Source organism: Macrosteles quadrilineatus, unplaced genomic scaffold (assembly GCF_028750875.1).
Source record: "Macrosteles quadrilineatus isolate MER2022 unplaced genomic scaffold, UCM_ALF_1.0 Scaffold_3__2_contigs__length_128488019, whole genome shotgun sequence".
Lineage (NCBI taxonomy): Eukaryota > Metazoa > Arthropoda > Insecta > Hemiptera > Cicadellidae > Macrosteles > Macrosteles quadrilineatus.
In genome coordinates, this window is record NW_026542596.1 from 21,412,026 (window position 1) to 21,484,114 (window position 72,089).

General features: G+C 33.3%; 1 protein-coding gene across 1 annotated transcript; it reads right to left on the reverse strand.

Moving 5' to 3' along the window:
• Positions 1–46,983: 46,983 nt before the first annotated feature.
• LOC128989038 (lysosomal aspartic protease-like) lies at positions 46,984–60,402 on the reverse strand. Its single transcript, XM_054410894.1, has 9 exons — positions 60,304–60,402; positions 59,596–59,743; positions 57,747–57,873; positions 57,375–57,493; positions 52,822–53,018; positions 51,975–52,097; positions 49,549–49,696; positions 48,614–48,706; positions 46,984–47,297 (listed from the first exon to the last, which is right to left on the reverse strand). Exons 1-9 carry the CDS (start codon positions 60,354–60,356, stop codon positions 47,046–47,048), a joined length of 1,260 nt encoding a protein of 419 aa, XP_054266869.1. The 5' UTR covers positions 60,357–60,402; the 3' UTR covers positions 46,984–47,045.
• Positions 60,403–72,089: the final 11,687 nt, after the last annotated feature.

A 72,089-nucleotide genomic window follows, 5' to 3' on the forward strand; every position in this document is an offset into this window, starting at 1 on the left:
GATCGATAACGCCGCAGTCACTGCTGAGTCACCGCGCGAACCGAGCTCCCGGTCCTACCCGCAGCACCAGAGATACGACCGCGCGCGGCAAGGACCGAGTTCGCGACCCAAGGCGCAAAGCCTATCCGTGCCCAACTCCCACACGAATGTGAGAGGGGCGGCACTGGAGAGACCTGTTCACGTCAGCGATGGATACGTTTGCTGGAATTGTGACCGTACGGGGCACTTGTTCCGTGATTGCCCCGAACCGAGAACCTGGAAGTGCTTTTATTGTAAGACCAAAGGCATTTCGACCGCAAAGTGTATCTGCGAGGCGGGAACCGCCCACAGGATTCAGCTAAGAAGGGGGCGGCTGAGTCCAAATCCCCGATCCGGACCACAACCCCCCCAAGAATGGAGCGCGTGGCTCCAACGAATAAAAGATTTCCCCGTCTCGACAAATCACGATGTTGTTTCCCTCGACACAAGACCCTTCGTAACCGTAGAGATATTTAGTCAACCGTTTAGGGCCCTCGTGGATACCGGCGCCGTGGTCAGCCTCATTGGTGACCGTCTCGCAACGTTATTACAATCCCGAGGGGTTCCGCCTATAGACAGCGATGTTGATATAAGAATGGCGAATGGCATGCTGTCTCACATCACGACTGGATACCGAGTTCGCGGATTATTCGGTGGACACGAATACGAATGGGACGCGTTACATGTGACGGGATTGGCTTGCGATTTAGTTTTAGGAATAACGCAAGTTAACGACCTCGGCTTGGCACGATTTGAACTCACTTTAGAACGCGGTCCTGGAGAATGTTCCGGACCGGCCAACGACGTAGCTGCAGTGAGTAGCCTGTCGAATGACCAGGGCAAGCGACTGAAGACGTGCCTAGCCAACGAACTCGCGCTTCTCGAGAAGGTCACGTCCGACCTGGAAGGCGAGGAGGAAGAAGAGCCACCCCATCGACCCGCGGTTACAACGGTCGCGCTGGTGGAGGTATCCCCAGCCAACCGTCACGATGCTCGCGCAGATACGCCTCACACCCCGATCGCCACCGCATCGTCTAGCCGGCCAGTGCCACAGGAGGTACGCGACCTCCTGTCCAATTTACCGTTGGAAGACACGGGGCGGCGAAGGAAAAATCAGAGGATGAAGGTGTTCAGGGGAGATGGAACGTTTTTCCGGGTCCGTACGAAGAAGCTGCGGACGATGGAGGAAATATAATGAGGCGATGTACCCATTTTAAGAGGAGTTTCGATTTCGTTATTTTCTTGCTCAAGAGTTTCGCAGCAGACACCGACAATACCCTAGGTTTGGGTATTCTTTTTTTCTTTTTCCGTTTTTCTTTTTTTTTCTCTGCGAAGTAAGAAGGGGGTGTAACGACCCAAAACCCGCCAAGGGGTAAAAACCCGATTTTAAAAAGTTTCATTTTAAGTATTATAATTCTCTACGTTCGGGGTGCCGCGCCCGCGTTGTCAGCGGCATCGTAGGGGCAAGGGTCCTACGTCATCGTAGAGGGGATGACGCTAGTTACCTACCCCGCCGCCAGGGGCGATGGCGAAGAAGGACCAGAAGAGCAGACCTCACGGTCAGTCGTCCACCCGCTACCGAACCGTCAGTACGCTTGCTGTTTGGAGACAATCCAACAGTCTATAACCTCCTAAATTCTGGTCAATTAAAGATTTCCCCCGTTCCTGGTAGAATAATAAGTCATCAGGTTAGTGTGCTACCGAATTTATTTTGTTCATTTTTAGAGAAGTTTTATTATTTTTATTTTACTGTGCCGCAGTCGCGCGCACCCCGCACGCTTTTTCACGTACGAGCACACTACCTTTTGTCTTAAACCAGCTTCGGAAATCAGTTAAGTTGCCGGAACGGTTTACGTACGACTTACCCCGTTACCCCGGACCGTCCTACGTAAATTTGGTTTAAAAACCCCGTATCGACTCTGGTGATCGACCGAGTCTAATTTTCCCGACAAGTTTACTTTGGTGATTACCAAGTATAACGACCGAATCACGTTTTAGTTTAGTTTCTAATTAACTAGGCTTATTCGCATTTCGATAGGTTATTCAAAATTCTAAATTTAACTTTACATATTTTTCGAGTGGCTATGATGAGCACTTGTTGAAGGTAAGCTTAACATTGTAAGCATTATTGTTGTAATTAATATTCTGAGCCAATAAAATCGAAACGATAATTAATTAACAAACACGTTAGAGCCCTGGACTATCTCATTGTAGGCTAAGCTATCTGGACAAATTTAAGGTGTGACAGAATTTCAGGTGAGACGACAATAACGCACTTTAAAATATAATTTTGTCTCTCAACCCGAAATTTCGTCATATAATATACTAAAATGAACGGGTTTCAAGAAATAATTATCAAACGAGGGTTAAGTTTTCATTGGGTAGATTATGTAAAGAGCATTGTTTTACAAGCAATGCTACTAGCATTAACGCCATTATTAATGTTATGCGTCAAATACAGTGCCGATTTGATAACATGGACCAACACTATATAAAATGACTTAGAATTTATGAGGTTAAATATTAACAACTATGCTCATGGCTGATTCCCAATGTCTGAGGGTCATAAATTACAACAAAACCATAACAGAGGTTATATTTGGCCAGCAAGTATGTAGAACTACATCTATCTTGAAATTCACATATTGAATATCATACATTAACTAACATACATTTATACCCATGGGTATTTTGAACTTTATACAATCAAATCTACATCTAGTTATAGTTACATGTCTCTATATTAGTGGGTCGTTAGTAAAAAAATAATACATATCATTCGTCTACAAACTACAAAATATACAAGAATTTTTTTGAAAGAATAAATTAAGTTTTTTACAAAGTTTAATAAAGTACTACAGCTCACTTAACGTATTAAGATTTGTGATTTTAAGTTAACTTTTTATGTTTTTTTCATCTTCTAAAAAATCTGTTTGAGGACAACTTTTCAAAGGAAATTCAAATAAATTAAGAATAAGGAGAAAAGTATAATTTAAATAAAAAAGAAAAAAAACATTTTATTTAGTAAAGTCATTTGCTTACTTGAAACAAATAAAATTGAAACAAATTACTAATAATAGAAATAATCGATCTATTTTAGCGAAAGTTTAATGTGGGAAATAAACTATTACCTAAACTATTATTATAGAGGGCCAATTGAGAACGAAAAGTCGTTTTGGGGTAGTGTTAGGGGGCATTTGTAACCTAATAGTTGAGATTGTCCAGGGTCAGGTGCTGACTGTGATGAGTTAAGCCTAATACTCGCCACTGTTCTGTGAGCTGCGGTCGTTATCACGATTACGCCTCCTGTCTATGTTTCGTTGTCGTCACGTCGGAGGCATATAAAAGAAAAAAAACAACAAATAAACAAATGATAGCTACACAAAACAACGATAAGTGTTACAATCATGCTAACACGATCCGTCATAGCTACACAAAACAACGATAAATAAATACACAAATTTAAGATACTGTACAACCATACTAACAAAATCCGTCTTGGAGGTTATGTTTACACAAACTCAAATAGTAAATAAATGTACTCAATGGGTTTCATTGAATTGAAAAATAAATAACAGCAATTAAATTAAACAGCTGATCAAAATGTAAGCAATTATGTTCTTCAAAAGGATAACATGGGAACTTTCAAAGCCACTGGGGCAGAGCCCAAGGGACTTTTTCAAAAATGTAAGGCCAGTTTGCAAATCTACGCGACACGCTCTTTCCAGTGAGACGTCAATTGATAAAATCGGTTAAGAAATGGCGGAGAAGTTCAACCGACAAAGTTTCATGTAGCGTATTAATTATATAGATATTTATTATTTTAAAGAGAAGCTATTATAGTCCTCTCACAACCCTGTACACGCTTTGTAATACTTATAATGCATCAGCTGGGTGGCAATCACAAACCAGTAACAGATTTAGGATTTATCTCTACCCCAAATTGGCTTCAGTTCCAGCAAAACCTCTCAAATCACCGCAAACAATCTCAGCCTGCTCTCAATTAGGGGTTGCTGAGCTTTAAGTCTTGGTTCTGATGAAATTAGAGCTATAAAACTTAATTAATTCGTGTAGTTGAGGAATGACTATTTCCTAGCATGTTACAAAACATGCTGTTCTTTTTAAAAGTAATGTATTCAGGAGTCAGATATTTTAGGCAGAATATAACTGATATAACTGATAAAACAATAAAAAGGTGGATTATAAAAAAAATATTTTTGACATATTTACACTCTCACCTATACTTTTAATAATTTCGTTACGAAGCTCCCTTCTCTTACTACAATCAAGTTACCTCATATAAATATTAGTTGATTCACTTTGCTTCTTTTAAAGTCATGAAAGCTAAAAAAATCAAATGTATCAACAATGTATGCACAGCGTTATCTAAAATATCCACATTGAATTAACAAAATAAGAATAAATTATATATTTAAGCCTCTATTTTGTTATAATTAAACTTAACATTAGTTGTGACTAAAACACAAAGCGGCCGTAACACTACTTTATGTAACGCATTGTACCCAATTAACCTTGCAGCTCTTATCCTTTACTGCTGTGTCTACAATTAACTGCATGCTGTATCATTTTAAACCAACATTTCATACCAGTAAGGCCATAAAGGCATAATGAACAACATGAGTTAGCCATGGTCATTTTAAAGCTGAATTTAATTTTCAATGACTTTCAATAATTTCTTTTCTTTTCGGTTTATTATTATTTTATTGGACACTAAAATGTAAATTAGAATATAGGTGTGAATTCATTCAGGAGTATTATAAGCTTTGTATTCTATTTTTTTTATTTCTTTGTACATTGGACCCTATTACATCCAAAAAGTATGATATAATACATGTCTGAATGTTATTATATGTTATAACCAACGGGTTTCGCTCTTTACGATAGCTACAAGATCATAGGACACCTTCTTATTTAAACGCGGTTTTCCGCAACGTTGAAGTTTCACGTTTTTCAAGACAAAATTTGATATATCTTGAGAGCCACTAAAGTTACAATGTTGAAATTTTTACTAATTATTCTAGACAATATTAGGAAACTATTTAGGTAGAATTAGGTATCTAAGTCAATTAGGTACTAAAAAAATATACATTTTTTAAACTAATTCTTTTTTCTAAAGAAAGATTTTATTTAATATGTCACAGCAAAAAAGGTATCTGAGATATTATTAAGAATCTACCTAAATATTAAGTTTAGATCACTGTCTTTAAAAAAACACCAAATTTATCAAAATCTATGAAGAACTCTCTTCAGAATATCGATTTTTAAAAACCCTTACAAATTGACCGAAAAACCTCTATTTCACTTTTTTTACCACCTATAATTTATATTTAGAAGTAAACCAAAATTTTTCTATTTTTTGTTAAATTATACCCTACTAGAAAAAAAATAGTTTCACGACTTTCCTAATTTAATAAAAAAATCACCCTTTTCAGTGGCGAATCCCCTTGCATTTACAAGAACATGCAATTAAATTTGGACCAAACTATGTATGTTTTTAGTTTAATAAATTTTTAGTTTGTTACAGCTAAAAAAAAGGGTTTAAAAGTGATAACGCATAACCAGTTAGAATAAATTAATACGAACATCATCCGAATCAGTAAATATACACGAGCCTGGCTCTAAGCTGGTTTGTGCATTAGCTAAGTTTATCATATCACAAGCTTTCACAGCTCATGCATATTGTAGAGTTATGCCATAGTCTTCTCTAGTACACAGTTGTGCTCTGTCTGCTACCTAAATATCAGCTGAAAATATAGGTGTTGCATAACATTTGCCGCAGTTATTACTATGTTTGAAATATTCTAATTTCATGTTCAATATTTTAAAGTTTTTGTTTCTGAGTAAACGTTTAGTAGTCTTTGTAGCAGTGAAATTTGAATACCAGTGCATTTATATTGCGTAAGGTTTAAATGTGAATTTTTTATTTTTAAGAAACAATTCCTAACAGCTATGATTCTGCTAGGTCCCCAAGATTGCTGCTGAAGGCCGATTTTGATAATAAACTTCTTGTTTGTCCCCATACCATGGAAATAAAATGGTGTGTTATAGCAATTTAGTAATGGGGCAAATGTTTAACGTTTATATTCATATAGTTGACTAAATAAGGATCGCATTTACTAAAAACTGAAATAACACATTTTAGCTTTTATAATAAAATGCTAGACCTAATTAACAGAAAAATACAATGAAACCATACAAAACTCTTCTTGTTGGCTTGATGAGTAAGCCACAAAACAATTTTTTACTTAGGTAGCTTCAAAGCCACTTTTCTCTGACTAAGCTTTAATCCAAATAAGTGGCTCTCTTCGTGCACACCGTTTTCACATGTATTGTTTATGTTTACGTTTTCACACAAAGTGTGTATATTGAAGTATATTTAAACGCAAGCTAAGTTTCATTGAGATATTTAAATAGTGTCAAGAAGTTGAAATTGATAGTTACATAAAAACGTACAAATTAACAATGTTAACAAAATAACTCTAAGAATCGAGAGTTTGAAAAGGATTTAAAAAGAATATTATTCATACGGTTAATCTTCTACGTGAAACACCCGGATGTGAGCTAATATAATTGTGCGCTCCACGCTGAAAGCAATACATTTAATGCTCATACGTGGAAGGTAAAGTTTAACCCGTCCACACATTGCAGGTTGCCTTTGCCTTTGACAGAGTTGTGCACGATGCGTATTGCTTTGCATTTACTCAGGGCTTGCAAAAGGTTTTGTAATATCATAGAGAGGTATTTTGTTCAAATAAGAACAGTATATCCTTTCTCTTCGTTCCGCTAACCGTGCAATACACTCTTTACTCTCTGTTAAAAATGTATGTTTTGTAACTATTCAAGATCAGTTTGATTTGCTGCCAGGTAAAACAAGTCACGTTTCCTTCTATGAAAAAGCGTGTTTGTAATTTCTTTAAATTTTAATACCTTAATCAGCTTTTACTTTTAGTTTGATTTACATATAAAAATTAAAAAAAAAACTGCAATCATAGACATAAACCTGAGACTGCGCCTATTCCTTCATGTTTTTATTGTATCTAAACCTACCGTATAGTCACATCATAATTTCTATTTACCATCTGATCAGCTTTGTACAAATGAAAGAGAAACAAACGTATATTTCACAATTCAACTGAAGAATCTCTTGTTTTTAGTTTAAACACTCGCACTATTTGTTAGATAGTATAATATACTATAATATAATATACTACAGTATATTATACTGTAATATGTTTTGTTTCTCTACAGTTAAGCAACCAGTCGTTTTAAGTCTAAGAACTGAATTCAAAGACTGTTTTGCACTAAGTATATGAATCTTAAATATTCAGGTATTCAGTAAAAAGGAGAGTTATCTATTTTTCCTTCAGCCTAGTGTCTATCTACAGTTATTCGACATGTACAGTAAGATACATTTATTCGATAAAAATACTAATTTATAACATTTATCATTAGTACTCAAGTTTAAAACTGAATGGCATATTACATTGAAAGGGCCTTACTTCATTGTTAAGTTCCACCTTTAAACATTTTTGTATTATGGAAAATGTTAATAAACTGATTGTTTTTAGATTGTTTTATACATTATACCTTTGTCAAGATTCGCTTCAGTGTGTTTTGTTTTTTTTGTTTGAATATGAAAAATATGAAACATTGGACTTTTTTTTTGGAGTTAAGTGTAAACTTTGTGGTTATTAAAACCCAAAAGCATGCTTCAATAATCCTGTAACCTTATTCCTATTAAACATATGATAATAGAAATAGAAGGTATACATGGTGTTCCGGAACTCTCTACCAATATTTTAGAGCATTGTTCCTGGCTAAGAAACATATCTAAATATCATATTTTATCCGGAAGTTCTTAGTTAAGTCCTAAGGAAGTCCGGAAGTCCTTAGTTTTAACACAGCCACCATTATGTTTTATTCACTTATTTAATTTTTTCTAAAAAGTGGTTAAACATACAAAATTGAAACTTTGCGCAAACGTATGGCAATTAGACAAAGCTATAAAATAATTATGACAATTTTCAAAAAATAAGGTGTCAATCGATTTGTTATTACATTGCCTTGAAAAGGTTATTCTTGTAAAAATATTGTAAACTAAATGGTTTTTGAGTATTTTAAGAAATAAAAACTGTAAATGGCCGCCATTTTGTTTTATGAATTGAGAATACTGTCATAATTTTTTGACTGTATTAAAGTAGCAACAAAGGTGTTAGGCACATTATTCTTTATTTGTTTACGGATATGCAAAGTAAGTATACGATTAGAAAACAGACATATTAGTCATGCTGTCGTTCAGTAAAACCCCCAAACCTCCTAGGTTAATTAGTTAAAATAAACATAATTGTGTTACTTACAAATGTAAAAAAAAACTATTGACAAACTGAGTTTACAGTGCCTTTTATAATAGTAGTTTACGCAACGATTGCGTTAAGTTAGTCTTTACGACACGAGTAGAAAATTTAAGGTACGAGCCTTAGCGAGTGCCTTAAAAACTTCTACGAGTTAACGCGTTATCATATTAACGCGAGTTGCGTACACTACTTTACCTACGACAGTTTTTTAATTACTAACAATCTGGTTTTTAATTACTAAAAATCTCTACTCATTACTTCTTAGAGAGGTTATGTTTTCGTTTATTGTCAGTGCCAATGAAAGGAAAGTGATGCAACGACTTATTGTATAATCAGGTGATTTCCTGTAATTACGTGTTGGTAAAACTTCGTTAAAAAATACGTTTCCTTTTTCAGGGAATGTGTTCTGCTAGCAGCATTCTTACCATAAATACTGCATCAGGTACAATTAGGAAAATTTTGCATTTTGTTTTTGACAACTGAATGATTATAGTGAAACAGTTAATTTACAGTTAGATCTCAGCATCGAATATTATAGAATATTATAAACAGTTTGTTCTCTCATTTCCATCTCGTCAACTTCACTTTCACTAACTGACATTATTAAATCAGTTTAATCTACCTTCCTTTAACTTCCACAAACTTAGGTTAAGAATACGCGAGTATCAACAGGAACAAGTCAGATCAACAATTCAATTGGTCAACTGATCAGCTGATCAGCTGATTAGTTGACGTTCGAAGCATTACAATTTTAATTCTTTTCTCTCAATACTTGAACCTCATTGGTCCGTTACCTGTGTTGATATGAGAAAAACTATGCTGATATGAAATGAAACTATGCTGATATGAAAGTAAACAGCTATTAAGTGAAACTTTTCAATTCTAAGAACTGAACTGAAATGGCTACTTTAAAAAACGGTTGTAGGTAAAAGTATTTACAAATTAGTTTTTTTATCATAGATTTAATTACCTTTTTGTAGTTTTTGCTGTTTAAACATGTTTCCTTTAGATAGTAACTGTGGTATTTAACCCACTAGGCCTTATAATAATAATAATATGTTGCACAGGTTTACCTCATCAGATCAGGAGTTGACACTAGTTTCAACCAAACATGAATATGTTTCGGATTACAATTATTACGCCTACTATTACGATATTCAAAGTGTTTTAATTGTAGTTCTCAATATACAAAATATTTCTTTTCTGGCTGTACTTTTGTACGTGCGCTGGCAGTTGGTAAAAAGCCAGGTCTTTTATACACATCGTGGTGAAATAAGAATGTATTTTCAATTGAATTCGTGTTTTCAGCTTCAAATACATCACGTTTGTGGATAAAAGCAGTGTTATTTTTTATTTATATTATTTCAATGTGATGAAACCATTTTTGACCAACTTATCTGTAGTATTTATTTATCAGGAGAGTTTACCCATGAATCTGATTAATTAAACTTGGTTCAAAAAATACTTGCAGGTATCTATTATAGTTCAACAGTATTTAGATATTTATCTGGCAAACTTCATCAAACTTAGCAAAAATATGAACAAATATTTTCAGTATACTGTCTATCACCATTTAACATATCCTTACAACAGACAACGTATCGTGTTGCATGTTCCATCATAACGCTCGAGAGCATACTTTTGTACGTTTTGCAAAGTGAAATTGGTTCTGGTAATAGGGGTGTCTTTGATCTAAAACGTGGAGAGTTTTATCACAATTATTTAGAGGTAGTAAATACTTTTCCAGTTTTGTGTATTTATGATTTCACTATTATTTAATTGATAAAACATAATTATATTTTTTTTGTTGAGTATTAGTACCTTTTTTCTTGTTCTAAATGCGTGCTTAGTTAAGGCTTTGACGTTTGTTGTTTTACGGAGCTGAAATTATGAATATTACCTCTTTAAATCCATATCCAGTTCCCATGAAGAATATTATAAACGTAACAAATTACATAAATTGATCGCTGTATCAAGAATTTCATAATATGTTTGTAGAGCTTTGGGTGAATCTCTTTTTAAGATGCCCGGCCCTTTGAACGATGTGAATTAAAGTGATTTTAACAACTCTCTTACTTATCTCAGTTCAATATTTCATACAAATAAAATACATGCGAGAGTGATCAGATTTTTATTTTAATGTGTTATTTAACCAAACATCTATATTTAATGTCCTGTTCAATAAGATGCAAGATTACAGCCTCACTAATAGTTTTTAAAATATATAATACCCTGGAGGTTATATTCAATCCATCCTTCCATCTATCCATCTTTTGAATAATTTAATCTTAGCAATGAATAGGGAGAAGTTTGATCAGATATACTGAAAATAATAAGTGGTGAGTTTTTTTATATATTAGATATCCCAATTAAGTACATAATTTTCTATCACTGTGAAAAATTACTCCATGTCACGCAATCACAGCATTAACACGCAGCTGCGATTAATTTGGTCGTACTTTTGAAACGAAACCAACAACAAAAACACCAAAGTGGCGTGGCCAAGCGTTGTCGAGTATTTAGTTATTTGGGTGTTTTATAACATGCAACGTTTTAAATTATACTGACTAAACATTCTGTTGTATTGTTTAAAATAATATTTGTAAGATCCGTACATCAAATAGATTGGAATTAAAGACATACAAAATCTTCGTAACTAATGAAACTACTAAACTTAGATTTTTTCATTTTTTTTTTACTTGGCTTGGATTTTTTAATTATTTTAATAACGCCAGATTATTTGAACTAAGAAATTAAAACTTACCTTTGTGATATTTAATGCTTTTCAAGTGAGTTCCCCCCTTTGACGTCCTGAAACAAAAATAATTATTAATTTATTGTGTGATAGTCAATACAATAATGACCGTAAAATTTATTTTTGTAGGCCAAAAGTATGAGTAGGTACAATAATAAATCACGTTAACCGCAGAAGTTTATCTTCCGTAAATTTATACTTTTAAATGACCCTTAGTGTTATTTTTAACGCATATCAGTAAGGACCAAAAAGGTTTTTTCTCCATTTCCATAAATCTGTAAATTAAATGTCCATACAGCTAATTTTTATGTATTTTTAGCTATTATTCTATTTATAGTAGAATGTACATAGATACATCAAAGAATATTTGTATACGCCTTTGATCCCTTAAGTTAGTAATAAACTATATATACTACTGTCTCAGTAGTATCCGTAAATGCCAATGCCGCTTGGCAACCAAACAACTTCAAATTGAAATTTAGATGGTCATTAATGCATCCTACTTTTTAGGAAAAACTTTTAAACAAGTAGTTAAAAAAGTCTCAAGAATAAATACATTTTAAAATTGAATTTACATTCTAAAACACTCATAAAATATAGGGTGTTCTATGAGAATTTTAAATTACCATTGAATACACAGAATAGAATTCCTAGGTAATGTAAAAATTTGTAGCCAAAAAACGTGGTGCAATCTGTTGAGATAGTCTATAAACTTATGACAATATTCTGTGTCAAGTGATAAATCAATCTGCTGATTGCTATGATACTGCATTTATTTGAATTAATATTTAACAAGATTTAACCCAATAACTAATACACTCTGGTGAGATGGCCGTGAACTTCATATATAACTGTATAGAAGCTTTTAACACAGAGTGAAAGTGTTAGGAATAGCTGGATTCAAAAGGAAGGAGTATTTCTTTATAAAGCAAAGGTGTGATAGTCACGAAACATCACCTAGACATGCAAAACCGTCCATCATGCTGCTCCACTTCCGTTTTTTAACAGCGTTAAATGCCGCACGAAACAATACAAGAGTATTTTGATCTGTTTGTATTATATTTATCTTTTCCCGGCAATAAATTAAATTATGGGTACTTCAGTATTAAACGGAGGCCACATTTTGTCAGCGCGCTGCGGCGGTTATGTTAGGTTGGGTTATCATAATAGAAAGTATCGTTCGATTCATAACGAAGCGAGGAAAGTCCTACACACATAATATTTACGATGTTATGTTAGGTTGGGTTATCGTAAATATTATGTGTGTAGGACTTTCCTCGCTTCGTTATGAATCGAACGATACTTTCTATTATGATAACCCAACCTAACATAACCGCCGCAGCGCGCTGACAAAATGTGGCCTCCGTTTAATACTGAAGTACCAAATTATGTCCCTAATCCAACAGACAAAATGGGGTTTGTTAGGGAAATAACAATCTGAAAAAATATATATATACGTCTAATAACACTTGTAATAATATATTTACACTTATACTGTTGACTTACAAGACCGTAAATACATATAAAAGTTGGTAAGTGGTGATCGATTTTGATTGGACACTCAATCATCATCAGACCCAATAGGCGAAAATAACAAATACTTGGGGGACCTGATCTATTTCAGACGAAAAAAGATTGAACTATCTTCGTGTATGAATGAATCAATTATATTATGTTACTAGTCCTGAAAATAAGTGTTTACCGGACGAGTGTGGTCGTTCCGGTGCAAGACGAATTCGAGTACGGGATTACCATACGAGTCCGGTAAACACATTTTGGACGAGTTACGTACGATAGTTTACGCCATACTAATAAATCTGTACAAATCCTTATATATTTCCACCAACTAAAGGACTAAAAATCACTAGTCATAACCTCTAAGAGAGGTTATGATTTTGTTTATAACCATTCATTGCCACATAAATACAGTATAATCAGCTGATTGGTGTCCGGTAAAACTCATTACAGTACAATAGTACGCAATGAAACCACATTTGAATAAGCTGGCGGCAAACAGCTGTTTTCTGGACTAAATCCTTGCGTGGGAAGTTCGTCAAAATAATGTAGGGTGGCGTAAAAACAATTACTTAAAACGAACGATATATAAATGAAACTGAGTCATGGAGTTGAAGGTTTATTATTGTGAAAGACGAAACACATAGGTTAGTATGTCAGAATATAGCTTTAAACATTACCACAGTTTCAAAGGCCGCACTAGATTGTATGCCTAACTGCGTTGCTGACAGTAGCTTTCATCAGATTATACATATGTTTCCAACATATGCGTAGCTCAAAGGTAAATTACGAGTTACTTAAATGATTAACACCAAGTGTATTTGTGTTGGTATTTTTAAGCCAACACAAATACATATCAACCCTATTGTTAACGAGAACCGTTATTTAGAAAGTTTACAAATGCTGAAAATAAAATACAGTCTTTGGCATTCTACCTATGATGAGTCAAAACAGATATAAAGTGACGTGAACCAAGGTGAACGTAATACAATGGGAAATTATAATAACATCAAGCATCAAAGAGAAGGATATCCAGAGATGTTACACGGAGATCGCGTGAGACGAGAATGAGTTATGACGACCCATCTCACAGAAAACAACAGACAGCGGCCCGGGCCAGATGTAATGTTTACATCGGTCGAGCTGTTTGTATTCAATATTTGACCATTACTTAAATTTAAAAAGAACCAGCTTATATGCTTGTGTTTCGCAATGGAAGAGGACTTAAAAGAATATTGTACTAGAATACTAAAATATTACTATAATGTTGTAATTTTATTTAGGTCTGCTGGATGAAATAGTTACACATATATTTCAATTAATCATACATCTATTTCATGTTTTATTTTGGATACAAAAATTAATTTTAACACTTGATTTTGTCAAATAATTTTCTTCAAATTCAGATAGGGGGGTTTTAAATTTCCTTAGAAACCAAGTGCATGGGTAATTAAAAATACAGTAACTCTGTTATTTTTTACTAGGGGAGCGAGCTGGCGTAGTGGTCAGAGCGCGGGACATCAGTCCCTGAGGTCCCGGGTTCGATCCCCGCTAAGTCACCAATGGATTTTATCTAAGTGATAATGCCGCAACCCCTAGGTCTAGCCTGAAGTAATGTGAAAAACAATCCTAGGCTCGTGCCTAGCGTCCTTAGGACAAAAAAAAATATTTTTTACTTAAAGTGTAAACTTATCTATTTTCAAAACCCTCTATTGTATTTCAGGTCAATAGATCCTAAAGAATCTAAAACACACCGTATACATACGTATTTTTGAAATCCTGCTTATATTTTAAGTCAAAAGATACTTAATCACATACCAATGGAATTTGAATTTTATTTCAAGATGTAATATGATAGCCTCTTTTGGTGTATTTTTCATGTATTGTCAAAACACAACCGGCCAATAACAAACTTTGTAACACATGACCCAACATGATGTAACATTCTTGTAACAGATGATCATGATCCAATCGTGAGAGGGTAGAGTGGGGTTTGTAACTGAACGTAAGAACTTCTCCAGCATAGGGATAATTCAAACAGGAATTAACTCTCAACCAACAAAGGTATTTCCCGAAATAAAATAAAAACCCATGAGGAATTTGGTTAAAACTGGTTATCCCATCGCCATTGTTTTTATCTGCAGTGTAAATAATGATCTGGTATTGGCCAATACATTAGTTGAACAATAATTTCTTTGTTGTAAGTTTTTTTTTCTTATTTTCATGATGCTGCTTCTTGCTTGGACTTGTGTCGTGACGTAGTAGTCATTTTTTAAGGTAATCACAAATCAGATTTGGTCTTCTAGTTGTGTAGTCTTTCATTAAATTACACGGAAATAAACAGTTCAACTCAAATTATTTACTTCAATACTAGCCTTATGAGATGTTGTATGACCCCATAAAAGGTGCATAATCCCTTAGCAGGAAACTTGAGCTTTAACATAACTTAGGACTATAGATGGTTACTGTATTGTCAGTTGACAACATCGATATATGTATACTACTAGTAGTTATATATCGATGGTTGACAATTGTCTTAAAGTTAACAAACTATTGTTGGATTATAGCTTATTTAATAAAACTCGATTTAAATCCGTGTAAATTGTGGTCAGTAAAGCTAGGGTTTTAGCGAATTTCCCTATAGGGAAGTAGCTATTACCGTAGGTCTCATGGTAAGACCTAAGCCCGGGACCGATTTACTTTTTCATTTTGATGTCCCCAGAGGCCAAAAACACCATTCGTTCAAATTTTTATATATCTATATATAGAGATATATATATATATATATATATATATATATATATATATATATATATATATATATATATATATGTGTCCATCCGCACGATAACTTGAGTAATTTTTGTCCGATTTTGATAAAATTTGGTTTGAAGGTGTAAGGCAGGATAAACTTGAACGAGTTCGCGAACCAGCATGATCGGGCTATGGGAACGGGGGTTTACGGGGGGTTTTATGGGGTAAAAATAGGTTTTTCCCATTTTTGACCCAAAAAACATAAAATTTTGCAAAATCTTTCCAAACCATTTTGTAGAGCTTAAAAAAACAAATAATTTAGTATATTGAAGTGTTACTATGCGCCTAATGGTTACGGAGAAAATTCCAAAAAAATGTAAATTTTTAATTCCCATGTTATTCTTATGGAGAACAAGTAAACTGTTGTAGTTTGCTTGTTTATGAACATATTTTGATCAAATTTGGAAAATGTTTTTATTTCTTACTAACTATTAACATTTTACAAAAAAAAGCAGTTTTATCCTCCCTGATGCAGCAAACCTAAGTACCTGTTAAACTAATTCTATTTTAATAGGAAATAAATGTTAAATTTTTAAGTAGACATTTTAGTGTAAATCCAATCAGGCAAATGGAAATTCGCTTAGTCTGCAGGTTTGCTGCGGCGGGGGTATTTTAGTAACCGTTGGGTGGAAAACCTAGTGTTCCAACAGTGCTTCAGAATAAGTTCAAATATTTGTACCTCATCTATTAAGTGACTTACCTGAGGTTCATTATATCGTTTTTAGTAAAATCTCATGATTAAACTAATAAAAATAAATGTAAATTGGTGGTTTAAGGAGATGTTTTTCTTTACTATAAGCATAGTATATAATACATTCTACAAACCAATGAACAATTGTCTGTTTCCTAAGGTTTTAACCTTCACCCGTACTATAAAGTTAAGCAGTAGAGTAGCTTTGTTATCGTGTTATTGTGCAGTAATACAAACTTAAGTTACCAAGGGGTGGCACAGGAAACCTCCTTCATTTCCTGTGGTTCTGGAAACATTTATTTATTTCCTCTCTGTCAAACTGCAAATAGTTACCGTCCCTTCATACCCAAACCTTATTTACTATAATGATGTATATACACAATATTTTTAAATGTGATTTCTTCATAATTTAAGAAGGGTAAAAAATTGTATAATGATTGTATAATGATTTCTATAAGATGTATTTTGGACGAGATAGTACGATATTATAGTATTATATTACTATTCCACGGGGAGCGTGTTGGTCCATTGGTAAAGCACGGAGCTTGGGTACCACAGATCCCGGGTTCATATCCAGCCAATCACCAATAGATTTGATCTATGTGATAATGCGGCAGCCCTCTAGTACTAGCCTCAAGTAAAGTGTAAAACAGTTCTGGGCTAAAACTAGCGTCCTATGATGTAAAGGTAGGGTGAAAAAAAATATTCCGGGTCAAAAATCTAATTAACAATGCTGTTCTACATCAATAATTTAGAAAAACAAAATATTTGTTACTGGTCTATTTTCTTGTCTATATACAGTTAAACAAGTCATAGATTTATACTCTGCTAATGCCATAAAAATTAATAATGACTAGCGTGAAAGCATAGTAATACTGAAAACCATTAATTCTAAAATGGTCCAGCTTGTATTTGTAGTTTTCTTAAACAAATAACTTTAAAATTAAACATGTAGATGAAGATGATTAATTGTATTTTCAACCCCAAATCACTGTCGACATTTTTACACATAAGTCCCAAGATTGTTGCGTTATACCTGTAGCTATTGTAGATTGTTGTCTAAATAAATTAATAAATTCCTTCAAGTGGTCGTTTACGCCTACCTCAAACCCCTAGACCGTGTTTGCAATTAATCCTAAGCACTGCACGTTTATACAGAACATTATACATTTACATTTATTTGAACGTGAGGGTTGTACAGCCTTTGAATACTGCTCATTCATAACTTAAATCCGTTATAATTTCATAAACATTTAAGGTATAAAACAATGTAGATTTTAAAAATGGTTCATCTAACAAAGATAAATTTTTTGGAATAGATAAATGGAAGGAGTAACATTAATTTTTAAATGACACTATAACACAATAAATTATGGTATGCACCAAAGAAGACACTAATTCAACATTGTGTATCAACACTATGTATGTATTTGAAGGGGAAAGTTTAACATTAAGCTCGTCTGATTCCCTTTGTCTGAGAGAAAGTTCTCGCATCAAAATCATCAGCCTACATGTTGAACAGAATTTATATTGAAGCATACAACTTACACGTACTTGTTTGCAAACTAATCAGCTGATTTTATTGTTGTCAGAAGATCCTTTTAGACTCACTTTTGAAGTGTACACTCAGTGTAAAAGAATTGGAGAACCTGACTACATTGAATAAACAATAACATCTTCTGACAACAATAAAATCAGCTGATTAGTTTGTAAACAAGTACGTTGACTTTCACCACAGCCGATATAAAAAGTGTGGGTGCTCTGTGTGAATTTTATAGACAGTGAAAAGGTGTGTAAAATTCTTGTAAAAGCTTTGTAAAATCAACGGTTTTTGAGTTATTTAGGAAACAAAACTTTAATTGGCCGCCATTTTGTTTTATAAATTTTAAAAATTTTTATAATTTGTTTAGCTTTGTCTAGTCGTTATAGATGTTTGTTCAAAGTGTCAATTTCACATTTTTTACCACTTTATACAGTATAAAACAGTTAATAAGTTAAAAAAAAAACAAATTGGCGGCTGTGTGAGGACTAAGGAGTCCGGACAATTTAAATATGATATTTGGATATGTACCCAGGAATAATACCATAGATAAAAGGAGTATAATCTATGATAATACCCTAAAATATCCAACACGAATTCTGAAACACCCTGTATATTTTGTTTACACAGTATATCGTTGCTGTTTCGTCACCAGCATGGCAACCTATAAGGCCTACGTTAATTTTTTTAAACTTAGAATTCATTTTTTGTGCTTATTTTTGAGCCTATTTTAATTATAAAGGGATTCTGTCTGTGCATCTACAGGCAAATATATTTCTAACGGTATCCGTAGATTATTCCTTCGATGCACACGAGCTGAGGAAAAAGGTTTTAAAGAATCATGCTTGTCTATGAATATATAGATTACTAATCTATTGGAAGCTCAATCTATTTGTACCTCAGTTGCATATTTTATGGTGATATAAATTTAGCTTTCCATCAACTTAGACAAGCATTCATCTACTGATCCTATACATTTAATCTAAATTTTTTAAACATATAGCTATTTATTACTGCACAAAATTAATTCTACATCTAGTCGTATCTACATTTTTAATTATATTTATATATGCTTACAATATAAGATCTTGCGTTCACGCCATAGAAAATATCTTTGAAATATAAAAGAGACAAATGAAACCAAGTCTCGTGATAGATTAAATAAACCCCCCAGAACAGACCTTATATGTTAAACAACTTTACTTTATATTGTCTACTAGCAGAGTACCCGTCCTTCGTACGGGGTTGGCATATAAGTTTAAATTGCTTATTGCAGTTATACTCAAGCTTTGCGTTTGCAATGGGGGAGGACAAAGTTTGATAACATTTGCTTCTTTAAATTGACGGTATACTATGGTATTACACATCTACCATAGCTATAATGTTCTACCTCTTCACCTAAACAATAAATAAAAATAAAGTATTACAAATTTAAAAAATCACAAATTATTTTTGACATTAAAAACATAAACATAACTCTAAACAGTCCTACTTTGACAGTTCCCATTGTTTTAGCTAATTTCCCATACAGGGAATAAGCTATTACCGTAGTACTAATGGTAAGACCTGGACCCGGGGCTGATTTACTTTTTCGTTTTAAGGCCCCTAGAGGCCAATAACACCATCCGTTCAAATTCATATATATATATATGATCTGATTTTTATGAAATTTGGTACAAACCTGTAAACCTACATTTATTCGACGAAGATCGCGAACCAGCATGTTTGAAATATGTCGATGTGTTTGAACTATGGAAACGGGGGTTTATAGGAGGTTTTATGGGATAAAAATAGGTTTTTCTCATTTTTAACCCTAAAAACACAAAATTTCACAATTTATTTCCAAACCATTTTGTATAGCTTAAAAAAACAAATAAATTAGTATATTGAAGCGTTAATATGCGCCTAATGGTTACGAGGAAAATTTAAAAAAAATGTAAATTTAAAATTCCCATGTTATTCTTATGGAGAATAAGTCAACTGTTGTAGTTTGATTGTTTATGAACATATTTTGATCAAATTTGGAAAATACATTTATTTGTTACTAAGCAACATTATTAACATTTAACAACAAAAAACACTTTTTTACCCTCCAAACCCAGCAAACCTAAGTACTCGTTAAACTAATTATATTTAAATAGGGAATAAATGTGATATTTTTAAGGAGACATTTTAGTGTAAATTCAATCAGGCAAAGGGAAATTCGCTAAGTCTGCAGGTTTATGCGGCGGGCGTATTTTATTTTTTAATTATTTTCTACTTTTTAGTCTTTAATTTATCTGACGATATTTTAGAAAATAATCTCGGATTCATGGACTATTGTCCTCGTTTCAAATAATTTACCATATCAGTACTTTTGATCCCCCTATATTATTTACCGTATTTTTTGCATGGATAAAACATATTCATTGTATTGCTTAATCTATGTTTTTTTATCTCTGCTTTATTTTGCCTTATTTTGTTCGACGTAATGTCAATATAATTCAACCTATAGTTTGAGTATTTATTTGATAATAATGAGAGAAATGTTTTAGTTTTCCACACCCATTAGCACACTCGGTGTAGCTGCTAACGAATCCATTGGATGGCAATCACAAACCAGTGGCAGACTGAGGATATATCACAATCCCAAACTGGCTTCAGTTCCAGCAAAACCTCTCAAATCACAGCAAACAAACTCAGCTCTCTCCGAATTAAGGATTGGTGAGCTTTTATATTTCTGCTTTAAAAGAGCTTCAAAACTTGATTCTCTATGATATTCAATGATTGATATTTAAAAAAATATGCTATTGTTTGTAATGGTAATATAATTGTATATAAAACCTTCTAGGTATTTTTTGGATGATAAATAAAAGAAATATTATATTGGTAAATTAAACTTGCAGGCATATTTGTACTCTTCTTTTCTATGGTTTTTATCATTTTTGCAGCCTTCAGTATTCTTATTTTTAGTCCGTAGCCACTGTTTATAAATTGATTCACTCTGTCATTGATAACACCGGAAGGAGTAATAGTTATCTACCTTACAAGTGTAGTAAGAGCGTTTTTACATCACGCAGGTGAATGTTGTGCAGCGAGCGGAAGCGAGTTGCATAATTTACCTAAGTGATGTACACAACAATATACAGGACGACAATATACATGAGATTACGAACAATATTTTTCACTATCCATTTCACTCATCTTCTAACAGTAACGTTCATGTACAAACAAAAGCTAGGTTAGGAAAATTCTTCAAAACAAAACAATAAAATTCAAGAGCATAGCTGATTTCTAGCGTTGAACGTCGATGGCTCCATAGAGGTATATTTTTTAAGTTATCCACTCAATGTTAATTAAATGGGTTTCATTACATCACCGAGTGAGTTTTTTTCAACTTTACATCACTCGAGAAGTAAGGAAGTTGTATACATCACGCTTGGGATAGGGAAGTTTAACATGGCGGGTTAGGTAAAAGAATAAAATGTACTTATTATTGAACGGTATTTTTTTGTTATATTCAAATACACTATTTGTATTCTAGTTTATATTAATAAACTTTTATTTTGTTATAGTGAGGCGTAACTTTAGTCGTGAAAATCATCACAAAGCCACAATAACACAGCTGAACTCATTTTACCCACCTTTTATCTTTTACTCTTCCAGCCCAACAATTACAAGAACAATTAACTGTATGATGTGTCATTTGTAAACAACATTTCATACTAGTAAGACTAAAACGATACGCGTATATTAACGATGCCTAGTAAGGTTTGACAATGCCATTTTTACAGCTGTATTCCTTTCTAAGATGACTTTTTTAAGTGATAACATAATTAATTATGTTCTTATGAGTAAAGAGGTAATTTATAATAGTGATTCGAGTTCGGTCAAGAGTGATTTTAATGAGTATTGCCGTCAAAGTAGTTAACTATTAACATTTAATGAGGAGGTTAATGCTCAACCTCAGACATAGAGACATAATATTACATTAACATGTGATGTCTGGGGAAATTATGTAGACACATGGTAACAGGTACAATATACAACATAAACTACAACCGAAATACTCTTACTAATGTAGCCATTGTTATAAACTTACTTAATAAAATAAAATAATTGATTCTAACGTTGTAAAGAGGAGCCCTAATAACTGATTTCTTTTATTTTAAAGTGTTGAAATGTCGTCCTTGCCATGGTTTATTTTAGTTAATTAACCTGGGTACTTATTATACATGGAATGAATTTGTTTCATATAACACATGACCAGTTAGGTCTAATACAAACATAATTCTACGAGTCAGTAGATCTACTATATACAAGCGTGACTCTAGGCTGGTATGTGCATTAGCTAAGTTTTGGACCACAAGCTTTCACAACTTATGAATATTGTAGAGTTGAGCTCAGTCTGCTATTACCTGAATATCAACTGGAAATGTCGTGATGTATTATAACATTGGCTGCATTTAATAGTATGAAACATTTTAATTTAGTGTTTAACATTTTAAAACTTATTTTCTGGGTAACGATTTTGTGTAGTCTTTGTAGCAGCAAGGTTGTAAGATTAATCCATTTATACTGGGTGTGGAAGTAAATGTAAATTATTTAAGAGACAATTCCTTTTAAAACTTAATAGACCTCTAATTCTGTAAAGCCTCAAGTTTGCTGCGACGGAGCTATTGTGATAATAAACTTCTTATTTGTATCACAAAACACATAACTCCTAGCACATTAAGAAGTCCAATGAATTTTGACTAAGAAAATTGTGATGGTAGATGTTGTAGTATAAGGCTACATTGTTGGTTAAGTTATATCATAGACTAACCAACGTTTAATCTATGGTTATATTCCAATTGCATGTGAATTCATTAAAAGTTTCTTGTGGGCAACAATTAATGTGTAGTCTTTGTAGCAGTGTTTCATTAAAATCTCGTTAGTTACCTATTTTCGAAAATTAATGTATCGAATCTTATACATTGGTTTATGTGAACTCCACTATCAATACAAATACGAATAAATGATTGACCTACTAAGAAAGTTAGGGACACGTGTTATGGCATCTGTACGAAAAAATCTATGCGATTTCAAATATTCGTGAGTAATCATTGTTTTTAGAGCAGTTTAGTAATAATATGTTTGTTTGTTGTGATCGTGTTTGTTTTATAGGTTTTACGTAACCTATTACCAATCAATAAAATGTATATTCCGATGAGAAATTTTCTAAAATTTTAACTTTCAATTTAGTACCTATAAAAATTTAACCACTGGTTAAACCTAGACATAACAGTCATTTCTATAGACTTAAAGATGTAAGAAAACAAAATGTCAAACGCGTATTTTTGACTAAAAACAACAACACAACTTTTTGCTTATGTAGCTTCAAAGACACTTTCCTCTGGTGGAACTGTAATCTACCTAAGTGACTTTCTACATATGCCATGTTGTTGTATTTTAAATGTTGACGAGTCTTCCATACAAATTGTGTACGCGGAAAATTATTTAAGGTAAATACGGTTTAATTAAAATACATGCTTAACGAAAATACTTTGTAATCGACACGGGAAACTACAACAGAACCCTGTAGTTATTTACAAACAAACTCGTGAATTTTTAAATAAGGTTAAACTTATTTTTATTCATATGTATAAGCTTTAGCGTGAAGCATCCAGATGAGAACTAATATAATTGTACGCTCCACGCTGAAAGCAATACATTTAATGCTCATACATGGAAGGTAAAGTTTAACCCGTCCACACATTGCAGTTTGCCTTTGCCTTTGACAGAGCTGTGCACGATGCGTATTGCTTTGCCCTTACTCAGGGCTAGCAAAAGGTTTTGTAATATCATAGAGAGGTCTTTTGTTTAAATAGGAACATAATACTCTTTGTGTTTATTCTACAGGGTTAGTAAAAAGTGTGGAGACCCCCTGTTATTTTTTTAACGGCCCATACTAGAAAAACTAAACTCGGCACACCTTTATGGCATGTTATGAAGTACTTTTTGGGCATAACCATCACTTGGTGTACATCCCCAAAATGGGGGATTTTGGGGGAAACTCAAAAATTTCAAATACAAAGACCTACCGAGTGACCCCTGATTTTGAAGGTCCTGGTAAAAGAAAACCAAAAACGCAAACTAGAGGTATTTATCTCAATCCAGTAAAAAATGGCAGCCAATTGAAATTCTCAGAAATTGAATTTAACTTGCAGCTTTCCAAGTCTGGAGACCCCCTGTAAATTTTGTAGCGGCTCACACTAGGAAAACTGAACCTTACACACCTTTTTGGCATGTTATGAAGTACTTTTTAAGCATAATAGCCACTTGCTTACCAAACCCAAAATGGGGGATTTTGGGGGAAACTCGAAAGTTTTAAATGATAAGCCCCATCAAGTGATCCCTCATTTTGAAGGTCCTGGTAAAAGAAAACTTACAACGCAAACTAGAGGTTTCTATCTCAATCCAGTAAAAAATGGAAGCTGATTGAAATCTTTAGAAATTGGAAATAACTTGCAATTTTATATTCAATTGGCTGCCATATTTTACTGTGTTAAGATAGAGACCTATAGTTTGCGTTGTTAGTTTTCTTTTATTATGGCCTTCAAAATGAGGGGTCACTCGATGGGGCTTATCATTAAACATTTTTGAGTTTCCCCCAAAATCCCCCATTTTGGGTTTGGGAACTTATGAGAATTTCAATTGGCTGCCATTTTGTACTGAGCTGAGATAGAGGCCTCTAGTTTGCGTTGTTGGTTTTCTTTTACCAGGACCTTCAAAATGAGGGGTCACTTGATGGGTCTTTGGATTTGAAATTTTTTAGTTTACCCCAAAATTTCCCATTTTGGGGATGAACACCAAGTGGCGGTTGTGCCCAAAAAGTACTTAATAACATGCCATAATGGTGTGCCGAGTTTAGTTTTTCTAGTATGGGCCGTTAAAAAAATAACAGGGGGTATCCACACTTTTTACTAACCCTGTATAAGTCATTAAATATCCTCCTAAATATGTATTAAATATTTTTTGCAATCCAATTTATAAACAAAGAATTAATTTGTAAACAATTCAAATTATCACAATACTTCATTTTAGCAACAGTGACTGTAGTTTGTCTGAATTGTTACACCTAAGTTCAAATCATATGAACACGAGTTTGCACATAGTAAATCCTTGCTGAAGCCCAAGTATTTTTTGAATGTAGTGTTTTACATATTTTTCTAGATATATCTTATAATTTTGAAATTATTCAGTTGAAGCAACTCTAGCATTTACAGTTGATGTAAATGCCATTCGGTTTAGTTTAATACCGGTTTCATCACTTCCACGATTTGATAGGTGGTATGTAATATAAAATGTAAATTGTTTTTCATTAAATACCCACAATGATCTCTAAGCTTGAAATGTTACAAATCTTTAACAGAAGAACTATAATATAAATCTACTTCTTCTTAGAAGGTTTGCATTAAGAAAAGTAAAACTGTAAATATCTCGACATTTAGTAAAAGGTAGAGATATCTATTTTGCCTCTAGCCTAGCTCAAAGCTACACTTTACACTTTCAAGATACATTTCTTCGATAAAAAGAGTAAACTAAAACATCTATAATTTGAATAGAGTATAAAACTGAGCCACGTTTGATATTAGATATCACTTCATTGCTGGGACCAATATTGTATTATTTTTTAAATATATATAAATTTTGATAAACTGTTTATGTTAAGACCATTGTCTAGATTATAACTTAATCAAACTTACAGTATTTTTTTTTCCAGTTTATGTTTTATGCTCATACGTTTTATATTGAAATGGTAAGCGAAGCGGTAGTTACTTTGTAGATTCATACAACCTGCTCATTGTTTAACAATGACTACTATCGAATGAAATAAAATTTATAGTTGAGTGAAGAAGAAAATCTCCATTTAAACGGAACCTTAAATTAGCAAAACCTACGTTCATGGACGCCTTATCTACCAGTAACCTCTACACTCAGAAGAAGTAACAGATAGTAGTCCGCTTGATGGCGAATTTTAAGGAGAGACTAGAGTCCTGTATTTGAAATGATAATCTCGACGACATTTTCTCCCAAATATGGTAATGGGCTTTGTAGCCAATATTTAATAATGATTTTTGATTTTGTATAAACAAACCAATTTTAAAATGTTTACATATTATTTAGTTAAAAACCGTCCACCTACCTGCATCACGTCACTTTATAAATTTAAGTAAAAATTAAAAACAAATGTTCATCGTAGCTTGTGAAGTCGAAAATACAATCTGCAATAATTGTGTTACTTTAAAAGAGTATTCATTGAACATCGTCCGATTCAGAAATCTGTGTTGGTATCACTCATAATAAGCGCTAAATGTCCAGTTGTTGCAGCCATACTTGTTATTAGTTATATAGATGGACTTAAAGAATATTTACTTAAGTTTACTTTATATAGATTATTAGTCATAGTATTTCTTCACGATCTATCAAAATTCCTTCATTGGTTTACTTTATAAGTACTATTACATGTTGCATTCTTATGTACTATTAATTTATCAATGATAATTAACAATCATTTTATTATGTAATAAATTTTTATTGCGTTATGTGTATGAATATAAATTCAGGAGAACTCTTTTATAACACTTATTAAAATTTAACATTTCAACCAATTTTTAATCCCTAAATTTGGCAGAATCGAGTATCCAAGCCCATCAATTCTCAAGCGAGGGCGAGTTGAGACAGTTTGCTGTGATTTCAGAGGTTTTGCTGGAACTGACGCCAATTCGGGGTTGTGATATATACTTAATCTTGCTACTGATTGTGATTGAAGTTCAGCCGATTAATCAGAAGCATTACATCAGCTTGGGAATGCTATATTATAACGATTAAATAATTATTCACAATCACGCCTTTAATTTGTTGATAGATAAGTTAATTAAGTTGTTTTTATCAATATTACGTTTAATATTAGTTCATAATACATACTCTAATACTTTTTCTTTGAACTGGCGACCATACAAAGGTAAGTATTTTAAGCCAAGTATGAACGGAGATGAGTGTAGAATGAGTGTATCTTGTAGTTTTGTTAGTGACTAAGGCCAATATATTCCTTAGACACAGCTGTTAATTAATAGCCCATACAGCTAATAGCAACTAATGTAGGATAGTGGCCTTAAATCCAATAAAGAGGAAAGCTATACCGAAATATATCAAATGTAACGCAGGATGAATTTATTTTTTTTAGAAACCGTAAAAATTAAGATATCATTTCTGAAACATTGCTCTGATCAATTACCAGGGATTTGAGGACAAATTAAATTTTCTAAAAATATTGTTTTAAAAGGCAAATCAAGTACATTTTTCCTGATTGTCAACTTCCTTTTTTATGAGTTTTTTTTATTATAAACTTCTTTACAAACTGTCGGAACACTTTGGGATTGTATTTATACTATGTTTGTTTTTAATATGAAATTGTATAATGGTTCTGATAGTTTTTTTTTACGTTGTGTTTATTTTGACAGGTCTTTTATCTCTAAACGGTATATGGTTAATTTTCAAACCTGTGGGTGTTTGCTGAATATATGTTAAAAGGGCTACATACTACTCTACTCCTGATACAGTTTTACAATTATGATGTTCATGCGATAAAATTTCCTCTGCCAAAGGGAAACAGCATTGAGCAGAAGTGCTCAACTTTACCTTCTAGATATAAGCAATTCATGTATTGCCTCAGGCCAAGAACGGGCTATTAAATTTCAACATCATCTGACGAATAGCATTACTTGTGTCAATATATTCTGCCTTGAAATTTTAATTGTATACGTTAGGTTAACGAAGGACTATGTTCAATGCTACGAAGAAGTTTTGCACTGTTCAGTCCAGAATTATACGTTTATTTCATCACATTGAATAAGCTATTTTTGTTGTTATTAGTGTTACTCTAGTAGTATAATCATTGGCTTTGGCTAATTAAGTAGCAATTCGTTGCCTATTCAAAGGCAGCACAGTTGAATGAGAGCCTCAATGAAGTTCTAATTTATATTTTCTAATGGGTTCATCAATGTTATAGTGTTTTTTCTTTGCGGTTTCTCATGGACGAGATTTGACGTTAAACAATATTTAAGATCACCATACTTTTTCTAAGCCTAGTCTTTTTTCTATTCATTCAAAAACCTCTAAAACAAAGGGGAAATGGAAGGTCTTTGTCAGGGTAGTATATCTATATTCCAAGGTAAATTGTAATATAAAAAACAACTATTGTTACGGTACTACCCTACGCTACTTAATCTTACCATCCAAAAGAAATGGTTTGTTGGACTAAGTGTTCTTTTGCTACAGAGTGTAAAAATGTATTTCATTACAATGCGAAGGTGTGACTGTCACGACACAACCCGGCAACAGTAACACACGCTATTGCCACTTATAGCTATGCGCCACTTTTCACAATAGCCTACCAATTGTTTATACAATTTTCAAGTTCAACTTGAAACAATATGATTTTCTCTTTGAAATGTACATATATAGCATTCCCTATGACACATCTCAAAGCTACTCCTTGGAAGTAGGTTTGTCCACGAATACTAGAAAAATACCGGTATGGATCATAAACATAAAAAAATGACGTTGTTGGCCCGAATCCTATACTAATAGCATTGAACATATGTTTTGGCAGTTCCATTTAAGGAATGATAAATAATGTTTATTTTCGCGCCAAAAACGTCATTTGTTTATGTTTATGATCCATAACGGTATTTTTCTAGTATTCGTGGGTTTGTCCAATAAAAAGAATAAACTGCATCGGTTATTACACATGACATAATCTTTTTACTGGATTTTATAGCCGTGTTAATTCTTCAGAATAAATTTGATCAGTTGTTGCGTTCAAGCTTATGTCAACTTAAAGAAGGCTTTGCAACTGTTTGAACCGATATTTGAGTTGTTCCATGCTACAACTTAAATAGAGTCCATAATTTCGTCAATTCCTAAGCTATTTAAAAATTGTACATTTTATTATTATAGAACTTCTATTTATTCATCATGCTCATAGGGGATTCAATAAAAACTTTGTGATTATGAAATATGCAAAAGGGTGCTTTAGGAATAAACTGGTGGATTAATAATACCCGTGTGAGAAATTCCGTCAAAGGCAATGCGATGTGAGGATGAGCAAAACTTCACCTTGCAGACGCGAGCAATTCATATATTGCTCAGGGCTCGAAGCGCAATCAAATTAGCACACGCTCTGGTAACACTACTTCTGACAGAAATTAATTCGGCTTTTAAATAATTAAACAATCCTATCCAACGTTTGTTTTCCTCCGGTGTTGCTTGTGAAACGCAAAACAAACTTTTCTGTTGGAGCAAAAAGTGTAGACATTTGTTTTATTTTGAATTAAAAATAACATTCAATTTCTTTGTTTCCTATGTTCAGATATTTTATGCGGTTGACAAATTTGGAAGTAAAGTCACAAACTGTCATTCATATTTATGTCTTTCATCAAGTTAGAAAGTTTTGGTAGTTGAAATATTTATTTTATAATGGATTTAAACTATTATTTAATTGCACTTAACCGATCGGAGTTAAAATGTTAGTCTTTCTTCGGAGTAGAAATAATAACGCAGTTGTACACATTTATTAACAATTTTAAAATCCCAAAGCAATTTATTGGATACAAATTCCAGATGCCACGACTATCACACAACGAATAAGTACTACCACAGCTTTCTGCCACATCATTCTCAATGTCATTATAAAGTAACAATTGATCAATGAAAAACTAAAGTGTAACGAAATCAAACAATTAATTAGATTTAGCCATTCTGTTTTAAAGTTAATGACTTAGTATACTTAAATCATAGATGAATATGTTTTATCTATGCTTAAATATTGCAAACACTACAGCATATACAGCTTTTTTGTTACTTTTATTGCAAAAACTGTTAGAAGTCTGAATAAATAAAAGAACTAATTATTATTTAATTCATCATTCATCGCTAAAAAAAAGTATCCTATCATTAACTATCCTAAAAATAGGTCTCGGAAGGAGTGTACTTGGAAATGATTAAGAAATGCATACATCGTAGATTTCTTCCTACGAATTTAGACAATGAATTAAATTTATTTATTTTGATGAATTAGTACACCAATATGCTGATTTTCAATATTCCTGTCGTACTATATGAAGAAGTTACGACGGGTGACGTTAAAATGTATATCGTTAATGTTCTTTGCTACAAAATATTTATGAATCCTTGACCTTTTTAATTACAAAATTATTCTCAAATTAAGTCGTTCATCAAATTTCTTTATTTCTTAAAAGATACTTTTTCCAGATGGTTTTTAATAAGCTTTGCAAGTCATGAGTCATCAAAAGAATTGCAACAATTTAAGCGAATTCAATTGTGATTTATTTCGATTTGCATTAGATTGAATGTGATATTGAATAATAACAAATCATTAGCGACATTGAACGAAGATTGGTCGCGCCTTGAGGGTATTACACGTCCCCTGGGCTCTGCTGAGATTACTAACCATTTACAATCCCTTTATCCTTCCCAGCGAGATTAGTTATTTAATGAAATCTAGAATGGAGCATCCCTCTATTTTAGACATTATCAAAACTAATATTGTATATAAAATCTACTCTGACAGTAAACCTATTTGTTGAGGTAATATTTCTTAATTTTTGTTGTTGTATTTTATTTTATATGGCTGCATTTTATACGGATGTTTTAGTCTTTACGCATAAGTAATGAGGATTGTTTACAGGAATATATTTACATAATAATGTCGGGTAATGCATGAGTATGTGCGTAAGTATGCACTTTTTAAACACAAATTCGTATCGGTCTATTTTGCCAAATTATTTTTGAACCTAACTATTAAAATTGTTTATGGAAACTATTTATTTTATTGGGATTGTAAAATAACAATGAGCAATCAAAGATATTGGCAGAGTTGTAATTACTTCAAGATTTTTTAGCCAGACTCATTATTCGCCAGTTCTATTTACCAACCAACATTTGCTTAACGGTATTTGGGTATTCTAAAACCCGTTTCTATTTGTTTAACTACAGTGCATATAAAATTCAATTTTTGTTCATTTCCAGAATAAAATCAATTAAATCAATTAAACGCTTAGGTATAATTTGAAGGTGATCAATTCTGACAACAGGCATTTATTTTTCGTTCTTAGCTTTGCATGTTGAGATTATCCAATAATTGTTCTTAATAAATTTGTCCCTGGAAGGGGCGAGCTGTGATGTATCGGCTCGTTGCACTTGCACACATCACGTTCGCGGCTTTGTCATATAATAGGTGAAAGTCAATGGCGATTTGCAGAATTTAAACCCAGAACTATCCAAGATTATCCAATCGTAATATGCTAAATATCTTTCACAATAAGGTTTCTAAATCCAGTTGAGCCACTCTCGAACTGATCTGGAATTTGGATACTTCATGGTGGTAATATTATCATCATTGATATTATCTGTGAACGTAACAAAAGTATTACTTCTGTTTGAGCATTATTCCAAAACATTTCAAGTTAACTTGCTTATAGCTACAACACATGGTTATATGTGATAGCGAAAGCCACTTAGGATGTAGTTCTTTCTTATCAGGAACTTGCATTAAATAAACAATTAATTTATTAGTAAATCATTGAGTATGATATTTTCAATACTGAAAATCATTAAACCCCTTACAAAAGAGTTAGTTGTCTTAATAGGGATATTTTAAGTCTACTTAAGTATCCCAGAAACGGTATCTTTTTAAACCTAAAGCAATATTATAACATGGAGACTTACAATTACATTCAGTTTTACACTTGATTTGTATCACTTTAAGGATTAAGTACTAAGGCTTAATACTAAGCAAGTATATTATAATACTAAGCATAATAGTATCAATAATATTATATTTAAGTAAGTAACACGATTAAGTATTATTCATATGAAGATTATTCGATTTCATTCGTAATATTGTTATTACATTATGGTTTAAGTCTAAATCAAAGGAAATGCGCACACTTCGACCTTTGAAAATAAAAATTATTACTGCTTAAAACTTTTCTGAATGACTCAAGCGCAGAGAGAAGTGACTTCCAATAATTTCGTGAAAAGTTTGTCGGAAGGTTGAGTTATTCTTGAAACTCAGACTTTGAATTGATCATATAACGATATCGGAGTTGGTGAGAGGTTCTTTCTCGCATTTGGATTTGAACTCATCGGAATGAAAAACTTGATAGAAAGATAATTTTTATGGTATACACATTTTTTTCATTCAATTGTTTTATTGAGTCACCAGTCATACCCTGTTCACGTAAACATTCTTCTTTTATGTCATATAGAGCTTTGAATTATATTGCCAACAATAATATAGTAAAGATGATATAGTACAACATAATGTTTAAACAGAAAATATTCGTTAATGTAATTATTATCTTACAATTTCTATGTTTTGTTACATATATTTAATATTTAATTAACATTATTAATATTTCTACAATTGTTCGAACAGTTGTATTTTTACAATGAGAATTAACATATTTTCATTACTATAGGAAAATTGTTATTACTGAACAGTATTATTCAAACATATTAACTATTCATACCATCACCTTAAGCATGCAAATTTTATGGTTAATTGATTTACTACTATAATCATTGAGATTTCAATAATCCCTTTGCGTACAATAATCTCTCTCTACAGCATTATTTGAACAGCGAGTACGAGTGGGTTTTGTTCGTGCGATTATATTTTTTATATTTCAGTTACGATAAACAAAATGAGTGTATACCACTAAAATGTGACTTAACAGAACCATCAAACGTAAAAAATTATAAATATAATTCTGATGGAAATTTCAGCAAAATGTGATATTTCTAAAAATTATTATTTCGAAATTTTCAACTTTCTTTAGTTATATCTCGGCAACCACACTAAATTAATTTGGTTGAGTTTTTTTACTTCAAATCTGTTTGCAAATATTAACAATATTTTTTTTTACTCTTAAGCGCTTTTGAAAAAAGTTAATTGGTAGGTGGCATCTTAAAGATACTATAAAATACATTTCTTATCAACATTAGAGATTTAAAAGAAATTTACACATTTTAAACTAACCTTGCCATACGAAACGTGATTTACACAGGGAGCGGAGCGTCCTGTCTCCTCCAACTGATCGCGCTCACCAACCACTGACTGGGTAGTTTCCTCAAACCACCTCCTCTCCCACCCCCAAACCACCCCCTCCCCCACCCCCAACCACCCTCCTACTCATTGGTGTGCTTAAACACTCGCGACCCTCCAGCAACCCTAGCGTTAAGGGTGGATTAGTTACTCGCATTAACGTCGAGTAGTATTTGTCTCAAGGTGGTTGTTGGTTCGAATTATCGCTGTATTAGCGTCGGTTAGACTAATTACACATACATTTTCTTTACAGCGGGGATTTCTAAGAGTTTTTGTAATAAGCTTTTATTTTTATGTGTCAAAGAGGTTGGTGGATCTATTGACCTTGCGTTTGTCTATACAGGTCTCGGATATGTGCGTGGAGTGTCCAGTTAAACGAGGGTTGAGACAGTACGAGAGTAAATTTGTACATAAAACGCTTAGTGGTGAGCCCAAGGACGCGGACCTATGACAATGATATTACTTGTTCGCATTACGTACTTAAAGACTCATACACTTATTATTTTAGATTCCGGCTCATTAGACCGACTCATAATTCGAAAATTCTAAGAATCTAAAGACGTTTTGGATTGATATCACTATTTAACAGTCAATTTATTCTGTTAGTTAGATAAGAAGGTTTATTCAAAATTTGGGGGGAAAGTTGATAGTGTAAGTTTGTCTATACGTGTAGTTTGTCCCGATTACATGACATAAAGACATGCATCATTTTATGAACATAAATCGTCTATAGTTGCAGATTTCTTAACGTGTGAATACTTTCTGTTTAATACAAAATCGTCAATATCAGGAATACGAAGAATCAGGACTGTTCAGTGTTCATGTAGTATTTCTTTTTTTCGGGGGGGAGGGGAGGATTCAGATTACGCTTTTTCAATCTTCAACATATAAAAGGACAGTCGTAACATCTACTGGCTGTAATTTCAAAGTCGAAGTAAAGTAAAAAAAAACTTAACTTCTTCTTTGATATACTTACTGTATTTAATTCCCGGTTTCAAATTAATGATTTTTAATCATTGATGGATTTCTATTGAAATTTAATTTCAATTGCGATTGTTATTGCAATTTAACTAGAGTCAAAACTGCAAACCAGTAAACAAATGAGGTAATAAATTCTTACAGGCTGCAATTTGGTATTACAATATGCTACCATTTTATTTTTACAAATTTTTGAATGCTCAAAGTTTCACAAAAAATATTTTCAATCCCTGGAATATTTATTACGTACAGTTTTAAAGCTTTTAGTGCATAAATGGAAATGTAAAATGATACGTCTGTCATCTAAGCCTCTTCGTAGGACACTCTGTATATTTATTGTATTAATAGAATAATGTTAAACTAAATGGAGTACTATTTAAAGATCATCGTTTGTCTTTCAGCCTTTCTTTCGCGTAGGTCAAGTGTATGAGTATTCATGGAGTGAAGAAGAATAATGCGAGAGCTGTTACAGTGACAAAGAGCTGGACCCTCGCATCAATCCAAACCTACATCCTGTTCAAATCACAGCCCCAGTCTAGTCTACTAGCTACACAAAGGGACAGTTCTGCACCGGAAATATTTGGACTTGTGACACGAAATTCTTTAAATACACATTACTATAACAGCTTATTGATTTGAGAGGAAAGCGTTTCAATATTTTAACTTTAAATACATATTCTGTGTTTGAAAAGATCTGACAGGAGTAACAGTTTTATATGACTTTATAAATTTTTAAATTTTGTTCGCCTTTATGTCCTTTTTTAACTAAATTGAGGGGTTAAATACTCGTTTATCTATTACACTTTAGTTTAACTGTCCACAGCCGGGTTTGAGATTACAGAACCCCCTAACAGAACAACACAACGGTTGACAACGGTTTTGTGAAGACCACGATGATGACCACTGCCCTATAGGAAATGTCAACAATATGTTTAACTTTCAACAAAAATCCGGCAATGTATTATTTTCTTGGTTTTATATATATATATAATCAATATGTATTAAAGCAACTGTTATCATCACAAATAAGTGTGGATTCTTTTCTTTAGGCGTGAACATTTCAATGTACGATATCATATGGTTATCTTAAGCTCTTCTCGTTATTGAATTATACAGTACTTGATTATGAAATAACGCTTACACGTTTATATTATTTCACTAAAACAAAAACGTCGTTTGAGAGCTTCGTTTAACGGTGTGAATGTTAATGTTCCATAACGGACATCATAACTATTTAATACATTTATAAATACTTTTAACTAGTAAATGTTAGTCATTTTTGTTTAGGATTGTTATGCTATGCAATGGCATAGCATAACAATCCTAAACAAAAATGACTAACATTTACTAGTTAAAAGTATTTATAAATGTATTAAATAGTTATGATGTCCGTTATGGAACATTAACATTCACACCGTTAAACGAAGCTCTCAAACGACGTTTTTGTTTTAGTGTTTTTCTTTTTACCTAATTTGATTATAGAGTCAGAATAAATTGTTTGGATAAAATTGAGAATATGTTAAGGAAATGTCCTTAACATATTCTCAATTTTATCCAAACAATTTATTCTGACTCTATAATCAAATTAGGTAAAAAGAAAAACAAGCTTATTCTACAAACTCAATTAATAGGGCTAAGTATAATGCAACTATTACTTATTAAAGACTACAGTAAACGCTTATGTAAATGGAGGTAAAGTTAGATTAATCCAGTGAATAGCTGGCATATTTGGTTAAATCACCCAAGTTTTTGTAGCTAAAGGTATTAGCGTTCTTTTTCAAGTGGGAATTACCAGCGCTGCCAAGGGTAATTACTTTTAAGTGTATCTCCCTACAACAGTCCAAACATTCGCTTGGAATTTTTCTATCAAAGCCTGCGCTTAATTACAAAACATAAAAATTAAGGGTACTCCAATTTTCGTGTGTTCAGCATGTCTTAATATCAGAGTTTTCTGAACTAAGTTTGTGCCTTTCAAAAAATTATCATTAGTTATTTTATGAGTTTGTTTATTTAGAATGTTAGATTTAAATGTACAAACATAATAACAACACTTGAACTTAGCATGATAAAAATTTTACGATGATACACTTAAACGTATATTTAAAATATCCTTTAGGGGTATCACCAATGTTTCCAAATGTTATTTAATCAGATTTTAAACATTCATGAACACGTAAATTTTTTTAGATATTTAATATTTTATTATGAGTCTTTGTTCGGCAATTGCAAAATCTCGGGCATTTTTGACAAGAAAGCAAAAATCAAAACGTTTTGATAACATTTTACGAATTATTTCCCTATTCTTAAGCAACAAAATTAATACTACACAATAATGTATATAGTTCTGAATCTAACCATAACCTTACAAGGATGTATTATTCACCCAAACAGCTAATACTAGATAAATATATTTTAACAGTTTTTTATTACTGTATAAAATACATAACTAAGTATTATAGAACTACAAAATTATAACGAAATAAGTAAAATAGTTAAAAGATTTTAAAGATATTTTCTTTCTATTCAAAATAAAGATTTAATATTTCCAAAACACCTGGGTGCAAATGAAAACCGAAATCATTTCAATAGCTGCTATTCTTCATATAATACTTATTCGATATATGTATCGAAAGTATACTTCTTTCAAAAAATACTTCATTTTGTGTGAATTTCAATTCGTTAATTTTTCTTACATTTACATTTTTAAACTCTATTTTGACCCCTGGTTACGTTGCAATGTCTATAAAGCTGATTTCGTAACTATAATTTAAAAAAAATAATTCTCTAATTGTATTAAGCATTAAAAGCATTTAATCGAGGTTTTCTAAGTTTAGTACAGACGTTACAAGCACCGCCTTGCTATAAGATATAATTGATTCTTTTAAAGGCTATTTCTAATCCAGGTAAAACTAAGCCTGTAAAAGTAGCGGTGGAGAAGATCCAGTATCTTTACTCCCCAGAGAGAACATGAAATATTGTCCACTAATTCCCGAGGTTTATCCGGTAAATGTTCCAAGACCTTCTCGGAGTTTTTAGGTAAAAATTATTACCTAATTGTTTCGATAAAAAAATTGGTAGGAAGGTAAGTAGTGCAATAATGTAAGTGTTTAATAATGTTAGCAGTTTTTACATTAGGTGCATATGAATCAACCATTATTACAAACACTTTTTCAAAGAACTATTAGATATAAATATTTTGTTATTAAATAAATCAGCAACACTTATCCAGGTTACACTATTAGCTTTATGGAGATTTTTCTGGCTAGTAACTCATACTTTGGCAGAAGAGTGATATCCCCTAATAACCTAGGGGAGTATTCGTAAAGGTATTAAGTCCTCTTTCTCTCGAAAGTGTATAGAAATACCACCGCCGCAGTGAACCTGCAGCCTAAGCGATTATAAGCTGATTTTATTTCCACTGAAAAATCCTTGATACTTAACCTTTATAGCGTAGATTTACATGTTTGTACCGAATTTTCTCAACATCGGATGATTTTTACTCGAGTTAGCGTGCTAGTGGGCATATATATATATATATATATAAGATTTGGAACAGATTTCGACCTCTTGAAACCTCAAAACGAAGTATAATAAATCATTCCCGAGGCTTACCATGAAACCTATGGCAATGACAACATATAGTCCCTTGATGTTTTGCTAAAAGGTATTACTTAAGTTTGGATTCTCCTTCTTTGGATTATTTGGTGGATTTAAGTTTGAATTCTTCTATTACTACCTTTTTAGCGTCGAATTCGCTATAATTACCTTTCAAATGATATTTTTATCGTTATGTATAGCTCCCATTTAACCTAGGGTTATATGGTAAACTTGATCCGCTTAAGCATTCTGATTGTTCTATGTTTATGTTAAATAAGTTAATAATCTATTTGCAGATTAAGTGATAGAAAAAGTCTTAAACTTCCTTAAAAAGTTGTTAATAAATAATGGATGTATAATCATCTTCACATTAAATCATAAAAATCTAATTTTTTTTTGCTTCAAGAAGGTGGATATTAGTATTTTTATACTTTAACTAGCTGCTGTACCCGTGTTTCGCAACAGGAAGATGTACCACCTAATCCAAACAGTTAATAAGTAGTTCGAGTTTAAAAACAAAAAGCCACCAAAGCCATACAAAAAAGTATAACCTACATATAATTGTCCTACTGTTTACATGAAAAGATATAACAAACCTTATTTTCATAACTTAGATACCTTAAATCAAAAGCAGAGCCAGGGTAATCTAGCAATGGTAATCAAATCTTTTTATTTCCATAATCAATGCCATAGTTTCAGTTACATAGTTACATAGCTTTTTACCACATAGTTGTGTAATAGCTATTTACATTACAAGTGTAGTAAGAGCGTTTTTACATCACGCAGGTGAATGTTGTGCAACGAGCGAATGCGAGTTGCATAATTCACCGAAGTGATGTAAACACGCTCTTGCGTAACGTGTAACGTACAAGATTTTACCTGACCCGACAATATTCAGGAGGTTACGAGCAATATGATTCATTATCAATTTCACTCATCTTCTAACAGTAACGTTCATTTACAAACAAAAGCTAGGTTAGGAAAATTCTTCAAAACATAACAATAACATTCAAACACACAGCTGATTTCTAGCGTTGAACGTCGTTGGCTCCATAGAGGTATATTTTTTAAGTTATCCACTCAATGTTATTTAAATGGGTTTCATTACATCACCGAGTGAGTTTTTTTTCAACTTTACATCACTCGAGAAGTAAGGAAGTTGTATACATCACGCTTGGGATAGGGAAGTTTAACATGGCGGGTTAGGTAAAATATTATATTTAATTTGTTTGGATCAGCTGTCTGAAATTGTGAAGCTAAGCATTTAGCAGTTCTGCTTGTTCACATTTAAATTTCAATGCAAAGGTAAACATTGTGAATTTTCTCATGCTTCCATGGATACCAATTATTTATATTTACTTTTGTAAACCTCACATCAAAACTTTGGTTGTCCAAGGGGCGTAGCCCGAGAGGAACTCTGGGAAGTGAATAGGCCTATGACATTCCTAGATGTGGATAATCTTTGTGCTTAATTTTGGCTGTATCGGATTAGTATTTAAGGCGCGGTAGCTGCACAGACAGACGACACCGCCTCAATTTCATAATTAGATGGTCTTTTTATTTTTCAAATAAAAACTTATTTAATTTATATGATATTTTGTAAAATAGTTTAATTTAAGTTTGTAAATTACTTTTTTTTTGTAAATATTACATATTTACTTGTGGTATTGAATGACGTTGTCTGAAATAAAATCCTAAACCGCCTGTTACATTGGAACTGCAGTATTTTAGCGTCGGTTCCAAAGCAAATGTAGTGGAAATAATGGCGTCAGAACCATGTGTTGCACTACACAGCTCGAGCAGGCAATGGACATTTACCCGGTATATAAATGAAATATCACATTATTAATGTGCTATATACAATTTACGATGTTTACAGATTTTTTATTTGAGCTACATTGTCAAATTCAAAGTCAAATACAGGGTTTCAAAAGCTAAGGAAAAATCAACACGTGTTTAAACGTTCTAATAATCTTAATGTTTTTATGAAACAATAGTTTGTTTTATTACAGGGTATTTATTTATTTTTAACGTTTTGGAAGCTATGGCAGATTATATCAAATAGGTAGTGTATATTATCACTGAGATATAAAGTGACTCTTTTCGTCACGAGCTCAAGTTTAACAACTGAGGAGTAACCAATGGATGAGGGTTGAAAAGGAACTTTCATCCCGTGTGAGGAACTATGTTTTTTGTCTTACTGCACAATTATTTAGGCTATGTTTTGTATACCCTGTAAAACATTCCCCCTCTAGTTAAGAAAATTGTAGAATATTTTAAATTAAATAATAAATGTTAAAACCGCATTTTCTCGATATTTTACTCCAGGTTATCTTTTTTTATAGGACTCGGGTTAAAAGAATAGAATAATTAACCTCATATTTAGGAGTCAAAGGACACACTAAAATTTATAAGTAACATAAAAAATTTTACTTATCACAAAAGAAATGTTGAACATATCGGTGGAATAACTCGTTCTATCATGCGGAAATCCAACCAGAAGCAATATTAATTCGTTACAAAGTTGACTACGCAGTGTTAAACTGAGAGTTGGAATGTCAACACAGTAAATGGATCACAGTCGAGAAGTTAAACAATTACACTTTCCAACTGCCATTCCTGAAGTAGTTTAACTTGGAATTGTTGCATGAGTTGTAAGAAACTGGGTGGGACAAGAAACTTAACATGCAATCCAGTCGGGTAAGACTAAACTAAAAAACAACTGACAAATAATTTCCTTCTTCAAATTAGCTACAAGCGAGTGGTTAAAGAGACACGCCTTTTAGTAAATAGGACTCAGGACCAACTTACTTTATCGTTTTGATGACTCCACGGATAAAAGACCCCACATCATCCGTTAAAGTCATATTAATGTATATTTTTTCCTAAGTTCTGTTCACTGTTAAGGGCAACTTTTTCTACGATTTATTGAAATGATAACCTAGCAATAGCTAACTTGTTATTGAGAACTCCCCTTCATTTTTAAGATGTTTTTGGGATGTTTTTTTTTTATATGTGTCCGCCATTAGCCGATATCGTTAGAATACCTGGGTAGTTTGTATGATCTGTGAAAAGAAAGAAAATTGGAGTGCTCTCTTTACCTCACCCTGGATGACTCCTATTTTAAGATACCCTTCCTCTAAATATAAGCATGAATACCAATATGTGTTGAATCCGTGATTTGATAAGTAATTTCAGTATCGATGTAACAAATCCGTCAAAAAATTCGTCTTGATTATTATTAACAACAGTTAAATATTCTAACCTATTGGTAACATATTTACATCAACATGTATCCACCAAAGTGTTATGTTTAATGTTGTCCGACTCCGTAATTAAAGTGGAAATATATAAACATGCTTATAGGTGTTGGTGACATGTAAAATTTAAGGTTATGTTTGCGGGACTTATGTTTCCTGATAGTCCCCGGTCAGAACGACGCTAGCTAATGTATTAAAGTAAAACTGAAAAATCGAGTTTAGGGGGACTGCAGAACAAGTTTTAAAAGAAAAATTACTAATCCCTAAATGTTTAACACAAATATGTTTGGCCCAAGCTGTAAATATTTGTTTGTATTCTAACCAGCTACAAAATTATAAATTAATACGCTTACTTAAGTACTTAATGTATACTATGGTACATAAATTTGAATATTTATCTCTCACTTCCAGGAGAAAAGTTTAAATAAACTGTCACACCACAAGGCGGCGAAGTAAGGCCCAAATATTACGCGCAATACCTGCCAAAACCAGCTGCACTTAGTTTTGCAATTTCGTCTGTCACGACTTTTATATGTTTTATTTACTTGTACGATGTTTAAAAGCTTCTGAATATAAGAAAGAATATAAGAAGGTTCGGGAAATAGAAATATGGGTTGGATTTCACCTTAGATATAGGTACACAAAGAGATTAAATAAAAAAAATTAAGTATGGTATTTAACGGCTATTGGATATTTCTTTCTTACAGTTAATACTGACTTTTTTTCTCTTTTTTGTTTACTGAATGCAGTGTTTTGATATTTTTAATGCTTATGTTTTAGAATGCAATCAGCTAATTTAAACTATTAAAACAGTGTACAGTATATGTCTCTTTAATAGTAAAAAAATGTGAACTTTGTAAACTTCCCAGTAGGGAAAAGTCATAAAAAGTAGTTTTGTTGTAACCGATGAAGGCATATCGTGATAAAAATGTGTTTTATTTGACACAGCTATTAATCATACACACACAGACACAAATTGATAGACCCAGAGGGTTGAAAAGGCCAATAAATCATTAACACGTCCTAACAATGGAAACGATGATTAAATTATCAATAATAAGATGGAGTCGTGAAGGTCGGTTGTTTACGGGCTGGGCACACACTGATCCAGCATTTCACCTGAAGCAAAATGTTGCACAACGATTAGCTTGAAGCGTTTTGTTTATTTGCTTCCCCAGTGTGCGGGAGGTTCAAGCATGATTCAGCATTTGGTTTCAAGCAAAATTAAGAAAAACAAATATTAGAATTACATATTATGTCTACTGGTCTTATACTGCAGTATTGTTTTAACATATGTGACGAGGAAGTTTACTATTGCTGTATGTCAGTTTTTGCAAAATGCTGGACTAAATAGAAAGACAACATTGGGTTCACCCAATCAATCTGTTGATAGACAGCTTTACTCTCAGGAATTAAATCAGATCCAGGGAAATTTTGCAATCATTGTCGAATAAATGCTATAGCCTACTATTTTATAGAAAGGGTTTTAAATACCGTAAGAAATTATTATTAGATAGTGTCGTGATAATGAGTTATATAAATAGGTAATGATTAATGAACTGAGTAACCTTGGTAATTTCTAAATTATTTTACTACTTTGCATGACTACCAAAATGGTAGCAAGAAAAATTAAACAGCAGTATTATTCAATATAAATTCAAAATATAATTGTTAAGTTAACGCAACTTCTAAAGTCATTTTTCAAAGAAGAGTTATTCTTTAATCAACAAACGGTCAATTGAATTTTGAAAGCCAAGGATTTGGCGCATGCGCAGAACGTTTTGCTCCTTGAAACATCAAACATCGTGCTGTATGGGCTCCGTTCGTCGAGCAACTGCTCAAATGTTTCAAGGCGTTGCGAGGCGCCTCGCAACGTTTGCTTGATCAGTGTGCGGCGTCCCATTGAAATACATGGGGTGCTCGTACCCAGCGAAACATTTTGCCTCGCAACACTTGCTTCAGGTGAAATGCTTGATCTGTGTGCGTCCGGCCAAATATCCAAAAGGGTTTTTATCCTAGGACGCTAGGCACGAGCCCGGAATTGTTTTTCACATTACTTCAGGCTAGACCTAGGGGTTAAGGCAATATCACTTAAATAATATCCATTGGTGATTTGGCAGGGTTTGAACCCGGAACCCCAGGAACCATAATCCCGCGCTCTAACCACGTAACCACCTACTCGCTCCCCCCACGATAGTTCTATCGTGTAAGTATTTAAAACCGAACATGCATTGCTATCTGCGGTTAAATATGCCAGAAGGTCATTAAAATCAATTATATTTAATTATTGTAACATTTAATAACACATATACACAACATAACTATATATATATATCCAAAATATTCATAAGTTGTGAAAGCTTGTCGTCTCCACATACCTTAACTAACTTTGGCTAATGCACATACCAGCTTAGAGTCTGGCTTACAGTCCGGAACAGTTCGACTAAATGAATTGTTGATGGGTTAACTTACAAGTATTGTGTCAGAACTTGTAACCGTTTAAATTAGCAATATAATACTATATTTTAGGATCTCAAACATTATAAGATACATAAGATTCTAAAATGAGTATCCCGTTGCCAAAGCCGTGAATTAGCCGTAAAATAAAACGTTTGATCCAATTGTTAAAAATACTGGGTTAACTTGGAACACAATAATTAAAATGTAGATTATCCCTGAGCTAAGTCCTATCTCATTGTCTAAGGTAATGGCAATCGAACTTCCTTATAAGATCGTCACAAACATCTATTTAGTTTCATATTGGATGTTAATGAATACGTCGAGCCAAGAGTATAGAATTTAAATACAACATCTCTATTGATTAGTTGCACCTGTAGTGTTTATAAGTTTGTTTTAGCAAGGTAATGTTTTGCCTCAGTTGCTTAGTTGAGTAACACGGAGACTGTCAACAAATGGTTACTACAAAAGTCAAAACTTGGCCTGAATTCTCTCCACAGCGTCTGACGAAGTCCGAGGACGGCCCAACCTGTTCCCGGAACACAAACATCCAGTCGTCTTAAATTGCCTTATCGAATGAGCCAAGCATTTCCGATGAGGAGCCTTCTTCCTAAAATTGGAACGAAAGTTACGCTGAACTCTAACTAGCATTAGTACGAGCAAACTCCAAAACATGAAATGCTTTTCATGTTATTGTTATAGCCATTTCTTCACAAGCGTTGTGGTACTTATCTAAGCAACTAAAACAAAATATAAAATTGGCAAATCAAACATGTAAGCACGCCCTTTCCATTGGTGTAACAATCAGCTGTTAATCTGATGCTCTTAATAGTATATTTCGTACCTAGGGCCGAAAATTAGGGTTTTAAGTTCGAGACGAAGTCTAGGACTTAAAACGGTCGAGAGCTGCAAAACCATTTCGGTCCGTGGTACGAATTTTTTTTACCACACTATACCCTAATACCACTATTCACCACAATAATAATGCACACTGATAGTCAACAGAACTACAAATTTAATTGAGGAATCAGCAAAAATAATAATAAATAGTTGCTAGGCAGCGGTGACAACAAAACAATTCTATTGCAATCCAATGGATACTGATTGTATTTTTAATATGCATTTATGTTTAAATAAAGTAAGCGGGCAGCTGATTTTGCTGCCCTAGGAATGTAAAAACATGCTCGGTCCCCAAATGACGATGACAGCTGGCATGGCCAGCAAAACCTAACTTTCAGCCACCAATTGACGTATGTAAAACAGCTAAAAACATCATAGTGTGGTGAAAAACATTTTGACAGGTACTATTTAAAGTACTTCCTGTAAAACAAGAAAAAATATACAACCGACAAGACGGTTCTTAGTTATGGTTTGATTATAGTTTGACTTGAGACCTTTTTTAATATTCTTATAACTGAGGATCATTAGGAAGTTATTACATTTTTATTGTATAACTAAGTGAAGAGGTGAAAACGTGATTGTAATTTTTAATTTCAAAATAACTTTTTCCTACAGTTACCTAACAATGTACATGTTCTCTCACTGATTTGAGAAAGCAAAGTGGCCAATTCGCTCATCAGTGAGACAATGTTAACATTGTCTCACTCTAATTACTTTGTCTCACTCCAGATTTGCAACGTGAAGGCACGAAATAGTGAGCGCGTAACATGCAAGCAACGTCGTATGCGCGCGAAATACGTTGGCAGCACTGGCTGTAAATCAGCTGGTCAGCTGTTGTACTGTTGTATTTGTCACTTCACATTAAATGTTATATTAAAAGTTCACTTCTGTGTAAAAATAGGTTATGTTTCTTCACAAATTTATTTGTTTTATGGTAACTGTAGGAAAAGTATAATGTGCAACTCGAGTTCAAAGTACAATTGCCTCACTCGAGAAACCATTCCTCACTCGACTACGGCTCGTGAGTAAGGATTTCTCTCGAGTGAGTCAATTGCTCACTTTTCTCACTAGTTGCACAAATAACTATTTCTCCATCAGAGACGTATTCTTTTATTTAAGGTTATCACTTATGACATTGTGATACATTACTACATACTTATTTCTCTTTGATTTATGACGATTCTATGAACAAACAAACAAACACAAATGTTAATTAAGCAAAGTATATTCCTTGATAGATCATGGGAACCGATATTGTAACAAAATTAAGTTTCATGTATGTTTTTTTCTCTCTAGTATGAGACAACAATATGTAATGATCTAAATTAGTCCATTGCTTCAATTAATTGCTAGCTTAAAAAAATAAAGTGTTAAGAGACTAAAAGGTTTTTATTACCTCCGATATTGAAACATAAAACTTGGCTGAAGATGGTTGGAAGGGATGTGGCCATTGATAAAGAATTATGTCCAATAAACTTTTATCACATTCAACGCATCCTGGTTATTATTTCTATTATCCCTCCATTTATCGTAAGTTACTAGTATTATTGATGGTGGTTAAGTAGCCAATCCATAATTTAAGCAAATTTTTGTTTGATCTCTGGACAATAAAAATATATATATACTAATTAATATTCAAACCTAAATACCTTCTTCCTTACCTTCTACCTTCTTTCTTACGTTCTTACCTTTTATAGCAAATATATTTATCGAATTGCTTTAATAGTTAAGGAAAACTTTGACACATTCATACTAAAACAATCTGACCACAATTATAATACAAGATTTTAAAACTCTTCCAAAGCTGCACAACATAGGCTAAACTTGTCCCATTTGTCACCACGGTACATAGGGCCCACAATTATAATAAACTGCCACTAAGTATAAAACAAATTCAACCATTAACTAAATTCAAAACTCATTTAAAATCGTGGCAATTGGAGAAGGCATTCTATTCTTTAGAAATTTCTTTTGAAAATCAGTAAATGTTTGTTTATGTCATTTTATTATTATTATGATTTATATTTTTTTTACTTACTTAAGTTCTTTAATTTAATATATCTAGATTTGAGTTGATTTGACTATTACATGTAAATTTTATCGATGTATTGTGATGCTCTAAATAAATAAATATTTACTTTTTACCAGTTCAATTCAGTAATCTTTGACTAAAGGTTTAAGTTAATGAAGAGTTTAATGGGAGTAAAAATGAGGGTTTCAGAAAGAGCACTCAGAAAAGGGGTGGCGACTATGACGTCAACATTTCTGTAGAGGGCATGTCATCAGGAGGACAAGCCGTCTGGAGGTCTTGGTTCATCTGCAACCAAGGTCAGCCATCTACAAAAGAAGTGGTACAAGTGGATTTCACTTTAACATAAATCAAGATTTTCCGTTGTTTTATTTCCCTTCCACTGAATCTTCTTGGTTAAATCGATAAACATTCAACTTAATCTCCTAGTGTTTTTCTGCCCTGAATCATATATTTGTTTCAGAAAAACACGTTAAACGAATTAATTTTAACATAAACAATCAGGTTTTACTAACATATTTATTGTTTTAAAATTTAATATTTACAGGGTTTTATTTTGCTGGTAAAAAAATCCCTACCAACAAGATGGATAAACTACTTTTGAATAAATAGCTAACCCTAGTAAAGCATACAAAAACAGTACGAAATGCGGATTCTACTGCATAATACCTGAGGTTTGGAATGTAAAAATAGCGGTAAGTTATAGCTTGTAATATCAGGGAACAATAACGGGGAATGTCTAGAGAAATATTTAGGATCGAACACACTAGCCTGGATGGATAAAAGGTTTGCACTTGGTAAAATCTCCAAAATACAAATAGTTTGTTATTGCTATCATATATTTTAGGGTATTATGAATTGAAGGAATATGTTACATTAAGATGTATTTATTTAATGTTCGACTTTATAAAAAAAATCATATTACCATACCATGAAAACTTTTTTATCATTGTTCACATCCTTTAATCCAAAACAATTTTAGATTTGTATAACATGAACACCATGCTGACGCACACCGTGAGTGTGCTGACGCTGCTGATCATTGCTGTGGAGGAGTTATCGCTATGCACCGCCAGGGCGAAGCCCACCTGGTTTTGTCCCATGTCAAACACCGTGTAGTACTTCCTCATGAACACATCCCCCAGAACAAACAGAGGAAGGTCAAGACTACCAGCGAAGCCACTGATGCACACCCGTTCGTTGCTCTGCTCGATCTGGATCATATAAAAGGCAAAGGGCTTATATTTATGTTTTTAAGTTTTATTTTTGTGTTATTGCGGTGTCAAACCTGGAGTGGTAAGATAGCGGACTACCTACCGCAGTGCGGTCACCACCTACGTTACCACGGTCAGTGACCGGTGAACTGTGTACCTACTCCAAAACCACCGGATTAACGTCGTCCGTTATCCATTATAAAACTTTAAAAAAATCTAAATTTCTTACGTGTTTTACATGACAATCTTTATTTAAAGATAATAAAATGACTTTGCGCCGCAAGATGCTGTCTATGTAGAAGCCGAAACTACACTCCATTCAAACAATTTAGGTGGTTTGAGGAGAAGTTTGCCACTATTTTTTACTTAATGTATATTATGCAGCTGACTGAGCTGGTAAGCCTCAGCTATTAAACTATTGTTTTAAAGGTAGGGAAAAGTGAAATGGACAGATTTCCTCTCCTGAAACAGCCTACAATTTTTGAACGGAGTTTAGTTGCTCTTGCAATTGTATGGATTACCTAATAGAAGGTATTTACACCAATTTAAACATTAAAGTTTTAATTCAGATAATTGGAAAGAAACATCTTTCATCTGGTTACTATATACCACAAACCCGGTACTATCCCACACAAATACACTAATTTTAACGTCAGGATCTTTTAGTATCTTCTTCTCTCTATTGAGATTATGATTAAGGGTTTGCCCAAGCTGTCCTATCTTTACCTTATTTTCAACATGGATTTTAAAATCAGATGAATAGTCAATAGTTTTATTCTTCCCCCCTCACTTAACTTAACTTCCCGTGACCATAGACTTATTGTGCTGTGAGATCATATTTCGTGTTCACATTTTTACTATACAATAAAGAGGTTAACTAGCTTTTATAAGAAATACATTAGACCACGACGCTTAGGATTTATTAGTTTAATATAATGTTAACTATTTTCTTTATCCAAACAGACCTAACCAGATAAATAGTGTAAATTTCGCTTTGATGATAATAATCACTAATTAAACAAAAGGTTTAAAATGCCTAAACCTAAGGTTCTAAGGTTTAATGCACCTTAATCGTGGTCTACACTTAAGCAACAAAGTTTATATGTGAGGAAGGTTATTTTCACTCGTACTTTGTGAAAGATGTGTATTTACAACAATATTGGTTCAAGGAAAGTAATCGAGAAAATGTGGCATTTGGAAACTTGTTGTTAATTTAACCCACTGATAGGGAACGCATAGGGACTATTTAGAATGTTACAGTAATCAATAATAAGCTGAATAAAATAATTATAGCTATAAGGAAGACATAAAAATACCACTATAACGTAGTCTGCTGGGTTGAGGTTTAGAAATGTTCCGCTTATGTTGAATGACACAACTGGCATACTTGATAATGAATTGCAGTTAACCTGAAAAATAAAATAATAATTACTACGGTTATTTAATAAATAGTAACTAATGGATAAATGGATAACTATTCATTAAAACTATAATTTATCATGAGATAATTTTCGAAATCATAAACCATATATACCTTTTACAGAAAAAAATTAAAATTCCAAAATAAAGATGTTATTATGTAAGACAGATTTGACAGTGAATCCCAAGTACAAAATTGATTCAGATGTATTTCAAAAGGTATCAGCAGCTTGGTTTTTATAGTAGAACTCTCAAACTACTAAATTCATGTAGTAGAATATGTTTAGAATATATAGAAATTATTGTACATGCAGAATATATTTAATAATTTGTATTAAAACCAATTAATGTATGAAGGCACTAACCATATAGCTGCACATCATTTACAAGCTACGTTTACTTATGAGGATAAAAACGTGTAGTTTCAACAATCGACACGTGGGATTTACGAGTATTTCTTCGTTCATCTAATGTCAGTGTTTACCATCAGTTTTGACAGTCTTGCCACCATCGTTGAAACTAATCATGCATTTGCATGATTAGTATAATTTATGGTAATGACAAACAAAATAACGTTTACCTTTTCCTAAACGCATGGAAAAGAAGGGTCACAAGTACACATTGTTCCTTTAAAAAAGTTAATTTTTTTACAAACGACAAAAGATCTCAGCTTAGGTTTTTGTGTATGTTAGGAGTTTGTCAATATCATCGACTAAACTAACCAAACTTAACTCTTAACTTGAAAGACTTTGAATTGTATTTCCTCCTAAATGTTTGTTTGGATTCGTTAAGATATATTAGCTGACTAAAAATTCGTCAATTACTAACGTACAATGTATAGGCCACTGCCCCGGTCGTACTGAGCGCCCATCGCTGTGTTTAAGGCTGTCATAACGTCAGAGGGTCCAAGGATCAAACTAGTCCCAGAGTCAGGAGTTGCTGCAAAAGCCGTAGTGAATGGCGTTGAGTCTACGATCAACCTGTAACATAGAGATCGACAAACATATTTGGTTGTTTTAAATTAAACATCATTATATCATTATACATATAATGCCTATGCCTTACTTATTTTTTAATGCAGATAAGCTATTTCACATTAATGGGAGATAATAATATTTAAATAAAACTTATATACTTTTGGTTTTGTGCGCAGCATTGCTTCTGTAGACTAACTCTGAACAGCAATGTTTTAAAGGGTGTTACTAAAAAAACACTGCTCCAAAATAATATCACCGTTCAGGCAATTCTACAATATAATTTGACCAGTCACGCACTGGTTCAAATTAATGTGACCAGCCAGAGCCTGCTTCAAAATGATGTGACCGGAGGCACTGTTCCTAAATAATTTGACCGGCCAGGGTCTGTTCCAAAATTATGTAAGCGGTCAGACATTTCGTTCAAATAATTTGACCGGTCATGGTGTATGTACTGTCATGAGGACTTTTCCACTATGATGTACTGCTCCAAAATACGTGACCAGTCAGGCAATTCTACAAAATAATTTGAGAGGTCAGGTAGTGCTACAAAATAATTTGAGAGGTCAGGTAGTGCTTCAAAATAATTTGAGAGGTCAGGTAGGGCTACAAAATAATTTGAGAGGTCAGGTAGTGCTTCAAAATAATGTGAATGGTCTGGCACTACTCCAAAATAATGTGACTGGTCAGACAGTGCTCCAAAATACTGTAATAGGTCAGGCACTGCTTCAAAATCATGTGAATGGTCTGGCATTACCCCAAAATCATGTGAATGGTCAGATAGTGCTCCAAAATACTGTGAGAGGTCAGACACTGCTTCAAAATCATGTGAATGGTCTGGGCATTACCCCCAAAATCATGTGAATGGTCTGGAATTACCCCAAAATCATGTGAATGGTCAGATAGTGCTCCAAAATAATGTTAGAGGTCAGACACTGCTTCAAAATCATGTAACAGGTAACAGGTCGTGTAACAGGCACCGCTTCAAAACAATGTGATAGGTCAGGCACTACTTAAAGCTCGCTACACACGGTCAGTTCGGTGTGTCAGTTTGGTGTGTTCACATCGAACTGACACACCGAACTGATCGTGTGTACGCCGAATTGATGTGAGCTCACATCAAAAAACTGAACTGATGGACTGATGAAAATTCATCATTTCGGTGTGACACACCGAACTGATGTCAGTCCGAAGTGAGCGTGTGTACCGCCGCGTCAGTTCAGTTAGTCAAATTTTGGTATTTGAGCATACGAAGCGTCATTATATAACCTATACCATGGATAAAATATACTTCCTTAGTAGAATTCTCATACTTAAGGATAAGCTGAAGAAAATGTATTTGTTAGTTCTGTCCGGTGTACTGTAGATGTCATTTTTTGTTTACAGTTTGTTTACTGTCATTTAAGTCATAATTCATATGAAGGTTATCACAATTTACAACAAATAATAACTTTAGTAATCATATTATTCTTTAAGGTAATGTGGGAAAGGTGTAAGAGATCCATCTCATCACCAACAAATCTGTCATGTGTAGGAAAATAACAATTTTTATGAAAATACATACGAACGAGTAGGACTTCCCAGCAAGGGAAGCGTACCTGGGAGGATTACACCCCCAGGTAACACGTTGAACTGACACACCGAACTGACCGTGTGGATGCAAATGCTGCGTTCAGTTAGAAGTGACAGTTAGAAATGATCCCACCAAACTGACACACCGAACTGACCGTGTGTAGCGGGCTTTAATAAATTTAAGGACCAGGCACTGTTCCTAAATAAAGTGAACGGTTAGGCCCTGATTCAAAAATAATGTAGCCGTTTATGCACTGTTCATAATGCTTATAGATAGGTTTGATGTTAAAAAAGAAGTTATTACTTTTATATAATGGTAGACCTACCTTTAGATAAGAGATGTCAACTACACGACTGCTACAGTATTCTTTATTTAACTCAAATATTTGTAAAAGCTGTTGGTAAATTGCTGTAATGTTATGTTTTTTATGTATATAATTCAATTCTGTTTCTAGAAAGTGGTGAATTGAAATTTTGAAATCGTTTACTAAATAATTTTTGTAAACATACTTTTTATATTAGTTTATCTAAAGTAGAATTAAACATATATTTGCTTACCTGCTACGACGTATGTATCGTCGTATTTATGGTGGACGTTTGTGAAAATTTGAGTCAAAAACACATAAGAGATTACCATTTTTTAGTTTCTATCCATACTATGTTTATAAGGTATCACCAATTATTAGATATTTAAATTCATTCACATACTTACCCATCAACTTTTATGAGCCAGTATGATTGGTCTATGACAGGAGTGTATGTAAATGGAGGGGTGTATCTGGCTGGGTTAATCCCACCAAAGACTAGTTCGCCGTCGTCACCCATGTCAGAAAATCTAAGGATAGAAGGTTGTTTCATTAGTTGTTTGTGCCGAAAATAAACAAATGACTTTCCATTAATCACTTACGTCAATTTTCTTCGAGTATTAATTGTGTTAAAGTAAACATTTACTGTTTTTCCCATCTCTAAAATAGTAAATTTAAAATCTGTGACTAACAGACTAAATATAATATTTAATTAGATAATGATACTTAGTTCTGCCTTTTTGTTAATTTGTATACTTCAGATGGGGTCTGACCGGCTGTAAATTCAAAACTTACTGCTATTTAGGCATGTAGCATAGATGGGAAATGTGATTATGTCTAAAGGAGTAGTTTTAGTTGAATCATAGTGCTGTAAAATTGCAATCAATCAAAAGAGGTTCATGTAAGTAAATGTTTCTTCTAAATAACAAAACTGATATAAGAATTAGATTTCTCAACAAAATTAATTCAATAAAAACATAAATCATAATATTGTTTTCACAAAAAAACTTAAGTGTTTGAAATGTTAGATTTAAGTACAAAATGGAGTGTATTCTGTCTGCTCTTTATTATTAGGCTTAGGTTAAATTAACTGAGCTAATTTTGGGACTACGCCTGTTATGGAATAAAGCCATTAGGTATTTTATGTGTATTATATTTTATGTAAAATTATGTGCATTTTAATATGTATTTTAATTCATAGGGATTTTCACGTGACGAATATAAGCAAACACATTGTAAGGTATGACTTTGGACCTGTTTAGGTAGAAAGCGAATACCGGCTGGTCTAGCACCCCACTCTTCATCATAGTAACAAATGGAGGATCTGTTTTTATCTTGGACAGCTTGGGATAAGCTAGGCCAAAGATACCATCGAACTTGGAGGGGAAGAATTCGCTGGAAATCTTAGTTGACTCCCCAAACAATTGGTTGGTTATTGAAGTGTCCATCACCTGTGCAACCCAAGAAGACGGTTGAAATAAATTTACCGATACAAGGAAATCTTTTTTTAGGCTATTTACTCATCAACAAAATATATTTTATCCAAAGGTAAGTATACAAACCTGTTTATGGCCGGTTTATTACTTCTATGAAATACTAAGGAAATAATTTCAACAATTTTTTTTATGAAGGATCAACAATATTTTGATTCGGCAAATGTCCAAAGTAACAACATTTGGTCTGCTTCAAATATAAAATAGTATATTTCGTACCTAGGGCCGAAAATGAGGTTTTGCTGGCTCAAGATAGTTTTCAATATGATCGAGGGTTGCAATAACATTTCGGCCCGTGGTACGAACGCTATTTTTCACCCCACTATATCCTATTACTACTATTCACCACACTAATAATGCACACTGATAGCCAACACAAATACAACTTTAAGGTTATGTGAAGGAATAATTTGAGGAATCAGCAAAAATAACAATAAATAGTTGCTAGGCAGCGGTGACAATAAAACAATTCTATTGCAATGCTATGGTTTCTGATTGTGTATTCTTTAAAGTAAGCGGGCAGCTGATTTTGCGGCCCTTGGGATGCAAAAACCTGCTCGGTCCCCAAATGATTATGACAGCTGGCATTGCCAGCAAAACGTAACTTTCAGCCACCAATTAATGTATGTAAAACAGCTAAAAACATCATAGTCTGGTGAAAGCGAATGAATTAACTAGTCTAGAAAAACATGTATTAAACTGCACGCCAGTTGTATTGTAATATCTTACCACCACTTCATTAAAAAAACTGTTGCTAGTTAATTAAAATAATGTCGATTTTGCATTTATCTTCTCGCATACTTGATACATCTAAGCAAAATTATCTTTGATCAAACCAACTGTATGCGTTTAATCGTGCTGGTAGAGGGGTTTATCCGAAGATACTAAATTAACCACTAGATGGATGTTCATGACTCTGGTGTTGAACTAAAGATAATTTTGAAAAGAATGGAATTTTGGAGCCATACTTTCAATTCTTAAATTCAGTTTCTTCGAAATGTTGTTTTTACTTCACCTATTTACTTTAAAACTGATTAACATTTAATTTAGGTTTTAATAACAGGGATTTAAGAGAAATGTATAAGCACCCAGATACAGTGTGGCGCTGCCTAAACGTAAATAGGTGAGATGGGCAGGCCATGCGTGGAGAAGAGTAGATACTTTAACTGTTAACAGTGTATTCCGAGGAGAGCGACACGGTGGGCGACCAATTAGAAGACCAAGAATGAAGCGGAAAGACCAAGTAAAGAAAGGCATCTCCAGACTGTACATCAGAAGAGGCAGGTGATAAGAAGAGAATGGAAGCATATTTTTGGGCCGCCACAAACCTCTTATTCAGTGGCCACCGAGGTAAGATAAGATAAGTGATAGAATGCAATGAAAGGTGGTATGTAGTAGCTACTTACAACCAGTGTGAAAAATCGGCCTCCGATCTCACTTCAAGGCTTTGTACATCGACTAAGTTGCTGGTTTATTGTAAAATTATTACATTTAAAATTCATAGCATCCTTATATATAATACGTGAAGGGGATTTATACTAAACACTACTCCTCCATTAATAATTGATGGATTTTTACAAACGAGGTGCCAAAATTGAGGATTTTTTGTGTAGACACCCCCTTTCACCAATTCCTGTAATAAAAGTCTTCGGGCTTTGCCTCACAGACCTTCAAAATGTCAATGTTTGTCTTATGAAGAAAAGATTTTGTTTACTTAAACAGACGAATGATTTGTATTAATTACAGCTGTTCATAGTAAACACATGATAGACACAAGAGCTCGTTTTCAGTTTCAATAACTGGAGTGAAGTGATTGATTAAATTATCTTTGAGTTGACTTTTTTAAGTCATCGAAAGTTATGACTGCTTTTCGTTTTGAAATAACGCCTGTAATACTTTGCAATTGCTCGAATTCGAGCAACAGGTGCACTAGTATAATTATATAATTTAATGACTAAGTGACATTTGTTTACGAAGTATGTTTTCACATTTGAACTGACAGAATTTTCCTGTATGCATATGTAAACCAGCTGTTCTGAACTATATCTAGTCTATATAATTAATACGGTACATGAAACTTTGTCGGTTGAACTCCTCCGCCATTTCTTAACCGATTTTATCCATTGACGTCTCATTGGAAAGGGCGTGTCGCGTAGATTTGCAAACTGGCCTTACATTTTTGAAAAAGTCCCTTGGGCTCTGCCCCAGTGGCTGTTAAATTTCCCATGTTATCCTTATGAAGAACATAATTGTTCACATTTTGATCAGCTGTATAATTTAATTGCTGTTATTTATTTTTCGATTCAATGAAACGCATTGTATGGTACATTTACTGATTTTGATTAAATTAAATATTTACTATTTTAATTTACATTCGTACGTATTTCAATGTAAAAAATCTAGAAAGCCTGGACAATTTGTTATATTTTACTAAATAAGAAAAATTAATTGGCATAGTACTGTATTTCTTGAGAAAAATTGCGACAAAGCGGTTATGCAGAAAATCAGGTAGTTCTTAGTCATGTAAACAAAATGTTATCGCTATAAAAAAATTACTGAAATTAGTAAACGTACTGGCGTCAATGGGTGGTACCACGCAGACTACATTATCATTGACGAAGATCAACACGGACGACCTAATACGGCTATAAGTGGGAAACATTTTATGAACCAGATCAGCTTTTGAAAAATGATAATATATTTACAAGAAATGTTGATTATATGGAACTGTTAGGTACGTAATCTATGAGTTGAGTCTTTTAAACTCATCTGAAATTACGATGAATTTTATTTGTTTTTAAATAACTACTTCACTTCTTTGCAATTGCTCGATTTTGAGCAACGTGTTTACTAGTCCCTTTTATTAATACGTGAGGGCTGTTTTTTGTGAACAAAACTACTCCGTTATTGCTGCACCAATTTTAACGTTTGAGGTGTCAAATTATTCGTCTCAATTAGTAGTTTTGCATAAAGGTTTTAGAATTTAAAATCTCTTACCTTTAAGGGCACGAGACGCTCTCAAAGGTCGCGTTTTCCCCATAAGAATTGCATTGAAAACAAATTTAAAAACAAAAACAGCTGTATATAAAAATAAACTCACCAGCTTTTTGGGAGTAAATATTATTGATGTTTGTACTATTTATGAGGTCATAAACAAAATCTAAACAGTTAATCAGTTTTGTTGGAAGAACAGAAAATTTCTTGAATTTAAAGGCGAAATATTGAAAACAGGAGGAGGAGACATTTAATAGGAAAACTTATACTTATGAGATGAGTAGGGGAGAGGCCTAGTCTCACAGTAAAGCCGGGTTTTCCTAGGCGCGGAGTCGGCGAGCGGAGAGCGGACTCCACTTGTCTTAGGCAATTTAATGTTACTGTTTTCCTAGAAGCGGAGCGGAAATGCCATGTTAATTTCAATTCCGCTCTCCGCGTTCCTCTCTTCGCCCGCCGACTCCGCGCCTAGGAAAACCCGGCTAGGGAATCCAGGTGCACAATCACTTGGGGAGATGAATAATTTTTGCCAGTTTTTTGGATGTAAAAAAACACATGAAGAATATACACATCATGTTGTCACAGTGGTAAAGTAAGCTTACCTAAAGTCAGATCAAGTAAATACATGCAAGAAATGTTTACTGGTAACAGCTTTAAGTCGGGAAACATATTTAGAAAACACTGAAAAAATAAGGCGAGGTCCAAACAATTCTAAAATATTTTTACAAGAAGTGTTTATTATTTCAAAGCGCTATTAAATAGCGTGAGTATTTCAATTAGTTACATAAGCATTTAGTAGGGTCTTTTTAACTCATCGAAAATTATTACTGTTATTACTGTAGTTTTAAAATAACTTATGTATAATACCGGAACTTGACAATTGCTCGATTTCGAGCAACAGGTACACTAGTTTTAATTTACCATTGATAGATAAAACATACTACTTTAGTAGATTTCTCATCCTTATGGAACAGCTGAAGCCAATTTTATTGTTAGTTCTGTCCGGTGCGCTGTAGAGTTCGTGTTTTGTTTACAATTTGTTTCTTAGTCTTTTAAAACCTCGTTTAACCAAATAAAATGATCTAATAATAAACAATAACTTGTCCTCTAGTTATGTAACCAAACAGTAAATCACAAATCATAAAATTAACCCTAAAATAATGGATGTCATCGGTTATGAACCAAACACGAAAATCGAGCGTAAAAATTTAAAATGGGATGAGAAGTCTACTTGTGTTAGGTAGTCTATGGTAGGACGAACCTCAGATAGTTATACTTTATTTATGAAATAGCGTACTTTTTGTTCCAAACAATTATACTCACTCTAACGGTATCCTTAGACACAAAGCCTGATGTTGACCCTTTGCCATATTGGATAGAGAAGTTTGTTCCCACTCGGATGTAGGTCACACTGCCGTTATGGTTGTAGACGTTATGATGCGCTGGAGGGCAAATCAAACATTAAATCTTACTACAGTAGTTGATGTGTTTTTGTGATTTTTGTTGTAAAAAACAAAGGATACCAAATGGTTTGTGTAAACCGGAACTAATACGGGAAAAATAGGGACGGCAAGTTGGTGCCTGCAAGTACGTGGGAGTTGCACTTACTGCATACTTACCTTGTCTCTATGGGGTGTTTTCTACGATAAGCATGCAATAAGTGCAACTTAAAGTCGTCGCTGTACTTTTACTTACAACAGAAGGAGGAGTTGGTAGCACAAAACTGAAGAGAGGGCACCCATAGATCAGCTGATCCCGTGTCGAACTGGACCGTGAACTGTTGTGGTGGAGTGCCGATAGTAATATCTCCGCAGTAGTACATCTGCCAACATCAAACCTGCTACACTAAGATTAATTTTATATACATATTGGACTATACACATTTCTTTGTCCATTACTACTAAACAATTCACCCATTCAGCTTGGGAAATTGAACACGCTTTGGGAAGTCTTATGATCCTACACTCCTGTAGACAGCATGCGGTCATTTAAGTTACCATGTAAAGCTGACATAAAGTTTGAAGCCTGAAATCCAAAGTCCACTGAAAAGTCAATACCATCAACGTAAAATCCATTATTTCAATAAGGAAAACGCTTTGGTTTAAGTTATTTGAATACAAACTCAAAAATGACGTGGACGACTGTTGCAGTATCTATAACGTTTGCGTTTATAATATCAGACACAATCTAGAGAAAATTTCATTCCACAGTTTAAATACACATAAAAAACACTGTGTTTCAAATAATATGTAGGTATACGTAGAAAAATGTTGACAATCATTCTATATATCTATAATATGTTTTTAGTGAACACTAGTCCCTTATTTGCGGACCAATTTCAACGTTTGAGGTGTCAAAAAATTTTCTAAATTTTTATTTTTGCAAAAAGGTTTTAGAATTTGAAAACTCTTCCCTAAATGACACAAGGCGATCTCAAGGGTAGATTTTTCTTATAAGAATAACAGAAAAGATTTTGATATAAAAAAACAGTTGTTCATAAAAAGGAACTCAGCAGCTTTTTTGAGAGTAAATATTGATGTTTCCAATATTCAGAAATATTAAAGACGAATTATTACAGTTAATCAGTTTTGTTTTAAGAACAGAAAATGGTTCTAGGCCTATGTCAAAGAATAAATATTTAAAACAGGATGATGAGACAATTAATAAAATATCTTATCACAGAGCACTAAATAAGAATTTAGTGCCAACAAGAGTTTTTTTGCGGTTTAAAAGAAATCCCTGATTCACAATATAAGAGTGTCATATTAAGGAAAATTTCAGAATGCATTCTCAAAAACTGCATGATATTTGTAGAAAATGAAGACGAGCTATAAACGCCCGAAACACACGAACAACTACTTCTGGCAATGTTTTGAGATAATTTAATGTAGAACACTTGCTTATAAACAATGCTTTTTATACGGCATGTTAAATGTTAAATGTACAACTTTTAAGAAAACATACTAAATAAGGCGAAAACTATTCGTAAAATTCTCTTAAAGCAGGCAATTATAAAAAAAAAACTACATCTGCTAATCATAATTTTGATCCATGCAGGATTATTATTCTGCTTGATATGCCAAATCTGGCCAAGATTGAGAAAATGTCGATTGGTTGGGTTCAACCAGAACTGTTGGTTCACCAAATTAAATTACAAAGCAAACATAGAACAAATACCGATACATAGGATTTGTATGTATTGTCCACATCTTTACTTATGAAACTTTGTTTATAGTTCTGAGACAAACTGATAAGTTAAATTGATACTTAATTGTATCTCGCCCGCTGTGAATCAAAACCAGATCAACTAATAATACACCCGATTTTGTTTCAATTATAAGGAAAGTTATGTTTAACATTTTATTTCCTAATGATAAGAGATCAATTTTTTATCTAATGTTTATACAATTCCTTGTTGTTTTAACAAACTATTGTTTAATCTGTTTGTAAAACTCTATTAATTCCAAAAGCCTATATTGAATAAGTCATAGTATTTAAGTAAACTCTTTAGCTGTTAGTAAATGACACAAATTCAACAACTTACATCATAAAAGTCTTGAAGAGTAACGTTCTGTTTATCCTTTAAGGAGTTGGAAATCGCCTTAAGTGATTTTCGCAGATCTACAAGATTTTGCTTCACTCTTCTTAGACCTACAGAGAAGACTTTTGTATCGTTCTTTAGAACTGAAGACCTAAAACATCAAATATAAATTACCGGTACTCTAGCATAATTTAAATAAAGAGTTTTTTATACTAGGCCTACATACAGTTTTTTGTATTATACATCCAAGGTGTATTTTAGACATGGGAGACGCAGAGAGTCAGTAAATCCACAATTTTAAGGATTGGCTACTCTGCCAAGGGTTGGTTAATCTCGTACGCTCTTATAATAATCATAAAATTAACCAGTGTTTTTTTTTTGCGGTAAGATATTTATAACATTTCTATGATTCACTGGAGTAATTTGAAAAATATCTGAGAATAATGCTGGACTATTAGATTTGACTCAACATTGTGTGTCTTGCGTAAGTTTAACAATAAAGTACAGAAACTTTGAAGGTTTTTCCGGCTTGTTAAATTACTTCATTGTCATACGTTTTCACAACTAGTCAGTATTTTTGTTAATTTTTGTTACACTCACTCGTTATGACCAATGCACATAATATTTTTCACAAGAAAAATTAAATTGTTCCAATCTTACAATTAGGCTGGTCGTCTAAATTATAAAAATTACATCAAAAGTGAAACTCACCCAGAAATGGCAGCTAGTAATGCGATAAATATTATTCTCCATACTAAATCCATGGCACTGACACTGAACGAATTGTTGAGAGTACTGATCAATACCCAGTGCCTTATCTAATCAAGCTTATACTTAGTCAGTTACACGATTATGGATGTGAAGAAGTTGAAGTACTTGAAATCAGACTGAACACTCACACCGGGTTTAAATTCCCAGATATTTATAATGCTCTAATCGTGAAGCCAGTGAGTCATTGACAATATCAAAAATATTTTTAAATCCAACCTTATTCACATGATATATTTGCTTTAATGGGTACTTTTCAATAGTCATGGAATAATACTCCATTCTGTATAGTATTCATTTATCGTTTTAGAGAGTGTCCTTTACTCTGAGAAAGTGTAAGAATATTAAACAATCACTATAGTGTTTTGCTGACGTGTTTCATTAAAACAGAGACATCTTCGAGCATATATTTACATTTTACCAAAATACAAAAGCCACGTGAAAACACAATATAAGTACCAATAATAAGTCGACGCGGTGGCCACAACACGTTAAAGTTTAGGCGTATTGGATAGGTTGTAAAGAAACAATTAAACTAGACTTTAAACATTAACAAAAGATCTCACCAATCAATAAAACTGCAAGAGCAGCAGTATTACATGTTTCTATGCGATTTCTAAATGAATATGGTTGATCGGTGAAGCATGGTTAAATACGATACAAGAAAAACTTAGTCACATTTCGCTCGGTGCAAAACTAAATTACACAAACTTAAATTAGTAGTTTCATCTAAGTTAAGTTTCACATGACTAATTACTTTTTATAAATGCTAAACCTTAATAATAATGTAACCACAACCATTTAACCATGCTGTTTTACAAATTAGTCCCTACTTCACTTTCTACTTTGAGAAAAAAAATTAATTGGCGTTTAAATAAATTGATTTAATTGATGTTGTTTTAAAAGAAACCCCATTCAATTTTAGGTTGTGGTGTAACCACTTGTGAAGAATTAACCCAGGTGATATTAAAGGTTATCAACCCATACACAAGTGTCAAGTTGTTAACTTCAGGTTAATCATGCGAGAACGTTGTAAATTTATCGTTTCCTTCCTGACATAAATACACATTTGTGTAAGTCTGTTGACCTTCATTTATGATTTTATTTGCAATTTATTGACACATCCAACTTTAACTACTTCTTCCTATAGTAATAAGATAATTACTGCCTCCATTTTTACTACAGTATTGTATATCTCAAAGATAACTGTATTCTTCCTCAATCCCACAAACTTTGATTATCTTTGTTATTCTTCTCTCCATTAGCTGTTTTGGAATTTTGTTTATTAATTATATTGCCAGCAAATGAGGCAACACGTGTTTTGAAAGAAAGGTTAAGATTAATATATAATGTTGAGTCACTTTCTATCTATAATCAACATTTACTTAATGACTACTTAACTAAGCTGGATTATCTTCTCAAAAATAATTTTGGCTATTAATTAATGTACTTGAATCAATTATATTCTTTATCTATTACAGGTCACAATAAAGGTTGTTGAAATTATAGAATGGCTACCGTCCACCACCAATAACCTTTTTAAGAAACTTATGATAAATGGGGGGAAGATGGAAATAAAAACCAGACACTTAGGATCAGCCGGTGCGTTGAATGCGATAAAGAACTTTATTGGACATAATTCTTTATCAGTGGCCGCAGACCCTTTCTACCATCTTCAGCCAAGTTTATGATTTAATATCGGAGATCATAAAACGAATCTTTTATTTTCCTGAGGTTTTACAGTCTCGAAAATTAGCAACAGTTTCCAATGGTAGTGAGTAAGATATTCATCTCATACTAGAGAGGAAGGATTCGACGAAACATAATAGCTACAGGTTTTATTTTCAGGTTTTACATTTTCCTTTCTTATTGGCTTTCAATGAATATATTTTAAACATGTATTTGTTTATTAATGCAGAAATCACATAAATAGAAAAGTATTAATATGGTTTCAGATCGACGAATAACCCTAATACACATCTAGTTTACATCTCTAACGGATACATGATGCCTTACTCACTGACAATGTAATGAATTTTAACTAGATCTAAGAATATTAGAAAAGATAGGCCGAAAGTAAAGACTTTTAAATGTAACTTTAAAAATTATGTAGGAATAATATTGAGCTGCAAGCTCACTGTTATGGATAAAATATTTGTCCATCCTATATAGTAGTTGTGTTCTCATATGCAAACGAAATATTAATGCTTTCCAACAACATCTACATCAGATTTCTGTCGTCGTTTTTGAAAGAGTGAGTTATAATTATAAGCAACTAGCTGTACCCGCGGGCTTTGCCCCGTTTTACTTCATAAGTGAGCTCGTTCGCATGGCTCAATAACGTGCTGGTAGAAGTTCGTTCGCTACGCTCACTCACCTTTAGAATGGAGCTCGTTCGCTGCGCTCACTTGCCTTCAGGTTAGCTCGTTCGCTACGCTAACTCGCCTCCAGGTTGAAGTTTGTTCGCTACGCTCACTCAGCTGTACCCGCGGGCTTTGCCCCGTTTTACTTCATAAGTGAGCTCGTTCGCATGGCTCAATTACGTCCTGGTTGAAGTTCGTTCGCTACGCTCACTCACCTTTAGGTTGGAGCTCGTTCGCTGCGCTCACTTGCCTTCAGGTTAGCTCGTTCGCTACGCTAACTCGCCTCCAGGATGAAGTTCGTTCGCTACGCTCACTCACCTTTTGGTTGCAAATTAGCTGTTGTCATAGATTTAAAAAAAAAATAATAGTTCTGCACCCTGTTGGTAATCCTTGTAAGTTTTTAACGCTTTTGCATATCATAGAATCAACTTTTTAGTTGAAACAGCTGACTAAATTATTTAATTCCCTTTTATTAAGAATACTCATAAGGTTAACATGGGGAACTATAGAGCCACTGGGGTGGAGCCCGAAAGGATTTTTGAGATAAGAATATGCCTATATGTTAATCGGGAATGTGAGCTATCATCATGCCAAATTTCAGCAAAATCCGTCCAGTGGTTAATGCGTTCACTTGTCACAAACATACATCCATACATACATCCATACATCCAAACTTTCTCATTTATAATATTACTAGCTGTTGTACCCGTGCTTTGCAACGGGAAGAGAACACGAAATAGAAACATTTTGATCTTTACATCTGTTGATAAAATAGTTACACATAAGCCTTTTAAAAACAAAATTTTACCTTTATGGCCTTAATAGGATAGCTGTTGTCATAAATGTAAAAAAATAATAGTACTGCACCTTGTTGGCAAACCTTGTAACTTTTTTATGCTATTCAATATCATAGAACCAACTTGTGTAGTTGAAACAGCTGACAAAATGCTTTTATTCCTTTTAAATACGATTACTCATAAGGTTAACATGGAAAACTCCAGAGCCACTGGGGCGGAGCCCGAAAGGACTTTTAAGATAAGAATGCGTCGATATGTTAATCGGGAATGTGAGCTATCATCATACCAAATTTCAGCCCAATCCGACCAGTATTTTTCGCGTTTACTTGTCACAAACATACATCCATCCATCCATACATCCATACATCCAAACTTTCTCATTTATAATATTAGTAAGATTAGGATAAATATGAAGTTTTTATTTATTCAATAGTTTTAAATTTAATACAGTATTTGATTTGCTATTTTGTCATGTATTACAGAAGACAGCTTTCTATTACGATGCAATGTAAATCTAAAATTAAACCTGTGTTTCAACAATACACAGGTGATGTTTATTCAGGTGCTTATAAAACATCGTCCAAGTCAATAAAACATATAAAAGTCGTGACAGACGAAATTGCAAAACTAAGTGCAGCTGGTTTTGTCAGGTATTGGGCGTAATATTTGGGCCTTACTTCGCCGCCTCCCGGTATGACAGTTTATTTAAACTTTCCTATTGGAAGTGAAGACATAAATATCCGAAATGATTCCGTAAACGTATCATTCATAACACGGTATAAATTTGTTCTGTTTTCCGATAAACAAATAAGGACCTAAGCAAAGCTTACATGATAGATTTGAATTATTTGTATTTTCTCATATACAGGGCTATTACAAATGATGTTCATGATTTCATACATACATAAAATATAGTTTTATTTGTTATACAAAGAAATAAAATGGTTACAACTTTTGAAAAACTCAAAAAGTTTCGACACAGATACACAGAACTGTAAATGCTCGATACGGGAACCCCTTGTGGTACGACAGATGTCAATAATGTAGTCAAGCTCTTGCTAGACTTTGAAAAGTGTATCTAGGTCTATTGTTTCGATAGCATTGGATCTCAAGTATGCTATCTGATAATGATGGTGTGTACGCCTTATCTTTGATGTATCCCCACAAGAAAAAAATCAGGGACTGATGTCCGGAGATCTTGTAGGCCAGTTCAGGGTGTGTCATTATTCGGACCACCGAGCTCGTTCCATATCTCAGGCAGCACATTGTTAAGTTCAGCCCTACTACAAGTAACATTCAAATGCAGCCATTTCTCTTAAATTCCAAGTGGCACTTGCCAATATAGTGGTTACTAGGAGGATAATCGTTAAACCTGGTTCTAAAGTGTCGTTGTACACTAATAACAGATTGGTTAATGTAATATTTATTCCAACTGGCAAAAAGCTTTCCTGCCTTCAAATTCAGCCATTACACAGCACTTGCAACAAGTGACTTGACAAACAGCTGATATGCACCCAAACCAATGTAAATGAAACTTTATGAGTTTTTCTTTCCAATGGTACCAACTAAAATAGTCTTGAAACAAATTAACCCAGTAATATTTATAATCAAAATCAGGAACATCATTTGAAATAACCCTGCATGATGCCCTCATTTCCATACGCTTAGCTAAGTTGAGAATTTAAGAGTTTAACGAACTAGGAATTAATTTTACTTATTATATGTTGATGGTATTTTTAGCATATTCTATATGTATCCGTTGAAATCTTTTTCGTTTAGATCAATAAACAATCAACATGTTTTTTGTTGTTTTATTTTTCAGATTGTTGCTCATCAGGAAGCATATAATTAAACTATGGCACAACATTTTGTTTGGAAAGTGTGATTCTTCTTGACTGGACATAGCACAATACAATGAAATGTTTCCTGTGTCACTACAAACATATTTCAGTGTCAGCTCTGAAGAAAAATGTGGTGGAAATAATTGTGTCAAGTGAGGGACACTTTGGGATAAAAACTGCGACCATTTCAAATTATTTCTTTGCCTTTACCGACAAATTATTGTATTATGGTTAAACTGATTTGTGACCTTAATCAGTGGTTATATTGATACTAGCTATAACCCGCGGGCTTTGCCCCGTTTAACTTCTTAATTTTCAAGATAATCTCGTTCGCATGGCTCAATCACGTCCTGGTTGAAGTTCGTTCGCTACGCTCACTCGCCTCCAGATTGAAGTTCGTTCGCTACGCTCACCCACCTTTTGGTTGCAAATTAGCTGTTGTCATAAATGTAAAAGAAATAATAGTGCTGCACCCTGTTGGTAATCCTTGTAACTTTAATGCTATTGAACATCATAGAACAGAACCAACTTGTTTAATTGAAACAGCTGTTAAGATTCATTAATTCCATTTCTCATAAGGTTAACATGGGAAACTCCAGAGCCACTGGGGCGGAGCCGATTGGACGGATCGCGAAATTGATGGTGTATAAACCTATTCCATGACATTCTACACGTATGTACCAAGTTTTGTGGCAATCGGTTCAGCGGTGTCTGAGTTTATCACTGCCAAACAAATATATATACAAACATTCTTTTATACTTATAGATTCACTATATGCTAACAGTGAGTATAGTGATAAAATAGTGCTTATAAGTCAAAGCCGATTCATTCTGGTTTACCAGTGTTATTCATTATTTCATTAGGTCGGATAAATAGCCGAGTGATGCATTCATCCCGTCCATAATAGAACACCGTGGGTGAATGCCCGTCATGGTCAAATCTGGTGCGCAACTCAGAAATCTATCAGCTATCTTGGAAGATTTAAGGAAGATGTCTATTTTTTTTTAATAAACTTGTAGAAATTCCATGTAAATTTACGGGATTACACCATGAACATAAACGGGTGTTAAGTAAATGAATGGCCCCAGGGTTTCATTGGCTTACAAATTGTTGCGTATTTGTATTTTTAACTGTATCATCACTTGCTGGTTGTTACTGCAGTATTAAGATCTCTAAAATACATCCGTTCAGCTCCCGAGATTTCTAAATTTGTATTGATAGTGTTAATTAAATATAAACCTATTGTGCAAATAATATTGTTTCATCCACAGAAATATTAATAAGGTTTTCATCGGGCCTCTGAATCGCGTATTACAAACTTGTAAATTAATGTCGCTTCTTTTTAGGAACTAATTATTGTAGTGGTGGCACGATTTATAAATCAAACTTCCCCAGTTTTAAGGCCCATTATTAAAAAATCTATATTATGGAAATTCAGTAAATGTGAGGAGTTCTAGCACATACTAACAGACGTGGATAATGTTTAATCTATGATACTAGTCTTTAAATCTCGCATTGTTGACTTAACTATTCTGTTAGGCACATCTGACATCCCTACTAACTTTAGACTCATTTTTTAAAATTCATACCATAATTTACTTTTGAAATCCAGTTCTCATTAGTATTACTTAATGTAAAATACTTATTCCTAAAAAAAACTAGTTATTTTTTTTTTTTTTAACATTCGAAAGCCATGAGGGTCGATTTATATATCTATATTACAAAATAATATGTTTATAGTAGTCCTTGTTACATGGATTCTCATTGTTGCTGAATTTCAGTTATCGCTGTATAGCCTGACACACACAAACTTGTGTATACGAGTAATATGGTAAATATACTATTTTTATGCAGCTTTCACAATTTTTAACTTTTCAGAGTCCTTAGTAACACCTTTATAAACGAAATTGCTGGACGGTGCAACGCATAAAAATAAATACCAATTCTAATCTTACCAACTTTCCAGTTAAGCTACTAACAAAAATAACTGCCGATCACGGGAATAACAAGACACGTAAAGGAATCAAATATTTTATTCAGTTGTGTTGGAACGAAATTGGGCATTACATCTAAAAGTATATTCCCTCTGGTCCTAAGCATGAGATAAAAGCAATAGTCTGAAACCATCTGAGGTTATGAAGTTGTATATTCTCGGGAGCAGTAACATTATCTGAACTACCGCGATGTGATATTACCTTTGTTATTTCCATTATCTGCTGCAGCAGTAACCACTGGATTAAACAGTTTCCTTCAACATCTGTGGATCAAGTACTTTTCGTCTATCTCATACACCTGTATTATTTTAACGATAAAACGTATTTTCAAATATATGTTCAAGTTTAGAGTTCAGTTATTTTTTTATTTCTGGTTTTTCAGTTCAGTTATTTATTTCGGGTTTACCTTTTTGATTTGAGTTTACAAATGGAAATTTACATACCACTTAGTATGGAAGGAGAACAAAAATTGTCGTAATGACGTCCTTATGGTATGGATTTTAGAATTCATCATAAGATATAAAGAAACTCTGTGGAACTTGTGCAGATTGGTTCATAGTTTAGGGTGGTCATTTTGTGGAAATCAAATAAATAATTATGTAGATCGTATAGCATAGGTTTTAAATAATATTTTAGAAGCAATGGGACGTTGTCCTTTTACTAACATTGTACACATACTAATAATATATAAAAAAAGTTAATAGGGTAATTAGAACGGCTAAACACAACAAAAATACTATTTTAATCGAAAGTATATTCCGGTTAACAAACATACAAAGCTGGAATGAATATTCCGATGACACAAAAGCTAATACAAATAAATTAAGTTAGTTCAATGGGTTGTTGTGGCTTATCCAATACATTATTTGACAGTTGTTTGAACCTGTCGATGAGCAATATTGATGATTGCCAGGTCTATATTGTATTTATGAAATGAATTTAAATCAAATCTGTCAATTATTTCAATCGTAGTTTTTGTCGTTATTTCATAGTTAAAGAACGTGTTCATGATTTAGGTTCAAACAGAATTGTTGTCCAGGTTGCTGATGTATTCTATCTGGCAGTCCTAAAAATCTCCATTGTTTGTTTAGCGAGGCTCTAGCCTGGGATTACTTTTTACATTACTTCTGGTTAGGCCTAGATGTCGCGTCATTACCTCTTGGAAAAATCCAGTGGTGATTGACGAGATTTGAAATTTTAAACCAGAGTATCGGAAACCGAAATCCTGTGCTCTACTACGAGACCAGCTCGCTCCTAACGATCTTCATGGTAGAGTAAATTAATTTAAAAATCATCCAGACATTTAGATAATTGTGTTTCAAAAACTCAATTTCAAAACCAAAATGCAGAGAATAGACACGTTCAAAGATATACGGTACTCAAATAACAACGTATCCAGCTAAGGGTAGAGTGGAGAGGAAAGGTAAATCTCCAAGTCGTTAGGTCACAGAGCCTTGATTCACCACCTGCTCCTTTCTCAGTGTTTTACTGTAGGATCCCTTTCTATTGGAGAGGCTAATGTAATTTTAGACTGTATTTACTTTTACTTAGCATGTAACTTTAAAATTTGATTTTAATTGGTAAAGTACGTTAGCAAATTTTGAGGTAACGTATATTTTTACTCTATTGTCAACCCGATCATTTATAAAATGTAATAAATTATCTATATTCTATTTCTTCATCATTATTTTTTTACTCTGATGATGAATTATATTTTTTTTTTACTAAATATGGACTCACGATTACACAGCAATCCATCCAGGTGTATGGACAGAAATTTCATTCCTACTTCGTGCCATAAAGCCTGGTTGTATCTACTTTCCTACAGGAAATTTTTTTGTCAAAGAAACACTGTTCATTGCAAGATTGTTCTGTAATCTTAATATCCTTTTGAGTTACTTCATTACTGCTAATCTAAGATGTTGATTAAAATAGTGTCTTCTCAAACTAGATACAACTGTGCAGAGGTTCGGCTGTTTTATGATGTACTAGCTGTACCCGCGGGCTTTGCCCCGTTTAACTTCATATGTGAGCTCGTTCGCATGGCTCAATCACGTCCTGGTTGAAGTTCGTTAGCTACGCTCACTCACCTTTAGGTTGGAGCTCGTTCGCTGCGCTCACACGTCCTGGTTGAAGTTCATTCGCTACGCTCACTCACCTTTACGGTTGGAGCTCGTTCGCTGCGCTCACTTGCCTTCAGGTTAGCTCATTCGCTACACTAACTCGCCTCCGGGTTGAAGTTCGTTCGCTGCGCTCACTCACCTTTTGGTTGCAAATTAGCTGTTGTCATAAATTTAAAAAAATAATAGTGCTGCACTCTGTTGGTAATCCTAGTAACTTTAATGCTATTGAACATCACAGAACAGAACCAACTTGTTTAATTGAAACAGCTGTTATGATTCATTAATTCCATTTAAATATGAGTACTCATTAGGTTAACATGGGAAACTCCAGAGCCACTGGGGCGGAGCCCGAGAGTCCGATCAGAATAAAAACCACTCAGTTTTCCTATTTAATGCCTAAAGAATCAGTGTACCAAATTTCAGCCTCCTAGGTAAGTGGGAAGTGGGAGAATTAGTGATGAGTGAGTCAGTCAGTCAGTGAGGGCTTTGCCTTTTATATATAGATTAGGCTCATCTGGAAAAGCCGCCGAATTAAATACTCTGAATGCAAGGATTTTAATTACTTGTAAGCTTTCACCTTATACTAACTTGATTTTATTTTAAAATACACTTCATCTTATATTTTAATTAACTGATTAGTTGGATAAGATCTAGCATCAAACCTCAAACATGCTTACCTAGGTGGCGTTGGTTATAATACACTTGTTAAATCAAATAACTGGGAAAACTACTAAGCAAATTTTACAGCCAATTATCCGTAAGTTAATTGGAGCAAATCTTATCTAGAAGGCTTGATTCTTCTTTTCAAGACATGGTACAGCAGTGGAAAGCTCCTACAAACATATATCAGTGTTAGGATTTAAGATAAATGTGTTGGAAATAATTGTTCCAACTGAAAGGCTCCCTTCCCAATCAAAAGTGCGACAGTTTCAGAGATTTTACAGCACTGAACGAATAACAAGTGAAAAGCTATAATATTTCAAAATAAATTAAATAATACTTGTAGTTGTTTAATGCGTACCCAATAACATTTAATGAATAGCTAATAACGTAGTATGTAATTAAATATATTATTATTTTAACAATTATTATGTATTTACAATGTAATAATAATTGTTGCAAAAATATCAACTCAAACAACTTTAACGTATTTTTAAAGACTTTATGTATCACCAACTTCGGATGGACAGTGATCAGATGTTTGTTGAATAATGTTTTCTATTTACTATTGTCACTATATGTTAATAATACGTTATTAGTTTGTCCGCCCTTTGTTCCATTATTTATATAATCAAACAGGAGACAAATGGGAACCTATTAATCTGTAGATCATAGCATATGTAATTGCATACATAACATTTTCACTGAATTTATATTTGTTAGTACGTTATTATTGTGCATTGTACACTTTTCAAAGAGTATTTTTCATTACGGTTGTATGGAAATAAGATCTTTCAAAAATTGCATAAATCTTAGGGTGATGATGATTCTGTATCAAATAGTGTTCAAAAATTGATCAAGTGTTTCAAAACTTCTTTTTATGTTTTTTATGCATTTCAATAGATGCATTCCAAGTTTAGAAACTTATATTTTTACGCTTGATAATTGTTAATTTAATATTTAATATGAAAATAACTATCGGAATAAAACATATAATCTACTTTATATTCTAGAAAAGGCTCTTTTAAAAAAGCAATCATATTTTACAGTTACAAATACGCACTTAACTGACCATTGGGATAACTACACTAATAATATTGCCAAAGGCTATTCGACTTTGTCCATTAATTTATCTGTCAGTCGCTCGAACCTATCCATTCACAGTGTGGATTTAACTGGACCCGTGTAAAACCTATAATTTACATTCAAATTGAATTGAAGTAAACATGTCAAGTGTGTCATTTAATCATGTACATGGCTTTATTTAATATTAACTTTACAAAAATTATGAAATTGTATATTTCATTAATAGGGCCTAAAGTGACTCTTTTTGACCCGAGGTCAAATTTTACGATCGAGGCAAAGCCGAGGTCGGAAAATGAGTGAGGGTTAAAAAGTCACTTTTTGCCTGTGTGGTGAACTATATTTTTCGTCATATCACATCATTAATTAACAAAAACAAAGCTTGAAAACGAAATAATTGTTATGTAAAGATAGCCTCTAAAAATGACTTCCAGCTTGTTTCAATTCTGCTATTGCAAATAAGCAGATGTTTAGCAAGTGATGAAGCACGGGTCTACATGAACAAACCCCGGACCATTCAGGAGTTGAAGGCTGCAATTCACAACGAAATCACATCAATTCCTGGTGATGTGCTTGAGCGAGCAATGTGGAACCTCAAGGACCGACTCCAAGAATGCGTCGCTCGAGAACGAAGGCATTTGATGGATGTAATTTTAAAAAAACTAACTTAACTAATTTTTTGTCGATAAACTTCCATTGTAACTACACGTTTTGCACTTTATTTCAATCCAATACCTTAAAAATTGACAGTTTGCCAAGTATTTTAAAACCACCCGATCCATCTGCGCCACCCTGTACCATCGATATGTCGAGCAATCAACAACAATAGGCTAAAACCTTACCTAATAAATCAATCGATAAATAATT

Coding starts and splice junctions, on each gene's coding strand:
- LOC128989038 (XM_054410894.1), bottom strand. CDS start 60,356: ATGGATTTAGTATGGAGAATAATATTTATCGCATTACTAGCTGCCATT. Junction 52,098..52,821: donor TTCGCTTTCTACCTAAACAG/GTCCAAAGTCAT, acceptor TTCTATCCTTAG/ATTTTCTGACATGGGTGACG. Junction 49,697..51,974: donor TGGCTCATAAAAGTTGATGG/GTAAGTATGTGA, acceptor TCTATGTTACAG/GTTGATCGTAGACTCAACGC.